We start from the raw sequence: 72,089 nt of genomic DNA, 5'->3' as shown, positions 1-72,089 counted from the left end.
TTGGTGTTATTTTCATGCCTGCCAATGCAGCATTCATTCTGAAGCCCATGAATCAAGAAGTCATTTTGACTTTCAAGTCTTATTATTTAAGAAATTTAGTTTTTAAGTCTATAGCTGATATAGATAATGATTTTTTGATGAATCTGGGCAAAATATGTACTTTGAAAACCTTCTGGAAAGGTTTAACTGTTCTAGATGCCATTAAAAACAATTATGATTTATGGGAGAAGTCAAAATTTCAACATTAACAGGAGTGGGAAAGTTGATTCCAGTTCTCATGGATGACCTTGAAGGGTTTAAGACTTCAGTAGAGGAAGTCACTGAAGATGTGGCGGATATACCAAGAGAGCTAGAATAAGAAGTAGGGCCTGCAGATGTGACCAAATTGCTGCAATCTCCTAACATTTGAATGGGTGAGGAGTTGCTTCTTATGAATGAGAAAAAAGGTTGTTTTGCTTTTTTTAGATAGAATATGCTCCTAGTGAAGATGCTGTGAACATTGTTGAAATGACAACAAAGAATATAGAGTATTACATAAACTGAGCAGATAAAATAGCAGTAGGATTGGAGAGGTTTTACTCCAATTTTGAAAGAAGTTCTATTGTGGGTAAAATGCTATCAAACAGGATTACATGCTACATATTAATCTTTCATGAAAGGAAAAGTCATCCATTTGGCAAACTTCATTGTTGTCTTGTTTTAAGAAATTGCTGCAGTCTCAGTAACCTTCAGCAACCACCATCCAGGTCAGTCAGCAGCCATCAACATTGAGGCAAGACCCTCCACCACAAAAAAGATTACAACTCACTGAAAACTCAAATGATCATTAGTATTTTCATCAATAAATCACTTTTTAATCAAGGCATGTACAATTTAAAATAAAATGCTATTATAAACAATATAATACAGCATAATATAAACATGCACTGGGAAACCAAAATATTTGTGTGACTCACTTTCTTGTGATATTTGCTTGAGTGCAGTGGTCTGTAATAAATCTGCAATATCTTTGAGGTATGTCTGTATATACTTATTGTGCTGAGTAAAATTATAATTTTTTGCTGAATACCATATCTGGTCCTCTAAGATAAAGTGTATCATGCTACAACTTCCTTTCTCAATAGATAGTTATATAGATAGATACAAAATATAAGATATTATCAACTAAAGTAGATATATCATTTTTGCTTGTAGGTTTTTGCTTTAAATAAATAGAATCATCAAAATAGAGCAAACATATTACACTGCAACTTTTTTATTCATGTGACCACATCTTGACCAATATTACAGTTTGGTAAATATAAAAGTAGCTATCAATTTCTCTCCCTTTTTTTCTATAAAACAGCTTTGTATACTTTTATATAATTTGAAATCATTCATAAGTTGTTTAACTGCTTTTTTCCCATTACAAAAAATAATCCTCATCTTCTACTCTCTACTTTCCATCTCCCTCAGTTGTGTCCTCCTCCTCAAATTAACAATTTCTATAAATAGCTTGGTGTGCCTTCTATACTTATCTTCATGTTTATATAACAATATACAAAATGTATATTAACACACTCATACATTAATAGTTAAGAAAAATTTGTTTGCTTCACTATATAAAGATATCCCAATTACATATACTTTCTTGTACCTTAGTCTTTTTGCCCTTAAACTATATAGTGTGCGAACTGGCATCAGCAAAATGGCAGAATGGGAATTCTTAGTGCTTGACCCCTCACAGAACCATCAATCTGAACAACCATCCATGAATAAAAGTACCTGCATGAGACGTAAGGAATCCAGATGAGAGATTACAGCACCTGAGTGTAGGGTGAAAATAAGAAAGGATGACACATTGAAGAGAGTGGGAAGGATTGTTTCACATTACCCATATCACCCTCTCTCCATGTTGGGAAAGGAGATTGAAGTGATCATTCAACTTTGCCACAGACCCCAGCACCAGGCCCATTCAGTGAATCCTGGTGTGAAGCTGGTCCCAGTACCAGGACAGCCCTGCAACAGCACCAGTCTACTGCCCACAGCCTCAAGCTCCAGACTAGCTCCTATGGACCCAGGTTCCATGTTGTTCTCAGAAGACCCAGACTCCAGAGGTTCAACTGCAGATTCAGGCTTAAGACCTACCCCAGTGTCAGACAGGTCCTCACAGTCCCAGGCACCAGACATTCCCACAGGATCCAGGGACCAGGCCTGCCCTAGTGGACCATGATGTCTGGCCAGACCACACAGAATGAGAACACAGCTCCCCCACCGCCACCCCCAAAAGCCTCAGGTTGAAGACCAGCTTCTGTGTACCCAGGCTTCAGCCTTGCCTCTATGAACATAGGCTCCAGGCCCCACCACATTTATCCAGGCACTAGTCCTTTCCCTGTGGACCCAGGCATCAGAGCTGCACAGTCACTGACCCAGGCACAAGGCTAGCCCACCTGAGAACTCCAGCAGCAAGCACATCAGCAGACCCCAATAGCTTGCCCATCCAGAACCTCTGGACAGGGTGACTGAGGAACAACTTGTCCTACTAAAGTCAGTCTGTAAATACTGAAAAAGATGCCTAATTTTTTGCATACCCAGGCAGCAGAGCAAGGATCACAAATCATCAGGGAAATATGACAACATCAAAGGAAAAAAAAATAAAGCACTAGTAACCAACTCTAAAGAAATGGAGATCTACAAATTGACAAATTAATCCAAGTAATCATCTTAGATAAATTCAATGGATTATAAGAGAAGATGAACAAGTAAATAATATCAATAAAGCAATATATGAACAAAATTAGAAGTTCAACAAAGAAATAAACATAAAAATGAACCAAACAAAAATTCTAGAAATGAGGAATACAATCACTGAGCTGAAAAATTCTATAGAAAGCTTCAGTAGCAGACCTGTTAAAGCAGAAATAAAGAAAAACAGTGAAGACATATCAGTTGAAATTACCCAGGCCAGGATTGGCAGCTTGTACCTGTAATTTCAGCACTTTAGGAGGCCAGACTGGGAGGATCATTCGAGGCCAGGAGTTTAAGACCAGCCTGGGCAACATGATAAGACCCCATATGTACAAAAATTAAAAAAAAATTCACCAGGCATGGTAGCGCATGCCTGTGGTCCTAGCTACCCAGGGGGCTAACACAGGAGCAACAACACCTGAGCTCAGGAGTTTGAGATTACAGTAAGCTATGATTGTGTCTTTGTAGTCCAGCCTGGGTAACCAAGCAAGATTCTGTCTCCAAAACATATTTTTTAAAGAAATTACCCAGTCAGAAAAATGTTAAGAACAAATAATGAGAAAGAGTGAAGCAAGCCTATCAAACTTAAAAGACACCATCAAGCACAGCAAAATCCACATTATGGGAATCTCAGAAAGAGGCGATAGAATGTACTGAAAGCTTATTGAAAGAAATAAAGAAATATTCCTAAGTCTGTAGAAAAAAATGAACATTCCAATCTATGAGGCACAAGAAACCCCATATGGATTAAATGTAGGGAGATGTTTATCAAGACACCTTATAATCAAACTCTCAAAAGTCAGAGAGAATTTTCAAGCCTGCAAGGGAAAAATAATTCTTTACATCCAAGAGAATCCCCTTAAGATTATCAGCAGACTTCTTAGCAGAAACTTGCAGGCAAGAAAATAGTGGGATTACATATTCAAATAGCTGAAAGAAAATGTCCTTCAGAAATGAAAGAGAAAAAAATATTTTCCCAGAAAAACAAAAGCTGAGAGAGTTCATCACCGCTAGACATATATTATAAGAAATGCTAAAAAGCATTCTTGAAGATGAAACAAAAGGATTATAACCAATAACATGAAAACATGAAGATATAAAACTCATTGTAAATGTAAAGATTTAGTACAAATCAGAAGACTCTAATACAGTAAGAGCGGTATATAAATCAATTTAAGCCTAGCATTAAAAGTAACTATAGCTTCAATAATTTGTTAATGGATATATGATATAGAAAACATGTAAGTTGTAACATCAGTAACATAAATGTGAGAAGAGGGAAAGTTAATGTGTAGCATTTTTGTATATAATTTAAGTTCATTTGTTATCAACTTAAAAAATTGACTGTTAGAACTATAAGATGTTTTAAGTAAGCCTACTTGTAATAACAAATTTAAAAAAATGGTAGAATACAAAAGGCAAAGAGAAAGGAGTCAAAGTATAAATATATATATTTAATATAAGTATATAAAATAATATCACTACAAAACAAATTATCAAATCACAAAGGAAGACAGTAAGAGGGAAGTTGGAACTACGAAATAGAAAACAATCAACAAAATGCTGATCATAAGTACTTACTGTTCTTATCAATAGTTGCTTTAAATGTAAATGAATTAAATTATCCGATCAAAAGACATAAAGTGACTGAAGATTTAAAAAAAAAATACAACTGTATGCTGTATGCAATAGACTCACTTTATCTTTAAGAACACCAGATTGAAAGTAAAGGAATAAAAAAACTTATGTCCTGCAATTGGTAATCAAAAGAGAGCATGATGGCTATACTTACATCAGACAAAATAGACTTTAAGTTAAAAACTTTCACAAGAGATAAAGAAAGTCATTATGTAATGAAAAGGACTTCAATTTGTCAAGAGGATAATTATGTAATTACATAACATACACAAACATATCCAAATCAGGGCACCTAAATAAATAAACTATAAGAAGAGCTGAATAAAGAAATAGACAGACAACAATACAACAAGAGTAGGGAACTTCAATACCCCACTTTCAACAATGTATAGAACACTTACATAGAAAACCAAATAGGAAACATTGTACTTGGACTTTATAGCAAATGAATTTAACAATCATACAGAACATTCCATCCAACAGTAGCAGAGTACATATTCTTTTCAAGTGCACATGGATCACTCTCCAGGATAGATCATATGTTGGTCCACAAAACAAGTATGAACAAGCTTAAGACTGAAATCATGGCTGGACACGGTGGCTCAGGCCTGTAATCCCAGCACTTTGGGAGGCCGAGGCAGGCGGATCAGGAGGTCAGGAGATCAAGACCACCCTGGCTAACACGGTTAAACCCTGTCTCTACTAAAAATACAAAAAAAATTAGCCAGGCGTGGTGGCAGGTGCCTGTAGTCCCAGCTACTCAGGAGGCTGAGACAGGAGAATGGTGTGAACCTGGGAGGCGGAGCTTGCAGTGAGCCGAGATCGCGCCACTGCACTCCAGCCTGGGCGACAGAGTGAGACTCTGTCTCCAAAAAAAAAAAAAAAAAGGATTGAAATCATATGGAGTATTTTTTTCTGACCACAATAGTATGAAACTGGAAGTCAAAAGCAGGAATAAAATTGGGAAATTTACAAAAATGTCAAAATTAAAAAGCATACTCCTGAACAACCAATGGGTCAAGGAAGAAGTCAAATTAAAATAAACAAAAATCTTAAGACAAATGAACATGAAAACACATCATACCAGAACTTATAGAGCAAGAGTCCTAGAGGGAGGTTATAGTGATAAATGCCTACATTAAGAAAAACTATCTCAAAGAGATGACCTATCTTTATCCCAAGGAATTAGAAAAAGAACAAAGCCCAAAATTAGCAAAAGAAGGAAAATAATAAAGATTAGAGCAGAAATAAATGATATAGAAAATAGTACAAAATAACTATGAAACTGAGTTGGTTTTTGAAAAGATATGCAAAACTACCAAACCTTTAGAGTATTTAAGAAAAAGACACAGAAGACTAAAATAAATAAAGTTACAAATTAAAAAGAGACATTGCAACTGATAGCACAGAAATGCAAGGGATCATAAAAAAGTACAATGAGCAATTATACACCAACAAATTGGATAACTCGAAAGACATGAATAAATTCCTAGGAACATATGATCTACCAAGTCTAAATCATGAGGAAATGGAAAATCTGAACAGACCAATAATGAGAGAAAAGATTGAATAGTAAACAAAAATCTTCTAACAAAGAAATGCTGAGGACAAGATGACTTCACAAGTGAATTCTACGATCTTTCTCAGATTCTTCCAAAAAGTTAAAAAGAAGAGAACACTACAAAAGTCACTTTATGAGGTCAGCATTACTCTAATACCAAAGCCAAACAAGGACATTATAAGAAAAGCAAATTAAAGGTAATATCCCTGATGAATATAGATGCAGAAATCATCAACAAAGTGCTATCAAATCAAACTCAATAGCACATCAAAATGATAACGCTCATAATCAAATTGTACCTATCTCTGGAATACAATGACTTTTCAACATGGACAAGCCAATGAATGTGACAGACTACATTAACAGGGTAAAGGAAAAAAACTATATGATCATCTCAACAGATGCAGAAAAACATTTGACAAATTCAACATCCTTTCATGACAAAAACTCTCAACAAATTACAGAAGAAATGTACCTCAACATAATAAAGGGCATGTATGATAGCCCCACAGTTCACATACTTAATCATAAATAGCTGAAACATTTTACTGTAAGATTAGGAGTAAGAAAAGGATGCCTGCTCTTGTCACATCTATTCAGCATAGTATTAGAAGTCCTAGCAAGAATAATTAAGCAATAAAAAGAAATAAGAGTTACCTGAATCAGAAAAGAAATAAAATAGTCTCTGTATGCAGATGACATGATCTTATATGTAGAGAAAACACTTAAGATGCAACTAAAATTTGTTAGAATAAATGAATTCAGTAAAGTTGCAAGATACAAAATTAGCATATGGAAACAGTTTCCCTTATAAATACTAACAGTGAACTATCTAAAAAAGAATTAAGAAAACAATCTATTGTAGCTTCAGAAAAAATAAATACTTAGAAATAAGGAGGAAGGCCAGGCACGGTGGCTCACGCCTGTAATCCCAGCACTTTGGGAGGCTGAGGCGGGCGGATCACGAGGTCAGGAGTTCAAGACCAGCCTGGCCAACATAGTGAATCCCTATCTCTACTAAAACTACAAAAAAACAGCCAGGCATGGTGGTACATGCTTTTAATCCCAGCTACTCAGGAGGCTGAGGCAGGAGAATAGCTTGAACCAGGAAGGTGAAGGTTGCAGTGAGCCGAGATCACTCCACTGCACTCCAGCTTGGGCAACAGAGTGAGACTTTGTCACAAAAAAAAAAAAAGAAGAAGAAGGAGAAGAAGGAGAAGAAGGAGGAGGAGAAGGAGGAGAAGGAGAAGAAGAAGAAGAAGAAAAGAAGAAGAAGAAGAAGAAGAAGAAGAAGGAGGAGGAGGAGGAGGAGGAGGAGGAGGAGGAGGAGGAGAAATGAGGAGGTAAAAAATTATTATATTGAAAACTATAAAACTTTGATGAAAGGAATTGAAGAAGAGAAACAAATGGTAAGATGTCCTGTGTCCATGGATTGGAAGAAAAAATACTGCAAAAATATCCATACTACTATACAAATAAATCTACACATATAATAGACTTCCTATTTTAATTCCAAGGCATTTTTCACAAGAATAGAAAAAAATCCTGAAATTAATATGAAGCCAGAAAAGACTCATAATAGCCAAAAAAATCTTGACCAAAAGAACAATGCTAGAGGCATTACACTACCTGAATTCAAAATACATTTTCAATCTGTAGAACTCAAAGAAAATGATATTGGCATAAAAATAGACATATAGGCCAATGGGACAAAATTGCCCAGAAATAAAACCACTTATCTTTGGCAAAGGTTCCAGGAACATACAATGGGGAAAGGATTATCTCTTCAATAAATGATGCTGAGGAAACTGGATATCTACATGTAAAAGAAAGGAACTGGACAATAATCTCATACCATACACAAAAAAATCAACCCAAAATGGATTGAAGAGTTAAATGTAGGACCTAAAACTACTAGAAGAAAACACAGAGAATAAATTGTTGACATTCATTTGGGCAATGATTTGTTAAAATATTACACCAAAAGCACAGGCAACAATAGCAAAAATAAGCAATGGGATTGTATCAACCTGTAAAGCTGTTGCACAGCAAGGGAAACAATCAACAGATTGAAAAGACAAGCTATGAAATGAGAGAAAATGTTTTCAAACCATGTATCTAGTAAAGAGTTAAAATCCAAAATATATAGGCAACCCACACAACTCAATAACTAGAAAATAAGCAACCCAATTAAAAATGGGTAAAGAACCTCAATAGGCATTTCTCAAAAGAAGAAATACATTTTCCAATAGGTATTTTAAAAAATGCTCAACATCACTAATTATGCTGGAAATACAAATCAAAAGCACAATGAGGTGTCATCTTATACTTGCTAGAATGACTATTATCAAAGTTATTAAAGATAAGTATTTATAAGAAAAAAAGGAAATCCTTGTACACTGCTGTTAGGAATGTAAATTAATACAGGTGTTATAGAAAACAGTTTATAGTTTCCTCAGAAAATTAAAAATAGAAGTTTCATATGCTCTAACAATCCCACTTCTGGGTATATATCTAAAGGAAATTAAATCAGTATATCAAAGAGACATCTGCATTCCCATGTTCATTGCAGCATTTTTCACAATTATCAAGATAGAAAAATAACCCACATTCCCATTGAAGGATAACTAGATCAAGAAAATTCAAACTTTAAAACATGAAAATTCTGTCATTTGTGACAACATAGATAAATGTAGAAGACATTATACTAAGTGAACTAAGCCAGGCACAGAAAGACAAACACTATATATGGAATATAAAAATGTCAAAATCATAGAGGCAGAGAGAAGAATGGTAAATGCCAGTAGCTGAGGGATGATGGAAATGGAGAGATGTTAGTCAAATGTAATAAGTTTCAGTTACGCAGGATAAAAAAGTTCTAGAAATCTAATATACAGCATGGTGGCTAAAGTTAATAATACCATATTACACACTTGGAATTTATTAAGTGATTAGATCTTAAATATTAACACACACGGTAACTATGTGAGATGATAGATGTGTTTATCAGCTAGATTTTAGTAATCAGTTCACTATATATACATATACCAAATATCATGTTATATACATTAAATATTTAATATTTGTATTTGTCAATTAGCACAATCAGTAAAGATAAAGGTGATACTAAAACTGATACCACAGATATGCAAAAATATCACCAGAGACTACTATAAGCATCTCTATGCAAACAAGCTAGAAAACATTAAAAAAGGATAAATTTCTGAAAACATACAATTTCCAAAGATTGAGCCAGGAAGAAACAGAAATCCTGAACAGACCAATAACGAGTACTAAAATTGAATCAGTAATTAAAAGTATCCCAAGAAAAAGTCCAAGGCAAGATGAATTCACAGCTGAATTTTACCACATATACAAAGATGAGCTGGTACCAATCTTATTGAAACTATTCCCAAAAAATCAAGGAAGGGGATTTCTCTCTAACTCATTACACAAAATCATGATACCAAAATCAGGCAGTGAGACAACAAAAAAGAAGGCTACAGGTCAATATTCCTAATGAAAATAGAGGCAAAAAAATTCTACAAAATATTAGTAAACTGAATCCAACAGTATGTCAAAAAGATTTTGTATCACAATCAAGGGGACTTTATTCCAGGAATACAAAGATGGTTCAATATGCCAAATCAATATGTTTAATTTATCACAGAAACAGAATTACAAGCAAAAGTCATATGATTATCCCAATAGATGAAGAAAAACATTTGATAATATCCAACCTCCCTTCATGATAAAAACCCTTTCAAACTAAGTGTCGAAGGAGCATACCTCAAAATAATAAAACCCATATACAGCAAACCCACAGCCAACGTCATACAGAATGGGGAAAAGTTGAAAGCATTCTTCCTAAGAACAGGAACGAAAGAAGGATGCCTACTCTCACTACTCCTATTCAGCATAGTATTGGAAGTCTTAGCCAGCGCAGTCAGGCAAGAGAAATAAAGGGCATCCAAACTGGGAGAAAAGAAGTCAAACCATCTCTGTTCACTGACAACATGATCTTATACCTAGAAAACCCTAAGGAATCCTCCAAAAGACTCCCAGACATGATTAACAATTTTGGTAAAATTTCAGGATACAAAATCAATGTTCATAGTACAGTGGATTTCTATACATCAACAATGTTCGAACTGAGGATCAAATCAAGAACTCAATCCCATTTATAATAGTCACCAAGAAAACACCAAAAATATAGGAATACATTTAAACAAGAAGGTGAAAGCTCTCCACAATGAAAACTACAAATCACTGCTGAAATAAATAATAGGTGACACAAATGAAAAATAACCCATGCTTATGGAATGAAAGAATCATTATTGTTCAAATGACCATACTGCCAAAAGTAACTTACAGATTCAATACAATTCATTTCAAACTACCAATGTCATTTTTCACAGAACTAAAAAAAATCTTAAATTCATACAGAACCCAAAAAAAGCACAAATAGCCAAAGCAATTATAAACAAAAAGAATAAAGCTAGAAGCCTTACTTACTTGACTTCATGCCTTCAAATTATACTACAAGGCCATAGTAACCAAAACAGCATTGTATTGGTACAAAACTAGACAGATAGATCAAGGGAATAGAACAGATAACCAAGAAATAAAGTCACATATCTACAGTCAACTAATCTTATCAAACTCAACAAAAACAAACAATAGGTAAAGGATTCCTTATTCAACAAATTGTCCTGGGTGAATTGGCTAGCCATATGTGGAAGAATGAAACTGGACCCCTATCTCTCATCATAATAAAACTTAACCCAAGATGGAATAAAGAATACATGTATGACCTGAAACCATAAAATCTTGAAATAAAACTAGGAAAAACTTCTTTTTTTTTTTTTTTTTTGAGACGGAGTCTCGCTCTGTCACCCAGGCTGGAGCGCAGTGGCTCAATCTCGGCTCACTGCAAGCTCCGCCTCCCGGGTTCACGCCATTCTCCTGCCTCAGCCTCTCCGAGTAGCTGGGACTACAGGCGCCCACCACCACGCCCGGCTAATTTTTTTGTATTTTTAGTAGAGACGGGGTTTCACCGTGGTCTCGATCTCCTGACCTCATGATCCACCCGCCTCGCCCTCCCAAAGTGCTGGGATTACAAGCGTGAGCCACCGCGCCCAGCCAAAACTAGGAAAAACTTCTGAACACTGCTCTAGGCAAAGAATTTATGACCAAAACCTCAACAGGAAATATAGCAAAACAAAATAAACAAATGGGACTTAATTAAACTAAAAAGCTTCTGCACATGAAAGAAACTAGCAACAGAGTAAACAGACAAACTACAGAATGGGAGAAAATACTGCAAACTGCTTCATCTGCGTCCCTGCAAAGGACATGAACTCATTCTTTTTTATGGCTGTGTGGTATTCCATAGTGTATATGTGGCACATTTTTTTTTTTTTTACAAAGGTTAGAAAAAGAAAGAAAATACTGCAAACTGTACATCCAACAAAGAACTAATATCCAGGATATACAAGGAATTCAACCAACTTAACAAGAAAACAACAAATAACCCAATTTAAATAGTGGACAAAAGAACAGACATTTCTCAAAAGAACACAAAGAAGCAGCCAGAAAACATATTAAAATAATGCTCAATATCACTAATCATCAACAAAGTGCAAATTAACACCACAATGAGATACCAAACCACAATGAGATACCTTCTTACAACAGTCAGAACAGCTATAATTAAAAATAAAAAAATAACAGATATTAGCAAGGATGCAGAGAAAAGGAATACTTATACACTGTTGATGGGAATGTAAATTACTACAATCTCTATGGAAAATAGTATGGATATTTCTCAAAGAACTAAAAATAAAACTACCATTTGACTCAACAACCCCACTACTGGGTATCTACCCAAAGGAGCAGAAATCATTATATCCCAAAGGCAGCCACACTCATATGTTTATGACAGCACTATTCACAATAGCAAAGTCATGTCCAGCAACTGATGATCGGATAAAGAAAATGTGATATATATATACACTATGGAATCCTATGCAGCCATAAAAATAATGAAATCATGTCTTTTGCTACAACATGGATGGAGCTAGATGCAATTATCCTAAGTGAAATAACTCAGAAACACAGACACTGGGGAGTTTGTGGGGGCAGTCTGTGAGGAGTGTGAGGGTTGGAAAAATTACCTATTGGGTACAGGGCTCTTATTTGTGAGATGGGTACACTGTAAGCCCAAACCTGACCATTATGCAATGTATTAATGTAACTAACCTGAACATGTAACCTTCTGAATCTACAATTTAAAAAAAGGAGAGGTCCTCTACTAAGTTTTTCTTAGATTTTCTATAATTTTTATTATTTTTATATGCAAGTATTGAGTACATCTGGAATTTTTAGTTATAGTATTAAGTAAAGATTTAACATTTTTTATTCAAGATATCTAACCAATTATGCCAGAAATATTTGTTAAAAAATCATTTTTCCATCATACTGATATTTTAATTTTGATATATTAAATTGTCATAAATACTGAGCTGTGTTCCTAGATTCTCTGTTCTCTTCCAGTGAGCAGTTTATCTGGCCATAGAATCTTTACGTGATTACATTAACTATGCATAATTACATGACTTTAGAATTTGGTGAGTTATGTACCTCTTTACTATTTATCCTTACCAGAGATTTGTTGACAATTTCCAGATATGTATTCTTCTATACAGATTTTAATATAATTTTATAAAATTCCTAACAGGAAAACAGCACGTTTGCCATTGTAAAAAATGCTGCAAAAAGTATTTCCAGTAAAATACATTTTATTAACTGCCCTTTTCACAACTATTGATGTAATCATAGACCTGGATTTTTCTATGAATTTGTTAATGTAAAATTTTGTGTTGACTTTTTTGTTCATATTGAACAAACCTTACATTTCTAGGACAAACACTTTGTTACAATGAAGTACATTTCTATGACGGTGTCAGATTCTATTGGTTAATATATCAAAGTAGGCATCTCCATGAAAAATATAAACATTATCATATTTTGGCATTAAATTATGATTTTATAAAACTGTTTAAGGTGATTTAAAAATTTTTAATAGGCAAATAGTTTATTTGACATTAGAATCATCTGCTCTTTATTAGACAAATATAACTTGGCTAATGGTCCTGACTAAAATGGCAGGTTTAAATACCTTTTCAACATCTTCAATAACTGGTCTCAAGTTTTTCCAGTTTTCTTTCTTGGTTTAACTTGGGTAATGTATATTCTGCTAAGAAACCATCAGTTTTTTTCCTGGCTTTTCAAATTTATTGCCATAAAGTTTCAGGAAGTTTTTTATATATATATTATATATATATATATATATTATTATTTATATTATAATATATATTATAAATATTAATATATATTATATAAATATATATTTTATATATTATATAAATATATATTTTATATATTATATTTATATATAAAATATATATAAATAAAACTATATATAATATATAATTATATATAGTTTTATATATATTTATATATAATTATATATAATTTACATATATAATTATATATATAAAAAACCATTTCTGAAGGAAAAAAGAATATTATGATTGATAGCATTTTACCAATTTCAGTGGTATAAATTCTTCCTCCATTGCTAATTTCAAGATATCAGTATGATGTTTAGCAATGTGGAAATGCGAAGAGATATGTACAGTTGGCTCTCACAAGCATGGACAAGTATTTTTCCAGAAAACGTTACTGAGTATCAATATTTTCTTGAAGTAATGTTTTATCTGTTTGCTTATTTGCTTATTTGTTTAAGAGAACCAGACTTTTGGTAAACTTATTTCTATTACAATTTTGTGTGTGTGTGTGTGTGTATTGCTAACTCCTTATTTTCAGTTTTATCTTTTTCAATTCACACTTTCTATCTATTCTAATGTATTTTCTTGATTGTTTTCTAATTTTTAAAATGAGGACTTTCCCATTTTTAAATCTTTTTTTCTTTAGTAATGAGGCATTTGAAACTATTAATTACCTTCAAAATACAAGCTTTGCCCTGTCTTATAGGTTGTGACGAGGTGTGTTCTTTTCAGAGCTTTCTAAAAGTTCAATTTAGAATTGATTTTCTTTTTTTTGATTCGATAATTACTAGCAAGTATTTAAGGGTTTTTTGAGGGAGGAGGTCATTTTAAAGAATAGTTTATTTTATTTTCATTGGTTAACAATACGGAGACTATGCCTGAGTGATCTCTTTCTCTCTGTCTGTCTGTCTGTCTCTCTCTCTCTCTCTCAATTGGTAACCTCCCTCCCTCTCAGGATAGTATGACTTTAGGTCTTCAGTCCCCGAAATTCACCCACATTTTTTTTTCAGTTTATCAAGTGCTTCCTGATCCTTTCTGCTTTAAACTTTCACACATGATAGTTCATCTCCTTTGGCACTTCTCTCTGTTTCAGCAACTCAACTTCCACTGTCATTAAATTCATTTTCTAATTCAGCTATCTGCTCTTTCAGTTCCAGTTCAAGTATCAATTCCTAAGGGAAGCTTTCCCAGAGACTCCCAAATAGGGTAGAGCACCTGTTATGTACTCTTATAACCCTCTGTCTTTCTCCTTCTTTATCATAATTATAAACAGTAACTCTCTAATTAGTTTCACGGCAATATGTGTGGATGGAGAAATTAACTATGTGTTATTTTAGAGTCTTCCAGTTTACCATGAATGCATGACAGGTATTGTTTCCTTTCTTTCCCAGTAGAGCAGGCAGGGACTCCTTGGTATTTTTGGGGTTCAGATCACAGCTTTCTTGAAAATCTGTAAATGACAGTGGGATGAGCTCCAGAGATTGACTCATAGTGTTTAATGTCTTTAATAAAAGAAATATCTTATTAGTTTCTAAACCTGGGAGCCCTGAAAAAACATAGCTGGAATTTCTCTTATGCAGCATTCAGAATTTGTGCATTACTGAAGTACATGGAATAAATGCATATGGAAGGGTATTTTGTTCTCATTCAATTTTTGCTGATGAAGTAAAGAGAAGGCAAGTGAATGAAATTAGCAAATTCATCATTCATTATTGTATTCAGCAAATCATGCTTATAACAAAGATTCTGATGTAGGTGCTTCAATAAATATATAAATAAAGTTGAACTAATGGTCCAATAGAAGAAATATGAGAAATCGTGAGGAGTTATTGGGAGGAGGCAGGTAGAGTAGAGATCAGTAGCAATTAAACAATACATATTTTGGAGTGAGATAAACTTTTCCCCCACATCTTAGCTATACCTATGTGACTAAGCCAAACCTTCTAAGCTTCATTTTCTTCTGCAGAATGAATTCAATAATATAACTTACCTGTGGATTTATGCATTTTCTAACTCAGCTACTGCATTCTCTTTCAGTTCTAGTTCAAATATCATTTCCTAAGGGATCCAATGATATGAATGCGAAGCTCTTTGTATAGCACCAGGCATACAGTAAGCACTAAGTATTGTCGCTTGTTATTATTTCTTCTGAGTCTCATTTCTATGAAAACTCAAAGATTTTCTACAAACAGCCTCACACCACCTATTAACTACTATTTCAGTTTTCACTAACAGGAAACCACAGAGCTGTGTTGAAAGGAGATGTTGGATGGTTGTTCAGGCTATTGCAGTAGCTAAGTCACTCATCTTTAAACCAGCCCAAAATATATATGATTTAAATTCATATAACAACCTGACAAATGATATGAATTATAGACTCTTCAGGGTCACTTAAGAAGAGTTGAAACTGGAAATTTTAAATTCACAAGATGCCAAGAATCTTCTTGTATATAATTACATATATCTCAAGAAAGCAAGTGATAAATGCCAGTCAAGAGGACTGATAAGGTGGCACAGGAGGCTAGAAGAGTTAAAGACTGAATTTTAAGGAGCAATTCAAGGCTGTCACTAGAGTGTCCTCACAAAGCATTTATTTACCTGTTACCATTTGATACCTGAACTCCGTTATAATGGAACTATTTTGAGCTTCAGAACTGTATGAAATGGAAATGGACATGTATAAGGGGTGGTTGTCTGGTAGTTTCTTGTGTCACAAGAGAAAATTGGAACCTTCTCTCAGTAGCTCATTTGAATAGCACACAGTCATCACTGATTATTGGCAGAACAATGATTGACAGTGGCCATATTCTGAGTATTTTCAGATTGTAGTACTCCAGAACTTTTGTATTAAACAAATCAGTACAACTAAAATAAATAAACTAAAAGGTCTCTCACAAAGAGTATTATCAACATTTTTTATTTTATCATGTAAATGTGTAATTTTTTGAAGCTGCAATTACTGTTGCTGTTATTTTTTAAATAATATTTTGAAGGCAAAACAGGAAGAACAAAATTCATGTAAATAAAATTAAGTTGTTCTTTCCTATGTCCTTAAATACATTTCATATATGTCACCATATGGACCTTCAGAATATTTACAGTGTACGTCTAGCATAATCTGATTTAAAGTATAGGCTGATTGTCACACATGAAAGTCATGTTGGAAAACCTAGATGGCACCCAAAAGCAATAGATATCCTTCTGCCAGAACAGCCAAAACTGAGCCTCAGAGTGACACCCTCGTAATGGCTGACAGGAAGATACAGGCAATACATATTGAGATTGTCACGTCTCTGTTCCAAACAAAGGAAACTGGTGACTTCAAACATGATCTCTAGATTGAAGCCAGAAGGGCAGATGTTCTCAATTACAGGCTTCATTACAATCTTGCTCCTTCTCATAATATGTAGACTGCTTCAAACTGAGTTGTAGAGGCATTTTATCTATTTAATGATGGTTAATGATTTTTTAATATAAAGGAGAATGGCTTCTCTCCGAATAAAGAACAAGCTTTATCAAAGGACGAAGTTTAGAATTTTGAAAATCCTGCTAGTTTGGCTTTAGTGTTTTCACTATGTTGAGGGCCCATGAAAAATGTCTGCAACACCCAAACAGGCCCTTGGAGGGAAGTGGACAACCAGTGAGCTCAGAAACACAGGAGTCTGGAACCCACCCCTCAGAGATTCTGATTCCAGTATTCTTGAAATAATGTCTGTTGCTTCAGATTTTTAAAAATGTTCTCCCAATGAATCTACCATGCAACCAGAATTGAGAACTATGGATCTAGAGCTGGCAGGACATTATTCCCCTTCCATCACTATTTTCCTCCAGAAACTGTTAACTGTTCAAAGCTATGTCTTAGATCAGTGCACATGGATGCTTCCTTTCACAAGCAGCTTGGATACTTAGTGCCAACCATCTTGGGCTTGAAGAATGTGCTACAAAATGAATTCAGTAAATCCTCTTTCCTGTTTGACTGTTTACTGAGGCAAGAAGGACAGGTGTGTGGGGCAATGGGAGAGCCACTTCCAACCCTGTAGGAGAAGATGCCTCGCTATTATCTCACAGATTAAAATATGTCCCAAATGACTAATGGCCATCCTCCGTTCAAAGCTGACTGCTTGAAAAGATTTAAAAGGCAGCCAAGGCACAATGTTTGCAGTAATTTAGAGCTCCCCATTTGAAAACCAGAGATCAATGGCTGCAGTGTGAATTTGCTTAAAGAATAACAAAAAAGCAAGCTAAACATCTGGTCTATTTTTCAGAAGTCATAAAATGGAAACATCATTACCAGAAAATACGATAGGGCTTGGCAGGTAAAGAGAATGTCAAAAAAATCTGAAAGGGAGAAAATAGAATAGGAAAAAAATCAGGAAACTCTGGCAATTGATAATCAAGATGATATTAAAATAGCAATAAAGCCACTACTTATTGAGTTCCTATGATGTATCGAGTATTTATATTTATTTATCAAAATTATTTATGAATGCCTACTATGTGTGAGGCACTTTTCCTGGGTGTAGAAATGCAGCTAGAAACAAAGATAAAGTACCTGACTTCATAGAGCTTATATTCCAGTGGGGAAAATTTCTAATTATTTCCAGTACTTATGACAGTGCTGCAAAGTAGGAATTGGCAACCCCAATTTTATAGAAACTGAAGACTAAAGAAAGTCAATTAACTATAATTCATAATTGGCTGCCAACTTGCCGAATAAGGGCATAATTCAGAGGAGTTATTACTTCTGACTTTAGTCAAACATTTCTCTGTGTTGTAAATGTAAAAGGGATGCAGGACAGTTGCTTCCTCAGATCTAAGAGACTGAGCATGAGAAGACCCTAGATTTGAGTTTTCTTTTGCCCATTAATTCACATTCTGATCTTGAGGGGGGTCATTTCCCTTTTCCAAGTCTTGGTTTTATATTTCTAAAGTGAGGCAGTTGGACTAGATTAGTAGATCTTAAAGTATGGTACTCAGGTAGGCAACATTAGCCCCACTGGGGAATTTATTAGAAATGCAAATTATCACGGCACATCCCACATTGATTGATTGAATCGAAATTCTGGTGCAGGACCCAGCCACTTGTGTTTTAAAAGGCCCTCCAGGTGATTGTGACATGCACTAAACTGAGAAACATTGGATTAAATAATATAATACATGATTAAAAGTTTAAGAACAAACAGACATAGATTTCATCCAAGCTTCACAACGCACTAATGAGTCCCCTGAACCACCCTGAGCCTCTACTTCCTGAGCCATTTTTTTCAATTTGTCTGTAATGAATGGGAAAACGCGTATAACATATACAAATAATGGCTTGGCATTTAGGTAAGTATCATCATTGTAATTTCTGTCATCTAAAACACGTTAACATTGACATTCTAAGTTACTTTCATAATTCAATATAACATCACAAATGCTGACTAGTCAAAAACAATTCCCAGGTAATTAAAAAATAGTTTCCTTTCAATAACCCAAATACATGTTAAAATTGGCAGATTGCAGCATCAAATGGTTCTGCTACAAGAGGTAGTAATGTTTATCACAAGCAGATGCTGCATTTAGCATCCAGGACATCAGCAAGCCACATCCCTTTGTATCAAATCACCTTATTCCAATCATGAAATCTGTGGGCTGGCCAGTTTGCTGTCTAGTTGAATGTACACTTTGATGCACATACAAACATGTATGGGCTAGTGATAATAAAGTAATTGAACAAAAGGAGGAAGAGCATCAATTTATAAGCACATAGAAGACATAGAAGCCTGAAGGAAGGATAAGGCCCTTTGAAGCACATGTAGATGTGGCAATCCCCACTACCATTTGTTTTCATCTGCATCACTCTACCGACAACAAGATCAAAATAATACTCCAGGTCCTTCATGAAACATGTTAAACCACTAGAAAACAGGAAGCAACTGAGATAAACAATGATCCGCCAGTCATGAATAATAGAAAGATAGGTTTAATGTGTTATAAATTCCCCTTGTCCCCAATAAGGGAGTCAAGTTACAGTTTAAATTCAGAAAAAAGCAAATTCTCCAAGGCATTTTATTTTCCTGAGCAAGCTTTATTACAGTAGCTTGAAACTACTAAAAATTTTAGAGATGATATACTGCAGGGGTGAATATCTCAGTGAGGCAGCAAGGGATCTATCTCAACTCGACTATTTACAGACTGCATGATCTGGGACAAGTTTCTTAATCTTTCTAAGCCTCATTTTTCTCATAAATAAAATAGGGATAATAATAGTCTCTACCACAAAAGGTTCATTTGAGGATTAAAGGTTATAGTCCTTAGCATAAGTTCTGATGCAGTATACTCAGTGAACAATACTCACATGTATTTTTTAAAATTCCTGAATCACTATGAGCCTAAGACCCTGATGGCTGTCCTTAAAACAGTTTTAGAAGGCTCTCTCTTTAAAACCTGCCACCCAGTGCATTTCTATCTATTATGGCCCTAAATTTAGATGAAAACCATCTGTATCAGAGCTCTACGGGTTGCAAGTGAAACTGGCTCAAATTGAAATGTGAATTTACTAGCTCACAAGACTCAGAAGTCCAGAGGTACATTGTGACATCAGGCATGGGTGGCTTCAGACTTCAAACAATATCTTAGGACTTGAATTCTTCTATGTTATCTTTTTAAAAAATTATGTTTATATATTGAATATTAATAATTGTACAGTATGTATTTATGTGGTACAAAGTGATATTATGATTTTTGCTTTATGTCAGCTTCTAAGAAGTGGCAAGATGTCTGTAATCACTTTCCGTCTCCTCAGTATTCCCACTTGCATCAGGAAGACAGACCAGACCCCCTTCACTAGTGGTTCCATTAGTTCTTTGATTTACTCTGATTGGATCTGCTTTGGCCAGCTTGAACCAATCATGGCATGCAGTAGTAATCTGATGTGCTGATTGGCTTAGACCTAAATCACGTGACCTACTCTGGCGGTGGGTTTAGGTGCTACACGGAGCCATGGACAGAAAGAGGAGGAAGGATGAATGTCCACTGGAAAAATTTGGGTTGTTGCCACAGAGGCAAACAATAAGTAGCCACTCTACCCCTTTATTTTGCCTTTGGCTTTTTTCTTTTCAGTAAGTCCTTTAGTCATCCAGGTGTAGTCCCTGATTTCAATTAGTTACTGATTTCCAGATCAGTTTTTCATAAAACGTGGCTTGTGGACAACTTTTATCAATATTTCCTGCAGTGTCTATTAAAATGAAAATTTATAGACCTCCTTTCCATATCTAATCCCTAAGGGTTAGGCTTAGTAGTCTGTATTTTTAACAAGTTCTCCCAGATTATTCTCAGAAATACTAAAGCTTGGAAACCAATGAACCAGGTAATCATTAGATAAAGATAATTTATCCCATAATAAACCATTGAGTTAATTTATTAAATTTCACTATCACTTCCTTATGAACACCTGTAGAATAGAGATTATAATAATCTGTGACCTCAGCTACCTCAAAGAGTTCTTTAAGAATCAATTTCATTATATGTAAATTTTTACTTGGTTGTTTAGAAATAGCAATAAGTTTTATTAATTTGGCATGTGAATGGTGTCACTTTAGTAATCTCCTAAATGGAGAAGCAATATGTATGATTTTTAAAAAAATGACATTAGGTAAATTAGTAAACCTCTATGGGTTTGAGTTTACTCATTTATAAAAAGGGAAAAACCTCTTTAGAGTTTTAATGAGAATTAACATAACTTATTTAAGTTGCTTAGGACATTGGCCCACAGTAATTGCTCAAATGACAGTTACTCCTGCTAGGCACTTACTGTATATGTTCTCATTTAATTCTCATAAAATTCTGGTAGGAAGTTATTATAGCACCTATTTTGCAAAGTAGAGACCTGAGTTTCAGGGAAGTTAAATCACTTGTTCAAGGTCTTAGAGCTAGTATGATAATTATAGGAAAATATGATTGAAATCCACAAGTGTTTAGTGGCTATGTGTTACACACTATCCATTGATAATTCATGATTTCTGAGTAACTTATGGGCATTATAATGTAAGTATGTGAAAGGACCAGTTAATAGAGCATTCCAGTAAGAATGATGACAGTGGGAATTTGTTACCTCTGAACATATGATTCTATTATTATTTTCCACTCTGTATCCTACGAGATTACAAAAACAATGTTGAAACTTCTGACGTATAATTCTGACAGGGTGCAAATAAGACTTATTTTATTAAATATTTAAATCTCTGGGTTAAGGAGTAAAAATTACCTCAATTACTCCTAAGGGCTAATTTACACAGCAGGAGAGTTAAGCTCCATATGTTATTACTTGCAGGGGAGTGTGTTTATTCTCAGTTTTATTTTTCATCAAGATTTATTGTAGACTGTTTCTATTTTAATCAAACCAATATTACAGGCATGAATATATTTTCAGATTCTAAGCAATTTTAATCTTAGTTGATAACCTTTAGATAACATCTACTCTTAAGATTAGAGTTGTGTGTGTATGTGTTGGCAGTTTTGTGGGATTTTTTTTCACACCACTCTGCAGTTGAGCTTGTGTTCTAAAATAGCTGTTCATGTCTCCAAACTTCGTTTATGCTAATCTCACCATCCTCTGTGCAACTTCACCCCAGATATGAACTTGCTCATGTTGTTTCCCCATCTTGAAATGTTCCTTGTCCTCCTCCATACACACCCTATCCCATCTCTCATGGCTTAGCTCAAGACTGACCTTCTGTAGGGAACTTTTCGTAAGTCCTCCACCAGAAAGTGATTATTTTCCCTTCTATTAACTTCTCTTTTTAGATATTTACAACTTGTGATTCTCCTAAGCAATCTGTCAACATTTAGCTGAAAAACATCGAACTGGATAAATAAATAAGCTATTCCTTTGTGTTGCATGCCAGAAAGTTTATAACAAACATCTAGTCTACTCATGGCAAGAGGAAAAACTTCAGTGAGCACTTTTATCTGACCCTAATTTCTGGCTTCATTTTATATCCAAATGTCTCCCCCTGTACACACACACACACACACGCGCGCGCACGTGCGCACGCATTTTCTTTATCACACGGTTCTAATCTGTGTTCTATTCTTTACATTTTTTTCTGAAGTGGGTGCAAGTTGAAATACAAATGAATAGACACAGGTTTATCTGTCAATTTTAAGTCTCTTTGTATTGCAAGTGACAAAATATAATCCATCTCAAATGGACCTAACCTGCAAAGATGATTTATTGGCTCATGAGGAAAAACATCTAGAGACTTTGGCTGAATCTTGATCCAGAAGTTCAAATGGTGTCACTCAGAGCATGGCTATTTCATGAGTCACATTTTTCTGCCTTCTGTGGCATCAGCTTTATACTCAGACATCACAAACATGGCCCTTGGAGGTTCTAGCCTCTCCCTCCTCATGATAGTAAAATAGAGCATGCATCCAGAGCATCTGAACCACGAGACCCACAAGAGAAAACGTTTCTTATGATTGCTTTCATAGAATAAAGGAGATGCTTTTCTCTCCAGAAATAAATGCCTCTTTCCATCTCATTGGTTCGGATTGTATCATGTCTTTCTTTGAGCAAATGGTTTAGCTGGAATGATGTCACGAATTTTATAGTCATTGACTTAAACAAATCTGGTTTAAAATGAAGGGTGGTTTTACAAAGGAAATCTGGTGTACTTTTAGGAAGTTGGAATTAGAAGCCTAGGGGCCAAAAACGTGGCAAACATTCTCCATGTAAGAAGTTTTGTATGCAATTGTTTTAATTTCTCTGGAAGAAGATGGCAGGATTTTTGAGTGAGGAATTCAGCTTTCTTTGTAGGCTTCACATTGGCAGCATATGTTAGGCTCCTGGCTGGTACCCTTCATACTTGCTTGTGGCTATGGCTGTAGTTTACGTGCAGTTCATTTATACAACTGAACTCTACTGCATCTCATTCCCCATAAAAAGAAATCTAGAAGGATTATACTCAGATATTAACTTGAGCAGTGGGGAAACACTTGATATATTGATTGCTCAAGGGACATTTGGGTACTCAGTTTCTGGTTGACAAAATAATCTACGCCACGAGAGCTGAGTAAAAGATAAACAATGCTTTCGTTGTCTTTTGTTGGAACTGCACTTGGAACATCTTCTTTGTACAAATATAGCCATGACCATGACATCAGTGATGTGATGTAGAACAACTGAGATGGGAATGGTGCTAGGGCTTCTTTATGTTTTCCTAGTTTAATATCCTATACAGGATGAGTAACAGATAGTGTTGCCAGATTTAGTGAATAAAAATGCAGCACACCTAGTTAAATTTGAATTTTAGATAAACAAAAAATCACTTTTAGGATAAATGCAATCCATGCAATATTTGTAGAAGTGATACTAGTAGCATTAAATCAAGCAGTTTAGTCAGTGCTATCATTAAGTTTCTATAAATTGTACTATACCTAACATAATATTTTCATTCTTCATAGGAATCAAATGGGAGATGAAATCCTGTCTTCACCATTCACTAGCTATGTTACCTCATATAAATTTTCTAAACACTTTGAGCTTCAACTTTGTTATTCATAAAATAGAGGAAAATACTAGCTCCTACCTCATAGGGCAATTGTGAGGATTAAGTGCTATATAGTATATAAGAGTTTAATCTGGAGCCTGGGATATAGTAAACTCTCAATAAAGTATAGAGTACGAAGATAAGTATTTGTAGCTACTCATACAAGCCTTTCAAATTCTGTAAAATAATTCACTTCCCTTTCTCAGTGCAATATAGGAATAACAGAAATCAATGCTTAATGAGGAAACTTTTGACTAAGACTGAAATTTATTCCAGAGTATTTACTTAGGGCTCAATTAGTACAGAACAAGCATGAACAGGTACTGGTGACAGGGGTAAAAGGGTTTACCCTGCATTTGTCCTTGTGTGGCTTTGGCTCATGTGGAATACATAATGATGAAGAAAATATATGAAGCAGCCCGATGACTGTGGAATTTAAAGATTTCACATGGAGAATTAGTTTATGTAAACCTTCACAACCTTTCTTCAAAACTAAAATGAGAACTTCTGAGAGCACATTTTATTCTCAGTGTCTTTCACAGTACATGATACATATTAGATACTCAATAATTTTTTGCTAAAATAGAGGGAATCTTAAGACGGGAAGTATTCCTTTAGATGTGCCTTCTCTGTCCTTTGTGTAGAAATTTTGCAGCTTCCAAAGAGAAGTAGAAGCCTATAGAATTGAGTTTCATCTTCTATTAGTAGAGTAGTCACCTTTTTCATGCAAATTGCAGTTTTTTAGAAGAGAGAAAGATGCTATTAGTTAGTAGTTAGGCATAAACTGGAGCTTTCACAGGCAAACAAAGACATATGGTCACTCTACCTACAAACAGCACCTAGAAGCCAGTGAATGTAAAGTGTAAAGGCTTCCAGGTAATAATATCTACCATTGAACAAATATAACATTCTACTTTTAGTAGAAAATGGGGGTCAAAGAATAGTTTTTACCGTGGTCGGAGCCATGTCCACCATGCTTATAATTCATTTTAATTATTTTAATCTTTTGTCTGGTTAACAGTCACTCAACCATTTTCAGATGCATTGAGATACCACAGATTCTTAGCCCATCAGTTCTGAAAACAGCATAAGGGGTTATATAGTCTCATTCCCTCATTGTTCCCAGTAATAAAATAGGCCAGAGGGTGACAGCTGGGAGAAGCTGCAAAGAATACTGAACTTCAACATAAGACTGTTTTCAAGTTCTCATTCTCTGATCCAGATGCCAAACTATGGCATATGGCAAGAGACAAATCTAGTCCAATTCATGTTATTGTAAATAAAATCTTATTGGGGGTGCAGCTACACCCATTCATGTATGTGTATCTATTATTGCTTTCTGGCTATAATGACAGATTTGAATAGCTGCAACAGAATATATATCCTACAAAACCGAACATATTTACTCTCTGGACCTTTACAGCAAAAATTTGTAAAAACAATCCTCTAATCTAGTACTAGTAGCTGGTATCTTCCATTTTCTTTTCCTCTAACTTCTCTCTCTTCCTCTTAGCTACTGGACATTAAATGCTGCACACCAGACAGTGGGCTAAGTGCCCCACTTGCATAGTTTTGCTAAATCCTCACAAACCGCTGGGATAGGAGAGGCAGTATGCATGCTTGATAGAGTGAATTCTAGATGCTGACTATGTGTTTCGTTTCCTGATTGCATCAGCAACCAGAGCCAATATCTTTTTATAGTTATTTAAACTCTCTGCATGTCCTTCATTGATTTTCATCGTCAACATCCTTAAGAAGTAAATCTTCTTATTAGCTCAAACTTCATAGCTGAGAAAATTGAAGCTTATAGAGGTTCATATTCAGAGTCAGCATTTGAACTCAAGGCAGTCTAGCTTCACGGCAAAAGCTCTTAAACAACATTATACTGTCATTGTGAAGCTAAAATGATACACTAGACATTAAATGCCATTTGAAAAAAGTAACACAATGTGAATATTACGGACACACTGTGGTCATTTCTACATAATTATTATTTTCTACACTATACAGTCAAGGAAGTCTCACATCTTGGGATTTATTTCAAATAAAATTAACTAGTGATCATTGTTGCTCAATATAAAGTATTGATGATAGTAATAATTACACTGATTTGCCTACAGATTATATTCTTATTTTTGACCTAATTTGGTGATGGAATTTTCAAATTGGTTTGCTACCTGCATCTCTTTTGCTCTGCCATGCGCCCCCTTCCCTGCCTGACTTGGATTTATCTCACTGAGCATAAAAAATCATCTTGCTTACATTGCTTTAAATTGCATCTTTACTGGAGCCTTTGCACAGTATTTGGATAACACTAATTGGAAAAATTATTTATAAGGATGCATGTGGAGAAGCCACTCAATGTGTTTACCTGTCTGAAAATAAATTATGCTATTCACATTCCCATAAACCACAATTTGTGAATATGTGTCTGGGTTTTGTTGATACCCTCTTTTTACTGAATAAATCGTAATATTTTGAGCAGGCAATTATAGTTTACACTGGAAGTAAATAATGTGACACTTTGATCAGCCTCTTTCCTCCTGGGTGGCTAGGAGTAACTCTCCTTAATTGCAGTGTGCTTGCACACCTGAGGTGGAACCTACATAACTCTTGCCTTCTGCCAGCAATCATCACTAGGATTTAAAATGGAAAAGAGCCATACCATGCCTAATCATTTCATCTATCCACTTGCTAAAACAAGATATTTCTGGAGGTCAATCTTCTGTTCTTCCAGAACAAAGGAAAGCACCAATTCAGTGGGAAAACAAACTTGCTGAATATGAAGACAACCACAAAGTGAATAAATTTTATACTTTTCAAGTTACTACCTTGGGTCAAGGAGACATAACTGGAGATTGAATCACTGTTATGCCAAACATTTTATTAAACAAAAAAGAATGCAGAATTTATCTAACAAAAAGTGTCCACCTAACCTTATACTTGCATATCTTAGTATTCAGCAAAAGATATAAGAGTATTTCTACACAGATTTATGGAGCTCTTTCCTTACATATCTATTTCCTCTTTGGAGCTTCAGCCCCACTTAAATTTTATCTCTTTGTCCTTAATTAAGCAAAATATCTATTTTGTTGTTTAGATTTCCCCTCCCTATAAAAGTGTCGGGAAAGTGTTTCTACGCAGATATCTGGGGTGATTGAAGACCTCCCTTTATTTGTTAACCTTCTTTCAGAGAATTCTCATTATATATTTTTGATACAAGATAATTTCACATATTTATGTGGCACATGTGATATTCTGATACAAGCAGACAATGTACATTGATCAAATCAGGAAAATTAGAAAATCTATCATCTCAAACAATGGTCATTTCTTTGTGTTGAGAACATTTGAGAACTTCTCTTCTAGCTATTTTTAAATACGTAATCAATTATAGTTAACTATAGTCATCCTACTGTGCTATTGAACACTAGAACTTAATCTTCTAAGTGTATTTTTTTAACCTTAACCAATTTTGTTTTAACCCACTTTTGTCTCTGCCCTTCTCAGCCTCTAGTAACAATAATTCTACTTCCTACCTCCATGAGATCTTTTTTTTTTTTTGCTCCTGCATATGACTGAGAACATGTGATATTTCTCTTTCTGTACCTGGCTTATTTCACGTGACATAATGACTTCCAGTTCCATGCATGCTGCTGCAAATGATAGGATTGCATTCTTTTTATGGTCAAATAGTATATACAAATCATTTATCTCTGTAGTTCACTGAGAATTTTTATCATGAAAGGGTGTTTTGTCCAATTATTTTTCTGCATCTATTAACAAAATCATGTGATTTTAACCCTTCATTCTGTTAACATGGTGGTTTGTGCATTAATTGATTTGCATATATTGAATTATCCTTGGTGATGCAGTTTTCCCAGCACCATTTATTGAAGAGATTGTCTTTTCTCCAATGTATGTTCTTGGCACCTGTGATAAAAATGAGTCCGTCTCAATTTTGTTGGTTTCTGCTCTGATCTTTAGTATTTATTTCCTTCTGTGAATTGTGGGTTTGGTTTGTTCTTGCTGTTCTTTTTCCTGGAGTGCATCATTAAGTTGTTTATTTAAAATCTTTCTATTTTTTTGATATAGGCATTTTTTTTTTTACTGTAAACCTGCTTCTTTCTTAATAACTGTTTTTGCTCTGTACCATAGGTTTTGATATGTTGTGATTCTATCTTCATTTATTTCAATTAATCTTTTAAATTTTATTTTTAACTTTTTTCTTCACCATTCAGGAACATGTTGTTTAATTTCTAGGTACTTATATAGTTTTTAATGTTTTTAATGTTTCTTTTGTTGGTCTAGTTTTATTTCATTATGTTCCAGCCACACACTTAATATGATTTTAATTTGCTAATTTTCTTGAAGATTGTTTTGTGTCCTAACATATGGTCAGCCATAGATAATGTTCTATGTACTGAAGAAAAAAATGTGTATTCTGCAGCTGTTGGGTGAAACATTCTGTAAATGTTTTTCAGGTCCATTTGGTCTGTGGTGCCATTTAAATCTGATATTTCATTGGTGATTTTCTGTTTAAATAATCTGTCCAATGCTGAGAGTGGGGCGTTGAAATCTCCTAATAGTAATGTATTGGAATCTATCTCTCCCTTTGCATCTAATATTTGCTTTATATATGTGGGTGCTTGAGTGTTTGGTGCATGTATATCTATAATTGCTACATTCTCTTGCTAAATTGATCTCTTTATATAATGCCCTTCTTTGTCTCTGTCAGCTTTTAACTTGAAGAACAATAAAAAAAGATCAACAAACAAAGCTGCTTTATTGAACAGATAATTAAAATCAATAAACCATTAGCTAGACAAACTAAGAATAAAATATACAGAAGAGCCAAATAAATAAAATCAGAAAGAAAAAAAGGAGATGTTAAATGGATACCACAGAAATACAAAGAATCGTTGGAGACTACTATGAGCAACTATACATGATTAGATTCGAAAACCTGGAGGAAATAGATAAATTCCTTCACACAACTTAAAGTCTCTTCCTGTGGAACAACACCGACCCCTAATATCCCAAGTATGGGTTAGGTTTCCCTACTTTTCATTGCCATAACTCTGTAGACTCCCTTATGAAAGTACTTTTCACACCATTCATTGTTGTTTTCTCCACTCACTGACAGTAAAGGTTGGTATTATCTTTCCTATTCAGCATAGTGGTTGGCACGGAAAATAAACCTAGATAAGTAAATGTTATATATTGAGCAAATCAGTGAAGAACTATCTGGGAAAAAAGAACCTAAACCAGCAAAGTATAAACAGTGGCATTTTACAGAACTCACATTTGTGATATTCTTTTAAAAATATATAAATTATTTCTCTATACTTCATTTTTTATGTTCACAGCATTTTCATCCTATGAAGTGCTAGCATATACTATCCCCACTGTAAAATCTGAAAATGGATTCATAGCATCTACATTATGGTCAGATGTGGCAAACCTTGGATTGGAAACATCTAAATCCAGGTATATTAGTAAACTATATATAGTATAAGTAAAACTATCCATACTAAACGATTCAAAGTTGTTATGGCTTTACACAATAAAGATTTATTTCTTAGTAATGTTATATAGTACAACGTATACTGGAGGAGGCAGGGAAGACCTCTGCTACACACAGTCTTCAGGGACCTAGAATCTTTTCATGGTGTGGCTCTGTCAACTTCAACAAATGCCTTCAGGAATTTAACATCATATAGTGTCATCCATGTGTCAGAATAAGAGAAGAGGGGGAGATCAAACAGAAATCAAATTGATTATAGCTGCATAGACCAAATAGTAAGGTATCTCTTTTATTTACATTACATTGATAAGAGCTAGTCATATGACCCCCTAGATGCAAGGCTGACAGGAAATGAGAATTAGCTATGTCCTCAGGAAGAAGAAATGGGTGTTATGAGCATCTACTCAGTCTCTGCCAACACATTTACATTAGTGACCAAGTTCATTTATTTATTCATACATATAAACTATAGATAAATAGTAATAAATAAAAAATAGTTTCAAATTTTTTAAAGCTTATATTCTAATAAGAGTACTCAGATTTTTAAAAACTAAATACATCTTTCTGTAGATGGAAGTAAAATGGAATATGAGGAAGGAGGTATTATTTGTACAGGATAGTCCTGGAAAATATCTCTGATAAGATGATATTTGCAAATACAGCTGAAGGGTGTGAAGGAACAGGCCATGTTGATATTCAGGAGGGGAGCAGCCCAGCAAAGAATAGCAACTGCAAAGTCCTCATGGAGCTTGGTGTCTTGCAAGATCGGCAAGGGGGCTGTTCTGGCTGGTGCAGAGTGCAAGGGGAAAGAGTGATTGAGATGGCATCAGCACAACAGTTGGGCAGCAGATCAGGGAGGGCTTTCTCGGCCATTTTAAAAATTGAGTTGGAAAGATGTTGGAGGAGTAAAATGTTTCCTTAGTGTCACACTACCTGTTGTTTGAGAAGAGATTGGACAGACAAGGCAAAGCTAGAAGAGCAGAATAGTTAGGCAGCTAAATCACAGCCTAGTCATTTTGAACTATAGTGAATTATAATGTTTTATCAATTTACTTTTTAAATACTGAGATATAATTTATGTAAAGTAGTATTCACTCATTTTTGAGTAGAGTTCTATTAGTTTGGACAAGCGCATGCAGGCACGTAACCACCACTACCATCATGATACAGAACAGAGCCCTCACTCCCCCAAATTTTCTCACTCTGCCCTTTGTTGTAAACTCCACCCTATCCCCATGGCCTAGCATCTGCTGATCTATTTTCTGTTTCTATAGTATTACCTTTTCCAGAACTACAGAGTAGGCAGCCTTTTGAGTCTGGCTTCTTTCACATAGAATTATGCACTTAGAATCGGTCCATTTCGTTTTGTGTTTTGGTAGTTTCTTTCTTTTCACTGCTGAGAAGTATGCTATTGAATGCATACCAGAGTTTCTTAATCCATTCACTAGAATTTATGTTTTATCCTATCATTCAGCACTTTACAAATAAAGCCTCTAAAAACATTAATTTGTGTGTGTGTGTGTGTGTGTGTGTGTGTGTGAATGTAAGTTTTCAATTGTCTTGGGTAAATCTCAAGAATGGGGCATTTTACTTAATTTATTTATTTATTGAGACAGGGTCTCACTCTTCACCCAGGCTGGAGTCCAGTGGTGGATCTATAGCTTTGAAATCCTGAGCTCAGGCAATCCTCCCACCTCAGCCTCCTGCGTAGCTGGGACTACCAGCATGTGCCACTATACCCAGCTGAGTTTTTTTTTGTATTATTTATTTATTTTTTTTTTTAGTGGAGATGGGGTTTTGCCATAATGCCCAGGCTGGCCTTGGGCTCAAGCGATCTGCCTGCTTTGGCCTCCCAAGTATTTTACGTTTAAAACTGTAATAAAATTAGGCATTAAACTGTAAAAGGAAAGTCATTATCAATTAATTTAGCATATACAAAGGACATATCATGTACAAGGCGTTAAAGCTACCACAATGAACAAATCGGGCAAGGTCCCCTTCTCTATGAAATATGAAGACATGCGCAACCTGTATATTCCAGGAACTGCCCTAGGCACTGGGAATAAAACAAATGACAAAATAGAATTTTATCTTCTTATGAAATAAGTGAACTAATAATCAAGAAAATATCAAGCCCTGGTGAATACAGAAAATAAAATAAAATGGGTGTTTTGAAAGAGGTTGACTCTGGAGACAGTGATCAATGGAGATTTCTCTGAGAAAGGCATACTTAAACTGGTACTAGAAAGAGAAGAAAGAGCCTTTTATTCTAATATCTGGAATAAGGGCATTTAGGACAGTGGAACAGCTAAGATAGAGGTTTTAATGCAGGAACTGGCAATACGTGTTCAATGAAATGGAGTAATTTATAGTTATTGAGCAACTATATGCCAGTCAATATGCCAGGTTATTAACTTATGTTCCAAGTTATTACTTATTTTTTATTTGAGTAGAATACCTGAATTCCCAGTAAAACTGTTGACCTGTTAAATATTAAGTAATAATTAGACACTGTTAGGAAGATTTTTCCATGTATTGAATCTATCTAAGTATCAAGTTTATGACATCATAGTGATCACCACTGCTCTCCTAAACTAGAAATAAATTAAAGCCAAACAAGTAAGTAGGAGTGATCTCACTACATGGCTGTCTGCACATACAGTGGGTGTAATTTAACAGTGATGCCTCAGTGCCTTTTAAAATGGCATCTCACTTACTTAAAAAAAAATGGAATAGATAGCAAGCCAGAGGTCTCAGGCAGTGTGTCAAGATACTTTATAGAGCCAAAGAAAGCTATAAAAACAAAGCAAAGCAACAACCAAAATTCACTGACAGCTAAAAGAAATGGGCTGCTTCAAGTTGCTTTTTCTTTCCTGGTGCTATGATTCAGTATCCTTCCCAAAAGTATATTTTTTCTTAGTTATTAAAGTCTCATGGAGAGATGCATGGCATTTTCGTTTGAGCACTATTTTATAACAACCTTTCTGATCTTCCATTGTGTCTTATATGCGCTTTACATAGATGTGGCAATTACAGGTTTACAATAGCAGTTAGAAAACACCAGATAGAATGGGAATAAACTTTGGATGAGTCACATTATTCACGTGCTTGGAAATACAGGTGACCACAGCTAAAAACATTGAATCTAAATTTCACCATACATTTTTTACCATCTTAACTACAGTGTTATAAGAATGCAAATTCTGTTTGACACGTTGATACTTCAGAGTTGGGACCAACCTATAAACAGAGTAATCAAATAAATATAGGGGTAGGACTTACTCCAAGGAATATGCTGGAATGTATGGATGTTGTAAGGCTTTAGAGACTGAAATATATACATCTTAGGGGTGGGAAGATTTACTGAGATTGAGAGATGGGGCTTTGGACTACTAATTAAGATTATAATAGCATGCTTAATATTACTAATTATAATAACATGCTTAGTATTACTAATTATTAAGCATGTAAAGGAAGGATGTAGAAATGGATGCAAGAGCCTCTGGTCAAATGAGGTAGATTGAATATAGATGTTAATGCCTGTTATCTCTCAAAAACACTAGAAGAACAAAATGACAGTGGAAGAAATAAAGATGTGAGTCTACAAAGAAAAGGAAAGAGTGACAGACAAGAGGACTTGGGATGAAAGGTGTCAACAGCATTCAAAGGAAGGAAATGGATGGAAGGATAGCAACAAACTAGCAGAGCAAAAGAAGATGAACTCTACCTGCTTAAAGTGCAGCAGCCCATAGGAAACAAGCCAGGATCTGCCATATAAACAGAAAGGTTTCGGATTTGGAGGTGTTGTGTAATTCCAAAGGAAGTGAGGAGAGGAGAGGCTAAATTGAGAAAACTAAAAAACAATATATAATGCTGTTGCCCCTGCCCGGCTGAACCTAGAGCTCCTCCATTACCCCTTAGCACACCTTGATCACTTATTGTTCACCTTCAGAAGCTAAGAGGTTCAGTTGCTGGGGAAATTGAGCTGGAGAGCCTCTAGACTCACATCAAATCATATGACTACATCTTTCTGTTATATTTATTTGCTTAGGGCTGTTTTCATGACTGTTGATTATAATGCTACAGAGATGAACCATACATATTTTTCTCAGTGTATAATTATGAATATAAACATCCTAAAGCTTGAAACATTAGATTATAATTTAGTCCTGTGGGCACATTTTATCTGAAGTAAATATTAGAGATCATTTCCCTTTTCTCAGTTTTATCCGACATAAGCATTTATCTCTTGGGGTTGTCATTAAATGAGAAATTGTCAACAAATGTAGGTAAAGCATTTAGTAAATTCTACAAAACCACTTTTCTCCATTCTCTTTTTCCAAATCTTCCTTATTTCATATAATGAACATCTTTTAAAAAATATACCCAACATCTATTTCCCCATTTGAATAGTATTAGAACCTTACTTTTCCTAAGGATAATTCTCTACTCGTTACTCCTTATGGTTTGGAAATAGCTGGCCTAATTACACCACTTCCAATAAGTAGAGATAAAAATCTAAATCTAGCTAATCCATTTCCATGGACACAGCAAATAGTTATTAACTTCTATATAACACAAGCTAATCAGAATCAATATGTGAAATTTACAGGAACTATTGAAAAAGAAAAGCTCCTTCCAGAGGGACTGCTAGACAGTGAGAGGTAAGCCTTGGGCCATTGGTTACCAACATGACTAGGGAGATTGCATGAAATGAAAACTCAAACAGAGGACCGCAGAGCTGGAAAATGGAGCCTCACTGAATTCAGACAACAGTATGTAACACTTCAACTCAGCTATGCCTGAATTTTTTAACTATGTTAGCCAATAAATCCCCACCTCCCCCTCCCCTGCCCCCGCTTTCTGCATTTCTTTTCCCTAAGTTAGGTTTAACTGATGCTCTGGGACTTCCAGATATGAGCATATAACCCAATCATATTTGTTTATCCAACCCATCCTTTCAAGATGTGCTTCTCTTTTAAATCTCTCTCCTGATCATGACTTTGCACATCCATCCCTGTCCTTCAACTTTTTTTTTTTTACTGAGTTCTATATTTTACTTAGAAATTTTATCATTTTAAAACATTTCCACAGAACTGTTAGATGTGATCAATAAGGATAAGGAAAATTACTCGTTCTTTAACAAATCTTAGATGTATGATTTGGGAAAAATTGTTAATCATTCCTAAATTCTTGCTTTAATCATTATAATAAAAATTATCTTGTCAAGGTCACTGATATTGTCCATATTGCTATAATCAATGCTCAATTCTAAGTCTTTCCCTTATGTGACTTATCAGCAACATTTGAGAAACCTGCTCAGCTTCTCCTTATTGAAAGGCCTTCTTCCCTTGGAAAGCAGGACTCCACAATCATGTTTTCCTTGTGCCTCACTGGGTGCTCCATCTCAGTTTCTTTGCTACTAACTCCTTATCTTCTGGCTATAAATGTTGAGCAGTCAGTTCCTGGACTGAGGATGGACAGTCCATCCTCATTTACTTTACTTAATGCCAAGCCCACATTCTTCCTGCCCTCTAAACCCAGACTGTATTGGACTGCCTACTTGACATTTCTTGAATATCTAATAGATTTCTCAAACTTAACCTCTTTAAAAATGAACTTCTGGCTGTCCCATCACACCTGTAGCACCCAAATCTTCCCCATTTCCAATAATAGCAACTACACTCTTCCAGGTAGTCAGCAAAAATGCTGGGACTCGTCCCTTACTCCATTTTCTCTCACGTAGGGATGCTCCTGCCTCAGGGTACTTGTACTTGCTATTCCGCTGCCTGGAATGCAGTATCCTCAGATACATACATGCCTCACTCAAGTAGTTTAAGTCTTTGTTCAAATGTCAGCTTCTCAATATGGACTTCCTTGACCATGATATTTAAAATATGTAGTCTCTGGAGCCAGAGAGCCAATATTTGAATCATGGTCTGACCACTCCTTAGCTGACTCTCACTAACAGGTTATTTAATGCATCATTGACTAATTTTCTTCATCTTTAAAATAAGGTTAATAATTCTCCTTGTCTCATGGTGTTTTTATGAAAACTAAATAAATTAACAGCTGTATAATGTTTAGAATCTCACTTATTTTTATTGTCATTATTAACTACTGAAAGTTAACAGAAAAGTGAAGGTAGTAGAAAAGAAAACAAAGTTTCCAGTAATGTACAACCAATGTGCATTGTGAGGCAAAAATTATTTACGAACCATAAAGCCACCACACTCATTGGCTCTGGCAGTAAGAAAAAGTTCTGATTGATCAATAAAGCATTTGTTCTTTCTCTTCAATTCAGTGAGCTAGAAGTGCTCCCACAGGAATGGGATAAAATCAAAATTATCTTATGATATGCAGCAAAGTTGCTAACGGGTTCCTTCTCATCTTCCAGAAATAGATGCTATAATTATGGAAATCTCTCAGATAAAAGTGGGCTACTCAAGATTCTCAAGTTATTTATTTAAAATACAATTTCTTATCTGTTACCTGTTTCATAAGGCCATATACCATTCTACTTCTCACTTACATAAAAACTGCGTCTTTACAACTCCAAAGTAATAAAAGAGAAAAGAAACAAAACCACAAGTTTATAATCCAGATTGATTAAATAAACTATTTTACCTTTATTTTCATTTTTGCCATTATAGAAACAATAAAAAGGATAAAGGAAGAAAAATAGCTCAAAATGACTCTTAATTTCTCTTTTGTTATTTTAAAAAATAATTTATACTGTCAATACACACACATACACACAAAGCCCCTACCTTTGTGTGAAAATATGCCACCTCACAGTATGATGTCTAACTAGTCTAAATGGATTAAAACTGAATTATGTCTTACTTGGGAAGTTGAGGCAGAACGATCACTCGAGGTCGGAAGTTCAAGACCAGACTAGGCAACATGGCGAGACCCTGCCTCTAAAAATTAAGTTTAAAAAATTAGCTATGTATACTAACACATGCCTGTAGTCTTTCTACTAAGGAGGCTGAGGTGTGAGGATTGCTTGAGCCAAGGAGTTGGAGGAGGCAGTGAGCTGTGATTGGTCTACCACACTCCAGCATGAGTGACAGAGTGAGAGGCCATCTCTAAAAACAGACAAACAAAAAACTGAATTGTGTCAACTGAATTGTGTGGTCATGTTAGTATTTATTAACAAATAAAAATTGTGAATATTAAAATACGATAATTTTTAATAATAATATTTTATCATTTATTGACCTGAAAGAAAGTAGACACAATTATGATGAAAAATAAAATTTACGTGAGAGCAAAAACCAATTTTGTGATTTTTATGTTGAACACAATGGGAGAATGGAGCCATCTGAAAAGAGCAGGGACCATTCCAATTGCAAGCCTGGATCATTTATAATGTCAATCTATTTTATTTAGAATAAATATATATTGTCACAATGAGGAGAAATCAGTGGTTTCTCTGGCATCTTTTTGAACCAGATAGGCCATGTCTTGCTATTAAATTTGTTGTTTACCTGGGAACTTTCTCACAAATTTCAAAACCATTTACCTCCTTACAACTATCAGAGAATTGGAGACGTCAGCAAGATGACAGAAGAGGAGGCTCAGGACTCTCTCTCCACCCACAGATGAACCAAATAAACACCTATGCACAGATCAATTCCCTCTGAGAAAAATTCAGAAACTAGTTAAGAGACTCCTGTATACCAAATGACTGAGAAAATTCCCATTTAAAAATGGATAAGAAAAGCTGAGACATACTTTAGCCATAAATTCTGTTTCCAACACAGCACCAGGCAAATGGGAGAGAACCCTCCTCTCTCAGTTTTTCCCTGAGGAGCAAAGGGTTTGGACAACACATCTAATGTCCCAACTTTGATGGCTGCTACCCAACAGACTGACTTTTAACTTTCTTAACTCTAGAAGCTGACAAAGACCACTAGGCAATAGTATTCTGGGACCGCAGAAGAGAAAATAAGATGGTTTTAAACAGGCACAGGTGCACTTAACACACCTATTCTTTCTTGCTCAGTGCAGTCAGAAAGCAATAAACCTCAGCTTCCAGCTTCTCCCTGGAAGGAGTTATACTGCATGTCTAACCTCTCAACCTTTTCAGATGCTGCCTGAGAGTCTGATGTCTAACCAGTTCACATCTCGAAGCTAAAGGGGCAGGCAGTCACTAGTTCTCTGAGAACTTGAATGGATATGTGGACACTTTCCAATACTCCTCTGTTAGGTTTGCTCCATTGAAAAAAAGTAAGCCTTTCATCTTCATGTTGGAAACTGAACTATACAATTAGTTCCCTGACTTTTCCAGCTGTTGTCTGAGGGTATGGCTACTAAATTTCCAGAGCTAATAGGGCCTTGGTGAGAGGTGACAGCGTGCTGGCAGTCCTCACAGCCCTTGCTTGCTCTTGGCGCCTCCTCTACCTGGGCTCCCACTTTGGCGGCACTTGAGGAGCCCTTCAGCCCACCGCTGCACTGTGGGAGCCCCTTTCTCGGCTGGCCAAGGCGGAAGCCGGCTCCCTCAGCTTGCGGGGATGTGTGGGGGAGAGGCGCCAGCGGGAACCGGGGCTGCGTGTGGCACTTGCGGGCCAGCTGGAGTTCTGGGTGGGTGTGGGCTTGGCGGCCCCGCACTTGGAGCAGCCGGCCAGCCCTGCCAGCCCCGGGCAATGAGGGGCTTGGCACCCAGGCCAGTGGCTGCAGAGGGTGTACTGGGTCCCCCAGCAGTGCCGACCCACCAGCACTGCGCTCGATTTCTCACCGGACCTTAGCTGCCTTCCCGCGGGGCAGGGCTTGGGACCTGCAGCCCGCCATGCCTAAGCCTCCCACCCCCTCCATGGGCTCCTGTGCAGCCTGAGCCTCCCCTACGAGCTCCACCCCCTGCTCCACGGCGCCCAGTTCCATCAACCACCCAAGGGCTGAGGAGTGCAAGCACATGGCGCGGGACTGGCAGGCAGCTCCACCTGCAGCCCCAGGGCAGGATCCACTGGGTGAAGCCAGCTGGGCTCTTGAGTCTGGTGGAGATGTGGAGAACCTTTATGTCTAGCTCAGGGATTGTAAATACACCAAACAGCACACTGTGTCTAGCTCAGGGTCTGTGAATGCACCAATCGACACTCTGCATCTAGCTACTCTGGTGGGGCCTTGGAGAACCTTTATTTCTAGCTCAAGGATTGTAAATACGCCAATCGGCACTCTGTATCTAGTTCAGGGTTTGTAAACACACCAATCAGCACCCCGTGTCTAGCTCAAGGTTTGTGAGTGCACCAATCGACACTCTGTAGCTGGCTGCTCTGGTGGGGCCCTGGAGAACCTTTACGTCTAGCTCAGGGATTGTAAATACACCAATCGGCACTCTGTATCTAGCTCAGGGTTTGTAAACACACCAGTCAGCACCCTGTGTCTAGCTCAAGGTTTGTGAATGCACCAGTTGACGCTCTGTACCTAGCTGCTCTGGTGGGGCCTTGGAGAACCTTTATGTCTAGCTCAAGGATTGTAAATACACCAGTCGGCACTCTGTAACTAGCTTAAGGTTTATAAACACACCAATCAGCATCCTGTATCTAGCTCAGGGTTTCTGAGTGTACCAATCGACACTCTGTATCTAGCTGCTCTGGTGGGGCTTTGGAGAACCTTTGTGTCGATACCCTGTATCTAACTGATCTGATGGGGTCGTGGAGAACCTTTATGTCTAGCTCAGGGATTGTAAACACACCAGTCAGTGCCCTGTCAAAACAGACCACTCGGCTCTACCAATCAGCAGGATGTGGGTGGGGCCAGATAAGAGAATAAAAGCAGGCTGCCCGAGCCAGCAGTGGCAACCCACTCGGGTCCCCTTCCACACTGTGGAAGCTTTGTTCTTTTGCTCTTTGCAATAAATCTTGCTACTGCTCACTGTTTGGGTTCACACTGCATTTATGAGCTGTGACACTCACCGCGAAGGTCTGCAGCTTCACTGCAGAAGCCAGCGAGACCACGAGCCTACCGGGAGGAACGAACAACTCCAGATGTGCCGCCTTAAGAGCTGTAACACTCACCACGAAGGTCTGCAGCTTCACTCCTGAAGCCAGCGAGACCACGAGCCCACCGGGAGGAACGAACAACTCCAGATGCGCCGCCTTAAGAGCTGTAACACTCACCGTGAAGGTCTGCAGCTTCACTCCTGAGCCAGCGAGACCACGAACCCACCAGAAGGAAGAAACTCCAAACACATCCGAACATCAGAAGGAACAAACTCCAGACACGCCACCTTTAGAACTATAACACTCACCGCGAGGGTCCACGGCTTCATTCTTGAAGTCAGTGAGACCAAGAACCCACCAATTCTGGACACATTGGGATTCACTAATCCCCCAGGGTCTATAAAGAACAAAGTGGCATTTTAAATGGCTCTATAGGTGCTTTCTGCAACTCCTCTCTGGCTTACACCACTTATAAAACTCAGCTCCCAGTTGGGAGAGGTTAGACTACATATTTGGAGCCTTGACTTTTCCAGCTGCTACCTGAAGATCCAACTTCTAACTTGCCTATTTCTTGGAGCTGATGGAGAAAGCAATCACTAGTTCCCTGGGAGTTTATGGCCATGTGGGTACTTCCCATTGCTCCTCCTCCTGGCTCCTTTCAGTGAAAAAATCATTTCTACAGCATTTCCACAGAAGGAATTTGACTATCCGTTTAGCTCCACAACTTTTCTGCTTGCTACCTGAGGAACCGGCCTCTAACCCATTTGTATCTGGAAGTTAATGAGGCCTAGTGTTCTCCAGACCCCTTGAGGGTGACAGAGAACAAAGCAACAGTTTGAAAGAGCAAAAAGTCTGAATGACTGTACAAGCATTTGCCATAGCTTACCTCCTGGCTCAGTTAAGAGATAGTGGGTGATAAGCTCCAGCTTCCAGCTTCTCCCTAAAGAGAGAAAAATTGAATCACATATCTAGTACCTGAACTTTTCCAGTGGCTAATAAAAGGAGTGGATCCTATCTCATCTGTTTCAGGGCACTGACAGGACTTGGCATACTCTAGTTTCTTAGAGGCCACTAGGAAGAAAAATGGCAGCTGGACAAGCACAGAGGTTTGAAAGGCACCAGAATCTCTCATGAGACTGATTGGCAAGCATCATTTCCTATATCAAAAAAGCATGTGAATGTTGGGAGAAGTGGATGTTTCATCTAATACACAGAAACCAACACAGAGAGTCAAAGAAAAGAAAGAAACTATGTTCCAAATAAAATAATAGAAGAAATCTTCCAAAACAAATTCTAATGAAATGGGGATATTTGATGTACCAAACAGATAATTCAAAATAATGGTCATGAAAATGTTTATTAAGTTCAGGAGAGCAGTGAATAAGGTGAAATTTTTAACAAAGTGATAGAAAATATTAAAAGTGCCAAACAAAAATTATAGAACTAAATAGTATCAACTAAACTGAAAAATTAAATAGAGCATTTCATCAGTAGATTAGAACAAGCAAAAGAAAGAATCACTGAACTTGAAGATGGGTCATTAGAAACCATCCAATCAGAGGAGCTAAAAATAAAAGGAATGAAAAGGATAACTTTAGGGAAATATGGAACATTAGTAAGAGGACAAAAATATTCATTATAAAAGTCACATAAAGAGATGACAGAGAAAAGAGGACAGACAAGTTGATAAAAAAAAATTGGCCCAAAACTTCCCTAACCTGGGGAAATAAATAGACATCCAAATTTAAGAACCCCAAAGGACACTAAATACGATGAATACAAAGAGATCTACATGAAGACATATTATAATCAAATTGTCGAAAGTGCACTGGAGGTGATGGGAACCTCTTGTGAATAAACACACTCTTAAACAATCCATGAGTCAAAGATCAAATCAAAAGGGAATTTTAAAAATATCCCAAGATAAATAAAAATGAAAACAAAACATGCTAAAATGTATAGAACATAGCAAAAGCAGTACTAGGAGGGAGGTTTATATTTAAAAAAGAAAAGATGTCAAAAAAACACTCTAACATTATACCTAAACTAAATAGAAAAATAAACACAATCTAAGCCCAAAGTTAGCAGAAGAAATGATAAAAACTGGAGCAGAAATAAATTTAGAAATAGAAAAAAATCAACGAAACTAAGAGTGACCTTAAACAGGGTGTGGCGGCGGGCGCCTGTAGTCCCAGCTACTCGGAGAGGCTGATGCAGGAGAATGGCGTGAACCCAGGAGGCGGAGCTTGCAGTGAGCCGAGACTGCGCCACTGCACTCCAGCCTGGGCGACAGAGCGAGACTCCGTCTCAAAAAAAAAAAAAAAAAAAAAATTGGCCAACCCTTTGCTAGACTAACATAAAATAGAGAAGAGGCAAATAAAGAAAATTAGAAATAAAATGAGAAGCATTACAGCTGGTGCTTCAGAATAAAATGGATCGAAAGGGACGATTATGCACAATTATATGTCAACAAATTGAATTACACTGAATAAGAGGGTTAAAAAAAACCTCAGTATCATATGATTTCACAATTAAATTTAACCAAACATTTAAGATTAATAGCAATTCTTGTCAAACTCTTCCAAAAAAAAAAAAAAAACAAAAAAAGAAGAAACACTCCTAAACTCATTTTATGAGGCCAGCATCACATAGACATCAAGATCAGAAAGAAAAAATAAAAACATGCACACAAGAAAAGAAAACTACAGGCAAATATCTCTGATGAATATAAATGTAAAAATCCTCAATAAAATAACAGCAAAATTAATTCAACAGCACATTAAAACAACTGTATACCATGATCAAGTGAGATTTATCCCTAGAATGTAAGATAGTTCAACATTTTCAAATTTATTAATGTGATACAATGTATTAACAGAATAAAAGGTAAAAACCATATGATCATCTCAATAAATGTGGAAGGAACATTAGAGTTCCCCATCTATTCGTGACAAAATCTCTAAATAAAATAGGTATAGAAGAAACTTATCTCAATACAGTAAAAACCATTTTTGACAACCTCACAACTAATGTCATAATCACTAATAAAAATTTGAAAGCTTCTACTTTAACATCAGCAACAAGGGAAGGATATGCACTCTTGCTACTTCTATTCAACATAGTACTGAAAGTACAAGCTGAAGCAATTAGGCAAGAAAAAGAAACACAGGGCATCTATATTGGAAAGGAAGAAATAAAATTTTCTCTCCTTGCAAATGACATGATTCTATATGTAGAAAACCGTAAAGACTACACAATAAGCCTGTGAATTTTTTTTAAATCAGTAAAGTTGCAGGATGCCAAATTAACATATAAAAATTAGTAGTGTTTCTTTACAACAAAAATGAATTTCTGAAAGGGAAATTAAAAAAAACATTTATAATAGCACCAAAAGAATAAAATACTTAGAAATAAACATAGCCAAGAACGTGAAATATCTGTATACTAAAACTAGAAAACTTTATGAAATAAATTGAAGACAAAAATACAGTCACTCATCACTTAACAATGGGTATACATTCTAAGAAATGCATAGTTAGGTGACTATATTATTGTGCAAATTTTATAGAGTATACTAACACAAACCTAGATGGTGTAGCCTACTATAAACCTAAACTATTTGGTATAGCCTATTGCTTCTAGAGATAAGCCCATACAGCATGTTACTGTACCGAATTGTATAAAGAAAAAGTAGCATAATGTTAGTATTTGTGTGATAGGAGATTTTCAGTTTCATTATAACCTTAGGGAACCACTAATATATATGCAAAGCATCATTAACTAAAACATCATTATGAGGTACATGACTTTAAATAGAAGACATCCCACATTCATGGACTGGAAGATTTAATATTTCACAACATCCCTGCAAGTTTGGAATTACTATCCCTACTTAAAGATAAGACAGCTGAGGCTCAGAGGTTTGAAGTCATTTTTCTGAAGTGAGCGCTAATAAGTGGTAGAGAAAAAAATTTAATACAGCACATTTATGTCTAAAGTGTATACTATTTTTAGTAAGCCACTCAAACAGAGGTGTCATTTATAAAAGTGCTTTGTAAATTGCCAAAAGCTATACAAATACAGATTGTGATAATAGTAAATGAGTTACTTTAATCAAGGCCTATAAAGTTGATGTTATATTTGCCTTCTTATTATAATGGAAGTATAATATAATGTTTGTGAAGTAAAATCAACCACAGAAAACTAGCTCAGCAAACAAATGCTTTTTCCTCTGGATTCTAGGGACATTTTTACTATAACCTACTGAGACACTTCCCTTTCTGTCAACTAATAGGCTTTTGATGAGACCATTTTAGATCTATCTAAAGATATATTATAATTTTTAATTTGCTCTATTTATTTAATGAAAGTTATTAAGACTAATCCTCATTTTCTTGTTAGTGTAAAAAAAAGATTTCCATTTAATTAAACTTAATGACCTTCATACTGAAAAAAGATTTTTGAGTTCTGAGAATGAGATTTAAGACTTAATATAAAAGGGGAGACTGGCATAAATTTAATAAATTGGAAGCACTCTTTGGCAAATATGCTGACAATTTCCTTTGCAAGTTTTAATTCTCTCATCCCAAAAGCAGTGAAGAGAAATTGTAGTTTGCTAACAGACTATGAGAGTCTTTGCAGGTGACACTACTTTGATTTTGGCCTCCTGTCCCATTTATACCTAAATGTATACTTAATTTCAAAAATTTCCCTTACTATGGATAGGTAAAATAAGAGGGGAAATGGAATTTAAATGCCACAAAGCCACCCTTAATATTGGATCATTTTGTTCACAGTCAAGCTTTAGATGTTAATGGGAAAATTAAATTAAAGGTTTTAACATAAAACCAGAAGATTAGGCAAACAGCAAAATATATTTTGCTGTGCATGCCTATTGAGTATACTCATATAAATCTTTCCTAGCATCCTTTAAGCTGTATGAATAATTTATTAGAAAAGCAAAAGTAAAATTCCCTCCATGCTGAACTATTGCAATTAATTTTTCCTAAAGTCAATGGATATAGTGAGGTTTTTAAAAAAAAAAAAAAAAAAAAAAAAAAAAAAAACAGAAGATTCAAGAACAAATCCATTTAATCCTGTCTTTTAATCTAAAATCAAATTTCACCTAACAGATACTGTGAAAATTAAAAGACAAATGAGAGCAGCCACTGTTTCTTTCTAAAACAACAGGTTGTCTGGTTTGGTTGACTGCAACTCAGTTAACAGTCCTTGTCCAGGTCCAATATAGCTATTTATTTATAAAAAACATTCTTCTTGGAAATAAGAGATTGGAGAAAATACCCACAAAGTGAAGTCGGAGACTATGTTTCCTAAGAACTTTGTTCAATTGTTCTTTAGAGCATTTGAAAATTTAAAAAGAAAAAAAAGTTGAGTTGCCGTTGGAATGCAGACAGAATGGTTAGAAATGGTCCCTTGAAAAAACATTATACCTCTTAAATCATGAAATACCAGCTATAAATAGACTGCCTATGGAAATCACCTGGGATTAGTAGATGACTGCTCCAGAGGGAAGAAAAGAGGAAAAAGATGGTTCCTGTTCTTACTTGTCAGCCAGTAACAGTATTTGAGTCATTCTCATGGAACAGGTTGTATTATTTGACCAGAACAGTGAAGAGTGGGTTGGCCAAAATCTGACTGGGCTTATTCTCAAATGCAAGCAAAGGAGGGGAGGGGATGAAGCCATCAAGTTGTATTTAAATTTGTTTTTAAAGGTACATTTGAGATAATGCCTCTTCAGAGACTGTACTGAGATTAATCAAATGCCAAAGCTGCAAGCATTTTAAAAGTTCTGTAATGCACCCTGACAAGTCAACAGTATCCGGACTTGTTTGCTTCTTCAGGGACTCATCAGGCTTTGCAACTGTTCTTTCCCAAATGTTCTTGGACAGTAATAGAATAATTAATTTACCCTGAGCACCCAAGTCAGGTTCAGAAAGCAACAACAGGAAGGCCGAGGTCAGGGTTCATGGGCTGGTAGATCCTCTCATTCTGCCCCAACAACCCCTTTCAAAGCTCTGCAGATCTGATGGCCAGACTGCAACTGGGAAAAATGCAAGTGATGCTGCTATGCGAGCTCAGAGAATCTGTGAAAAAAGGTGCATTCAATTGCTATTAAACCACTAGTTCATATTCATATGGTTCTTAATACAGCCTTCCCCCAGAGGACAGAATAAGAAATCTGTCATCATTTCATTGAATAACAAACTATTTACTCAATGTCTACTAAATGCCAAGTACTATGTGAGGCATTGGGAATATAGCAATAAACAAATACACAAAGTTCTTGCCTTTGATAACCTTAAAGTTTAGTACAATATGCAAAGAATTAAACAACTATGTCTATGCATATATACATAAATGCAAAACATGACACGGCCTCCAAATAAAAATTATAAGGTATAATGATTGATTATAGCAGAGATGCTTGATTTAGCTGGGAAAGAGTCATTTTCACTGAGACCCAAAGAATGAGGAAGATTTTAAAAAGTATAGAATGTAGGGAATAGTTCAGAAAATCCAGAAAATACAAGCAACATAAAGGTAGGAGCCCATTGAGCTCTAGACCCAAGAGGATGCAGAGTCTACATAATAGCAAGACGTTAAAAGGAAAGATGATTAGATGTTAGGGGGGTTCACAGAAGCTAATGATGGAGCATAGTACAAAAAGAAAATTGACTTAGAAAGAATCAAAATGAAAAAGCATCCCCAAATTTCCCTTTTCTGTGACTTGTGAACAGAGGACAGCAGGGTTAGCAGGGTAGAGAATACACAGACTGTATCTGTCTGATGTCAAATGACTCACAGTTAAAACAGAAGAGTTGAGCTGATTCTCCATGGGGACTTACCCTGGACAGCAGTTCCACTAACTTTGTGCCCTGAGTTGACCTTACAGTGTCACAATCAGTAGAAGTATTTATATCTATATGTCCATTTAAGACTCATAGAGGAGCCAGTGTTCAAAAATATAACCATCTTTTTTTTAATTATACTTTAAGTTCTAGGGTACATGTGCCACAACGTGCAGGTTTGTTACATATGTATACATGTGCCATGTTGGTGTGCTGCACCCATTAGCTCATCATTTACATTAGGTATATCTCCTAATGCTATCCCTCCCCCCTCGCCCCACTGCATGACAGGTCCAGGTGTGTGATGTTCCCCTTCCTGTGTCCAAGTGTTCTCATTATTTAATTCCCACCTATGAGTGAGAACGTGCAGTGCTTGGTTTTCTGTCCTTGTGATAGTTTGCTGAGAATGATGGTTTCCAACTTCATCCATGTCCCTACAAAGGACATGAACTCATCCTTTTTTATGGCTGCATAGTATTCCATGGTGTATATGTGCCACATTTTCTTAATCCAGTCTATCATTGATGGACATTTGGGTTGGTTCCAAATCTTTGCTGTTGTGAATAGTGCCGCAATAAACATACGTCTGCATGAGTCTTTATAGCAGTATGATTTATAATCCTTTTGGTATACACCCAGTAATGGGATGGCTGGGTCAAATGGTATTTCTAGTTCTAGATCCTTGAGGAATTGCCACACCCTCTCTTAATGTCCTCCCAGCTTTGAAAAGATCAGGACCCAGCTTTCCTGTTGGATCTATCCTGAATCACTTGAGTAAGTGATTATAGGTATAATGATTGATTATAGCTGAGATGCTTGATCTTTGTGCCCTGAGTTGACCTTACAGTGTCACAGTCAGTAGAAGTATTTATATCTATATGTCCGTTTAAGACTCATAGAGGAGCCAGTGTTCAAAAATATAACCATCTTCTTTTTTTTTAAATTATACTTTAAGTTCTAGGGTACATGTGCCACAATGTGCAGGTTTGTTGATTGCACGTTGATTGTCTAAATGCTGAGATAAAACAACTAGGAACAACAGAAAATTTTCTTAGAATCACACTGGTGCCACTCAGGATCTGCACTGGCTACATGCCCCAGGCTCACTATTGTTAGAGGATGAAGAGCTTAATCAGCCTTTGTCATCTTTTCCTAAAACTTAGCAGTCTTTAAGGCCTATCCTGTTCAGTCAATCACCAATCTTCAAAATGATATGAAAGTCTAGAGCCAAAAAAGAGGAGAGGGAGAAAGAGCAAGATCCAACCAACTTTTATGTCCACATTTATTATGCTCTTGAAGCTTATTTTGTTTGGACTTCAGCTGCACCAATTTTTAATTTTAATTGTTTTGTCAAAGACATCAATCTTTTTTCACGATCTAGCTGATAAATCTTCACAGTGTGCTGGATTTTGCGAAATTGTAAATGGCTAATTTATTTTTCTGCCAGGACTGAAGGGAAATATTTGACTACACATTCGGCATAAACTTTTAGCACCTATTGAACTACAGCATTTATTCTCTTCAGTGATGTTGACTTCATCAGAAATTTCATCAATTGTATAAGCTAGATAGCATTTGGCAGATGATTTTATCTTCCTATAATATAGTATGAGCAGAGGTGCACCTCCATAGCCCTCCCTTAGAAACATTTCAAAACCCAGTATTGATGAGGGTAGGGCATGTCCAGACTCTAGAGAGGAAACTTGACCTTGGGCTTTGAAGAAGCTCTTTGCCTGAGTGCATTACCCAGAGTGGGATCTGCTAATTACTGAGTCACCAGTATTCTCAGCAGCTAGTGGGACGGATGCCTTAGTTCTGAAGGAGGGCAAGAAACCACTTCAGTTGTCAAACTATGACATTATGGAAAATAAAAGACATGGTTAATACAATTTTCTACATAGAAATCTTTATCTTAGAATCTGTCTGCCTGGGAACCAGGTAAAAATGACTTAAGTCTCAATACCTGTAATGCATAGTGTTTTAGCCTCTTAGTCCTCCAAATGTTGCACTGGTAAGTGTCAAATGACTGGTTTTTCAAAAAAGAAAAAAACATCCTATTGTGTAATGTCCCAATTTTCATGGCATAAATGATGTCATCATGGCTGATTTCAAGCTGTCAACATGATGTCACTGAAAGGTGATCTGGGAAAGATGCACATGTGGATTCTAGGGAGTCGCTGTAAACTGGATCCAGCACACCACTGGCTCCTCCTTGGGGAGAATAAAGGCATTTTTATAAAACATATTCAACAACTAAAGTATAATAAAATGTTGTCTAACTGGAACCTAATTATTGAGATTGATCTACTATTCCCTTTGCCCACATTTCCACATAGTTTAGGTTTGCAACCTGATATTTCTCAGGCTTCCCCAGGATGAAAAATGAAATCATGTTGGCAAAAATAATACAGGAAAAGATGGTTTCATAGGTAAATTCTACCAAATTTTTAAAGAATAATTAACACCTATCCTCTAAAAAAAAAAATCCAAAAGTTGAAGAGGAGCGACCACTTCCAAAGCCAAAGAATGAAATAAAACTACATGCTAATATCTCTGATAAATACAGATGCAAACATTCTCAACAAAATACTAGAAAAATGAATAAGCAACACATCAAATGGATTATACACCATGATCAAGTGAGATTTATCCCTAGGCTACAAGTATAATTTCAACATATACAAATCAATTAATGTACATACCACATTAACAGAATGAAGTATAAAAATCACACCATTATCTCAACAGATACAGTAACAGGGTTGGACAGAATTCAATACCCTTTTATGATAAAAATTCTCAATACACTACAAATAGAAATAAATTATTTTTATAAAATTCAGACAAAAAGAAGCATGAAAATATGTCATTTTCAGCAACATGGATGAAACCACAGGTCATTATGTTAAGTGAAATAAACCAGGCACAGAAAGACAAATATCACATGTTCCCACTCATACGTGGGAGTTAAAAAAATGCTGATCTCATGGAAGTAGAGAGTAGAATAATATTTATCAAAGGCTGGGAAGGGTATGTGTGGTGAAGGTGGGGTGGGGGAGAGATGAGGAGAGGTACGTTTATGTGTACAAATATGCAATTAGATAGAAGGAATAAGTTCTAATGTTTGATAGCGCAGTAAGGTGACTACAGTTAACAATATATTTTATATTTCAAAAATAGCTGGAAGAGAATATTTGAAATGTTCCCAACACAATAAAATGATAAATGCTCAAGGTGATAGATATTCTAAATACCCTGACTTGATTATTACAGTCTATGTGTGTATCAAAATTTCACAATTATACCAAAAATATGTACAAATATTATGTATCAATTACAAACTTGATAATAAAAATCTTATGCAATTAAAAGCAATTAGGAACAGAAATGTAAAACCACATATGGCAAGCCTATAGCATACATCATACTCAGTTGTGAATAATTACAAACTTTTCTTGTACAAGGCAAGAATGCTTACTCTAGTCCTGGCCAGAACAATTAGCCAAGAAAAAAAAGTCATCCAAATTGGAAAGGAAAAAGTAAAATTGTCCCTGCTTGCAGATAACATTAACATATATTGAAAACCCTAAACAGTCTACGAAAAAGTCGTTAGAACTAATAAACACATTCAGTAAAGTTGTAGGATACAAAATCAACATACAAAAATTAGTTGTATTTCTATACCATAACTATGTATCTTTAAGGCTGAAAAATATTCCATTGTATGTAAAACAAAGTAGCCAAAAAAATTTCTAAAAGCATCAAAGAAATAAAATACCTAGGGATAAACTTTACTAAAGAGGTAAAAATATTAGTTAATCTTACAAATCTTTGTATACTGAACAGTACAGATATTGATGAAAAAATTGAAAACACAAATGGGAAGACATCCCATGTTCATAGATTTAAAGACTTACTATTGTGAAAATGTCCATACTAAACAAAGTGATCCACAGATTCAATGCAATCCCTATGAATATTCCAATGGATTTTTTTATAAAAATAAAGAAATAATTTTTTAGCCACCTCAATCTTTAGAGAAAGGAACAAAGCTAGAGGCATAACCCTTGCTGATTTCAAAATAAATTACAAAGCTACAGCAACTTAGAAATTATGAAGCAGGTATAAACATAAACATATAAATCAATAGAACAGAATGGAAAGCTCAGAAATAAATCCATCCATATATGGTCAATTGATCTTAGGCAAGGGTGCCAAGAGTACACAGTAGAGAAAAGATAGTCTCTAAAGCAAACAGTATTGAGAAAACTGGACATGCAAATGAAAAAAATAAAATTGGACCCTTATTTTACACTACATACACACACAAATCCACTACAATAAATTAATGGACTTAAATGCAAGATCTAAAACTGTAAAACTCCTAGAAGAAAATATATGGAAAAAAATTTCATAATAATGTTTTGGGCAATAATTTCATGTATATGATACCAAAAGCACAGGCAACAAAAGCCAAAATAAGTAAATGAGACTACATCAAGCTAAAAAGCTTCTGCAGACAAAGGAAGTAACCAATACAATGAAAAGGCAACCTAAAATTAAGAGAAAATATTTATAAACCACATGTACAATAACGAGTTAATTTCCAAAATAGGTAAGAAATTCTTACAACTCAATAAAAAATACTAATAATCTCATTTTAAAATAGGCTAAAGCCTTGAATAGAGATTTCTACAGAGAAGACATATAAATGGCCAAAAGGTAAATGAAAAGATGTTCAATGTCACTAATCATCAGAAAAATGCAAATTAAAACCACAATGAGATATCATCTCACACTTGTTAAGATGGCTATTATCAAAAAACAAAAGATGAGAACTATTGGTGAATGTGAAGCAACTGGAACTATTGTAACCTGTTGGTGAGAATGCACAATAGTGTGACACTATGAAGAACAGTATGAAACCTTCTCAAAAAGATAGAAATAGAACCACATATGATCTAGCAGTCCCACTTCTCTATATTTATTCAAAATAATTAAAATCAAAATATGGAAGAAATATTAGCACTTTCATACTCATTACAGGGCTATTTACAATAGCCAAGATGTGGAAACAACCTAAACGTCCATCATTGGATGGATGGATAAATAAATGTGGTATATTGATATGATGAGTTATTATTTAGCTTCAAAAAAAGGAAATTCTACAATAACATGGATGAATCCTGAGTGCACTATCCTAAGTGAAATAAGGCAGTCACAAAATAACAAAAACTGCATGTTTCTACTTATATGACATATCTAATGTAGTCAAACTCATAGAATGTAGAATGGTGGTTGCCAAGGACAGAAGGTAGGGGAAAATGAGGAGCTGCTAACGAATGAGCATAATGTTTTAGTTATGGAAGATAAATTCTAGAGATTTGCTGAACAGCATTTTAGATAGAAGCACAACATTGTGCTTACACTTAAAGAATTGTATTATACACTTAAAATTGTGTTGAGTGCAGATCTCATCTTGTGTGATTATCACAATAAAATAAAGTCTAAAAAAGAAAAAGGAAAAAAGAACTAACTGGATCCTGCAAGATGTTGCCACAATTCTATTGACACTACAGTTCTCCTGTCAAGTGCAGCCTCTCTTTCACTGGCCCTGAAACTTACACCAGAAGATGAAAACTGCAGCTTTGCTAAATTTGACTAAAGTATAATAGCATGGGAATCCTGGAAATAGGAGTTACTAAATAAGCTATAATTTTTCTTCTTCAGTTTTAATATTTGTGGGAAGACTACAGAAACAGCAGTTGTCTTGCCTTTAGTATGCTCCAGAAATTTTTTACTTACTTCTTTTTCATTTATTCAAATACACATCTTTTTTTTTTTTTTTTTACCTTTTGGAGATCAGACTCAAGTTCAATGGAGCTTAGACTAATATAAAAACACAAAATAATAACCAAATTTTTAGTATTATACATTTCTCTAATGTTTTAACACATATTATTATCAATCCTTGCAAGAGTCCTGTCAGATAAGCAAAATGGGTGTTAATGTTAATTCCATTTTGTAGAAAAGTCAGCCAAGACATCAACTTAAATAAAGTTAGAACTCTGGAGAGATTTAGGACTCTAATCCGCAACCTTAGGCTCGGAGTATGTGTAGAACTGCCACTATACTGCTCTGAATTTATTAAGACAATAGAAAAAACACAGAATTTTTAGAGAGATTTGGCAGTAGTAATGGCTTTCTAGTTAAATATTAATGAAAAAGGTAATTAAGTTTATTGGAACAAGCATTCCTTAGCAAGGATTTTGAAAAATATAAATCAGCATACAAACACAAATGTAATTAATACAGATCAATGATTTTTCAGAAAAATACAATTGTTGATGGGGACTGAAATTGATATAATACATTATTATCAAAATAGTGATGTTTGGAAGTATTTAATGCCTATTCCCAAACACCTACCTTCTTCATAAGGCAGAGTTAGTTATTTCGAAAAACCACAGACAAAAAATCCTCTCTACAGTTTAAAGTATTGAAAATAATGTGTATCTGTAAGGGGTTTTAGTTGCAAACAAGAGACAACACTCCAGATAATTAAAGCAGAAAATAAATTTACAAATGGATCATTGACACACTAGAAGAGCCAAAGAATCTGCTTAAAATATATAAGGATAAGGACATAAATAACATTGAGAATTTAACTAGAGAAGTCATACGTCTGGTGAAATGTGAGAGAATGAAGCGGTCCATAGGCACTGCATTGGTTTCCTAGGGCTGTTATAACAAAGAACCACAAAGTGGGTGGCTTAGAACAACAGATATTTATTGTCTCATAGTACTAGAGGCTAGAAGTCCCAAATTAAGTTGTCAGCAGGGCCACGCTCCCTCTAAAATACACAGAGGAAGCCTTCCTTATATCTTCCTATTTTCTATGTGATCTACTAGTAATCTTTGGCTTTCCTTGGCCTATAAATGCACCACTCCCATCCTGTTTTCATATGGCATTCACCCTGTGTGTCTTTACATAGCCTTCCTTCTGTATGTATCCATCCTTGTGTCCAAATTTCTCCTTTTATAAGGACACCAGGCATGCTGGATTAGGGCCCACCCTAAAGACCTCATTTTAATTTGATTACCTCTGTAAAGATTCTGTTTCCAATTGTCACATTCTGAGTTAAGGAAGTTAGGACTTCAACATATTTGTTTTGAGGGGACACAGACCAACACATAATAATCATTAAAACAAAAACAAAAGCAAATTGTGGGCCAGGCACAGTGGTTCACACCTGTAATCACAGCACTTTGGGAGGCCAAGCTGGGAGGACTACTTTGGCCCAGGAGTTTGAGAACAGACCAGGCAACATAGTGCAACCCCAACTCTACAAAAAATAAAAAAATCAACTGGGCATGGTAGCTCACGCCTGTAGGCCCAGCTAAGATAAGTGTGACACTCAGAAGCCTGAGGTGGCAGGATCGCTTGAGCCCCAGAGTTTGAGACTACAGTGAGCCATGATTGTACCAGCTACCACTCCAGCTTGGACAACAGAGTGAGACCCTGTCTCAAAATGAAAACAAACAAATTATGCTAAGATCTTGTAACAAAGAATTACAAAACAAAATTTAAAAATCAATACAATTTGAAAAGTTTCTAAAAACTACAAAGTACTTTGAAATAAAGTGAACAAGTCCTTTTCTGCATCTATTGAGATAATCATGTGGTTTTTGTCATTGGTTCTGTTTATGTGATGGATTACATTTATTGATTTGTGTATGTTGAACCAGCCTTGCATCCTAGGTATAAAGCCAACTTGATCGTGGTGGATAAGCTTTTTGATGTGCTGCTGGATTCAATTTGCAAGTATTTTATTGAGGATTTTCTCATCGATGTTCATCAGGGATATTGACCTGAAGTTTTCTTTTCTTGTTGTGTCTCTGCCAGGTTTTGGTATCAGGGTGATGCTGGCCTCATAAAATGAGTTAGGGAGGATTTCCTTTTTCTATTGTTTGGAATAGTTTCAGAAGGAATGGCACCAGCTCCTCTTTGTACCTCTGGTAGAAGTTGGCTGTGAATCCGTCTAGTCTTGGACTTTTTTTAATTGGTAGGCTATTAATTACTGACTCAATTTCAGAACTTGTTATTGGTTTATTCAGGGATTCGACTTCTTCCTGGCTTAGACTTGGGGGGTGTATGTGTCCAGGAATTTATCCATTTCTTCAGATTTTCTAGTTTATTTGCGTAGAGGTGTTTATGGTATTCACTGATGGTAGTTTGTATTTCTGTGGGATCAGTGGTGATCTCCCCTTTATCATTTCTTATTGCATCTATTTGATTCTTCCCTCTTTCCTTCTGTATTAGTCTGGCTAGCGGTCTATTTTGTTGATTTTTTTTTTTTTAAGAAATCGGCTCCTGGATTCATTGATTTTTTGAAGGGCTTTTGTGTCTCTGTCTCCTTCAGTTCTGCTCTGATCTTAGTTATTTCATGTCTCCTGCTAGCTTTTGAATTTGTTTGCTGTTGCTTCTGTAGTTCTTTTAATTTTGATGTTAGGGTGTCAATTTTAGATCTTTCCTGCTTTCTCTTGTGAGCATTTAGTGCTGTAAATTTCCCTCTAAACACTGCTTTAAATGTGTCCCAGAGACTCTGGTATGTTGTGTCTTCATTCTCACTGGTTTCAAAGAACATCTTTATTTCTGCCTTCATTTCGTTATTTACCCAGTAGTCATTCAGGAGCAGGTTGTTCAGTTTCCATGTAGTTATGTGGTTTTCAGTGAGATTTTTTAATCCTGAGTTCTAATTTGATTGCACTGTGGTCTGAGAGACTGCTTGTTATGATTTCTGTTCTTTTGCATGTGCTGAGGAGTGTTTTACTTCCAAATATGTGGTCAATTTTAGAATACGTGTGATAAGAATGTATATGCTGTTGATTTGGGGTGGAGAGGTCTGTAGATGTCTATTAGGTCCACTTGGTCTAGAGCTGAGTTCAAGTCCTGAATATCCTTGTTAATTTTCTGTCTCATTGATCTGTCTAATATTGACAGTGAGGTGTTAAAGTCTGCCACTATTATTATGTGGGAGTCTAACACCCCTTCATGCTAAAAACTCTCAATAAACTAGGTATTGATGGAACATATCTCAAAATATTAAGAGCTATTTATGACAAACCCACAGCTGATACCATACAGAAGGGACAAAAACTGGAAGCTTTCCCTTTGAAATCTGGCACAAGACAAGGATGGCCTATCTCACCACACCTATTCAACATAGAATTGAAAGTTCTGGGCAGGGCAGTCAGGCAAGATAAAGCAATAAAGGGCATTCAAATAGGAAGAGAGGAAGTCAAATTGTCTCTGTTGGCAGATGACATGATTGTATATTTAGAAAAACCCATTGTCTCAGCCCAAAATCTCCTTAAGCTGATAGGCAACTTCAGCAAAGTCTAAGGATACAAATTCAATGTGCAGAAATCACAAGCATGCCTATACACAAATAACAGACAGAGAGCCAAATCATGAGTGAACTCCCATTCACAATTGCTACTAAGAGAATAAAATACCTAGGAATACAACTTACAAGGCATGTGAAGGACCTCTTCAAGGAGAGCTACAAATCAGTGCTGAAGGAAATAAGAGAGGACACAAACAAATGGAAAATCATTCCACGCTCATGGATAGGAAGAATCAATATCATGAAAATGGCCATACTGCCCAAAGTAATTTATAGATTCAATGCTATCCCCATCAAACTACCACTGATTTTCTTCACAGAATTGGAAAAAACTACTCTAAACTTCATATGGAACCAAAAAAGAGCCCGCATAGCCAAGACAATCCTGGGCAAGAAGAACAAAGCTGGAGGCATCACGCTACCTGACTTCAAACTATACTACAAGGCTACAGTAAAGAAAACACCATGATACTGGTACCAAAACAGATATATAGACCAATGGAATGGAACGGAGGCCTCAGAAATAACACCACACATCTACAACCATCTGATCTTTGACAAACGTGACACACATGAGCAATGGGGAAAAGATCCCCTTTTTAATAAATAGTGTTGGGAAAATAGGCTAGCCATATGCAGAAAACTGAAACAGGACCCCTTCCTTACACCTTATACAAAAATCAACTCAAGATAGATCAAAGACTTAAATGTCAGACCTAGGATCACAAAAAACCTAGAAGAAAACCTGGGCAATACCATTCAGGGCATAGGCATTGGTTAAAGACTTCATGTCTAAAACACCAAAAGCAATGGCAACAAATGTCAAAATTGACAAATGGGATCTAATTAAACGAAAGAGCTTCTGCACAGTAAAAGAAACTATCACAGAGTGAAGAGGGAAGTTTAGAATGGGAGAAAATTTTTGCAATCTGTCCATCTGACAAAGGGTTAATATCCAGAATCTACAAAGAACTTAAACAAATTTACAAGAAAAATCAAACAATCCCATCAAAAAATGGGCAAAGGATATGAACAGACACTTTTCGAAAGAAGATATTTATGCAGCCAACAGACATATGGAAAAATGTTAATCATCACTGGTCATTAGAGAAATGCAAATCAAAACCACAATGAGATACCATCTCATGCCAGTTACAATGGCGATCATTAAAAAGTCAGCAAACAACAGATGCTGGAGAGGTTGTGGAAAAATAGGAACACTTTTACACTGTCGGTGGGAGTATTAATTAGTTCAACCATTGTGGAAGATGGTGTGGCAATTCTTCAAGGATCTAGAACTAGAAATACCATTTGACCCAGCCATCCCATTACTGGGCATATACCCAAAGGATTATAAATCATTCTATGATAAAGACACATGCACACATATATTGATTTTGGCACTATTCACAATAGCAAAGGCTTGGAACAAACCCAAATGTCGATCAATGATAGACTGGATTAAGAAAATGTGGCACGTGTACACCATGGAATACTATGCAGCCACGAAAAAGGATGAGTTCCTGTCCTTTGCAGGGACATGGATGAAGCTGGAAATCATCATTCTCAGCAAACTATCCCAAGATCAGAAAACCAAACACTGCATGTTCTCACTCATAAGTGGGAGTTGAACAATGAGAACATTTGGACACAGGGAGGGGAACATCACACACCTGGGCCTGTCAGGGGTTGGGGGGCTAGGGGAGCCATAACATTAGGAGAAATACCTAATGTAGGTGACGGGTTGATGGGTGCATCAAACCAACATGGCACGTGTATACCTATGTAACAATACTGCACGTTCTGCACATGTAACCCAGAACTTAAAATATAATTACATAAATAAGAAATAAAGTGAACAAAAGATATTCAAAAAAATGTTTCAACACTGAAAACTCCAAAACATTGCTAAACAAGACCTAAAGAAGATTTTTAAAGTCCTAAATAGATATGCCATTTTTGTGGATTTGAAGACCCCAGTACTACAAAGATAATTCTTCTAAAATTGGGGTATTAATTCAACAAAATTTCTAGCACATATTTCTATGACTTCACTAATTGATGTTAAGATTTACATGAAAATGCAAAGAAACTTAAAAGTTATCTTTAAAACCTAAAAGAATCTTTTTAGACAAAGTATAACAAATTTGGAAGAATATCCTATGCTACAATTTAATATAAAGCTGCATTAATTCATATAATGTGGTATTGTAGAGTCTGGTTATTAGTCCTTTGTTGGATGCATAGTTTGCAAATATATTCTCCAATTCTGTAGGTTGTCTGTTTACTCTGCTATTTCTTTTGCTGTGCAGAAGCTTTAGTATAATTTAGTCCCATTTGTGTATTTTTGTTTTATCTCATTTGCTTTTGAAGTCTCAGTCATAAATCTTTGCCTAGCCCAATGTCCTGAAGAGCTTTTCTTCAGTTTTATTCTATGATTTTTATTGTTTCAGTTACTACATTTAAGTCTTTAATCCATCTTGAGTTAAGTTTTGTATATGGTGAGAGATAGGGGTCTAGTTTTGTTCTTGTGCACATTGCTATCCAACATTTTCAGCACCACTTATTGAATATGGTGTTTTTTCCCCAGTGTATACTTTAGTCAGCTTTATCAAAGACCACTTGCTTGTAGGTGTGTGACTTTATTTCAAGGTTCTCTATTCTGTTTCATTTATCTATGTCACTATTTTTATATTGGTATGACATTCTTTTGATTACTATACCCTTGTAGTATCATTTGAATTCACATAATGTGATGCCTCCAGCTTTATTATATTTTTGCTTAATATTGCTTTGGCTATTCAGGCTCCTTTTTGGTTCCATATAAATTTTAGGACTAAATCCAGAATCTACAAGGAGGTCAAACAACTCAACAAGAAAAAGACAACCTCATTAAAAAGTGAGTAAAGGGCAAGAACTGACATTCCTCAAAAAAGACATACAAGTGGCCAAAAGTCATGAAAAAATGCTCAGCATCACAAATCATCAGAGAAATGCAAATTAAAATAACAGTGAGATACCATCTCACACCAGTTAGAATGGCTATTACCAAAACCTCAAAAAACAGATGTTGGTAGAAATGCTGAAAAAGGGAAACACACACTGTTGGTAGGAATGGAAATTAGTACAACCTCTATGGAAAACAGTATGGAAAGCACTCAAGCAACTAAAAATAAAACTACCATTTGACCCAGAAACCCCATTACTGGATATTTACCCAAAGGAAAGGAATTGTTATATGCAAAAGACACCTACACACATATGTTTATTGTAGCATTATTCACAATAGTAAAGTCATGTGATCAATCAACATGTCCATCAATGAACAATTGGATAAAGAAAATGTGTTGTATATATACACAATGGAATACTATACAGCCATAAAAAGAATAAAATTATATCCTTTGCAGCAACATGAATGGAGCTGGAGGCCATTATCCTAAGTGAAGTAACTCAGAAACAGAAAACTACATATCTTATATTCACACTGGGTACACATGGACATACATACAAGGGGTAATAACAGACATTGAAGACTCCAAAAGTGGGGAGGACAACAGAGGGGTAAGGTCCAAGAATCATCTATTGGGTACAACGTTCATTGTTTGGATGATGGATACACTGGAAGCCCAAGGTCCACCAGTATGCAATATATCATGTAACAATTCTGCACATGTACCCCCTGAATTTATAAAAATATAAATAAAAAAGAGAGTGAGGACAGATGAATAAATCATTAAAACAGAAAAACTGTTCAGAAATAGTCCCACACACATATATATTTTTATTTGCCAAGAGCTTTACTGAATTATGGCTGACATACGATAAATTCCACATATTTCATATATAAGATTTGATAATTTTTGATGTGTATATATATATATCTGAAATCATCACTACAATTAAAATAACAACTATTCATCACCTCCAAGAATTTTTTTCTTATGTCCCTTTGTATTTTCTCCCTCTTGCCCTTTCATGTCTTCCCTTGCCCTGATCCCCATGAAACAACTGATCTGATTTTCTGTAACTCTAGATTGGTTTGTACTTTGTAGAATTTTAAATAAATGGAACATAAACTTAGAGGAAGTATTCTATAATTTTTACTCAGAATATTAAGATTCACCAATATTACTTCATGTATTAATAATTCATTCCTTTTCATTTCTAAGTAATGTTCTACGTTATGAATATGCCAAAGCTTGCCCATTGTCTGTTGATGAACATTTGAATTGTGTCTAGTTTGAGGCTTCCACAAATAAAGGTATTATGAACATTCATATGCAACCTTTTGTCTGTACATACATTTTAATTACCTTTGGGTAAGTGCTGATAGAAGAATGGCTAGATCACTTGGCAGCTGTAGGTTAAATTATTTAAAAAATTGCCAAACTGTTTTGCTGGTGGATTTACGATTTTACATTCCTATCAAAATATGAAGTTCCAGTTGCTACCTATCTTTACAAATAATTGGAATTACCAGACTTTTGATTTTTAGATGGTCTAATAGGTATGTTGTGGTATCTCTTTCTCTCTTTCTCTTTCTCTCTCTCTCTCTCTTTTTCTTTTGGAGTCTCACTCTGTTGCAGTGGTGCCACCTCAGCTCACTGCAACCTCTGCCTCCCGGGTTCAAGAGATTCTCCTGCCTCAGCCTCCTGAGTAGCTGGGACTACAGGCAAGCGCCATCACGCCCAGTTAATTTTCGTATTTTTAGTAGAGAAAGGGGTTCACCATGTTGGCCAGGCTGGTCTCGAACTCCTGACCTCAGGTAATTTGCCTACCTTGTCCTCCCAAAGTGCTGGGATTACAGGCGTGAGCCACCGCGCCCAGCCTAATTTGTATTTTTCTAGTATCTAATAATCCTGAGCATCTTTTCATTTTGTTTTTTGCCATTCATCTATATCTGTGGTGAAATGCCTGTTCAAATATTTTTCTCATTTCTTTGTTGAGTTGTTTTATTTGTTATTTAAAGCTTTGGAATGTGTTAACATATTCTGGGCACAAATCTTTTATCAGATACATTTGAAAACATTTTATCCCAATCTGTGGTTTGATTTTTTATTCTCTTCAGCAATGATTTTCAAAGAGCAGAAACTCCTAATTGTCTTGAAGTTCATTTTTTCAAGTTTGTCATTTAGCATTCATGGCTTTCATGTCATAGCTAACAAATCTCCCCTAAACCAAAGTCACAAAAATTTGCTCCTATGTTTTCTTCTATAAGTTTTAGAGTTTTAGGTTTTAAATTTAGGCCTATAATCTATTTAAAGGTTTGTTTTTGTTTTTAGGAGTTTGTATATATGTTTGAGTTTGAAATTAAGTTGATAATATTTTATATATGGATATCCAATTTTTCTAGAACACTTTTAGTGGAAAACTCAGTAAATTGTCTATGCACCTTTATCAAAACTCAGTTGACCACATATGTATAAATCTGTATCTAGACTCACTACATTTTCAAAAATAATTTAGTTAATTTAGATCTTTTGCATCTTCATATAAATTTAAAACCAGCTTGTCGATTTCTACAGTGACTAGCATTTTTATTTATATTGCATCAAACATATGGATCATTCTTGCATAAAATAGCTATCTTAATAATATTTAGTATTCTAATCCATCATACTGCTTATTTAGGTCTTATTTAATATCTCTCAGTAGTATTTTATGGTTTTCAGTGAGCCAAATCTTGAATATTTTTGTCAGATTTATCCTTATCATATTTTAGTGCTATTGTAATGATATTATCCCACAATTTTAGTTTGATTATTTTTAGTATATAGAAATACACCTTATTTTTGCATATTGAATTTGAATTCTTTAATCTTGCTAAACTCACTTATTCTGGAAACTTTTTTGTAGATGATAGTAAATTTTCTACATAGAGAATTATGTTGTTTGCGAATCAATATAGATTTACTTATTACTTTCCAAACTAGATGCTATTTTTCTTTTTGGTTTCTTTTCCTATTGCATGACCTAGAACCTCATGTACACTGTTGAATAGAAATGGTAAGAACAAATATTCTTCGACTGTATCTGATCTAAAGAGAAAATCATTCAGTCTATCATGATAAGTGTGACATATTTTATTTTTTCATATGTATTTTTATTACTTTCATATAAAAATTAACATTGATTAATGTTCAAATGTAAAGTGACCTTTCATTGCTGAGATGAGCCCCACTTGGTCATGATGCATTTATCCTTATATGCTCTTGAATTCATTTAGCTAAAATTTAATTTGAAGAGAGAGAGAAAGTGTGTGTGTGTGTGTGTGTGTGTCTGTGTGTGTCCACAAGGGCTACTGATGATGTGTAGTTTACATCCCTTACACCTATCCGGTTTTGACATCAGGTTAATGTTGGTATTAGAGCATGAGTTGGACAGTAGTCCCTTCTCTTTAATTTTCCAGAAGAATTTTAATTATTCTGTTTTAGATATTTGGTAAAATTCACCAGTGAAATCACCTCAATCTGATGCCTAATTTGTGGAAAAGATTTTAAGTACACATTCATTTGGTTAGAAGATGTAGAGCTAGGAAGGCTATCTATATTTTTTTTGAGTGAGCTTTGGCAGTTTGTGGTTTTCAAGATTTTTTAAATTTTGTCTAATAGTCAAATTTATTGGCATAAAGTTACTCACAAAACTCCTCTACCATTCCCGTAATATCCATAGAATAAGTAGTTATGGTACCTCTCCCTTTCCTAATACTGTTATTTTGTGTCACTTTTATTTATTCATTCTACATATAAGTTTATCAATATTATTATCTAAAGAATACTTGTTTTGATTAATTTGTTTTTTCTTCACTATTTTTCTATTTTCTCTCCCATCTCTTTCTACTCTAGTCTTTATTATTTTCTTTGGTCTGCTAAGTTTGAGCTTAATTTGCTCTTTTGTTTCTAGTTTTTTTTTCCAAAGGATGAAACTGAAGTTATTGATTCAATAACTTTTTTATTTTTAATATGGGCATTTAGTGCTGTAATTTTCTTTGAAATACTGCTTTAGCTGTATCTCACAAATTTTGACGTATTATATTTTTATTTTGTATACAGTATTTTCTAATTTTTCTTTAGATTTCTTCTTCGAACCATGTCATTTACAGGCATGATATTTAATTTCCAAATATTATGGAGGAACTTTTTAGTTATCTTTCACCATTAATTTGTAATTTCATTTGATTATTAATAATAAAATACTCATTTTTAATTTTATTTTATTTATAGCCATAAGGCATATTTTATATTAAATTATTTTGAATTTATTGAGATTCTTTTTATGTTCTAGAAGCTGGCTAACATTTTCTATAGTGATCCAAATGGTAAATATTTTAGGCTTTGGGGCCATATGGTGTCTTTGTGTCACTCAACTCTGTTATTGTAGAACAAAGGCAGCCATAGAAATATGTGTATTAATGAGCATGGATATATTCATTGAGACTGCCATTTACAAAAACAGGCACTAGGCCAAATTTTGCCTAGAGATTGCAGTTAGCTGACCCTGGTTGAGAATATGGACTACTTTGGTAGATGCTCTGTCTCCACAGGAAATGAAAATGTATTCTTCTGTTAGGGTAGACTAGTCTTAAAGTGACAATTAGGTAAAGTTCGTTGATGATGTCATTCAAGTTCTTATTACTTTTCTAGTTTTTAAATCAACTATTGAGAGAAGAATGCTTAAAGTATCATTTACCATCGTGAATTGTGTAATTTAAATTTCAGATTTTATCAATTTTTACTTTATGTGCTTTAAATCTCCGTTATTGGGTACATTTAGGATTATTCTCTCATGATAAAATAATCACTTCATTGCTGTGAAGTAACCCTCTTTTTTTGTTTTTTGCTCTAAAATTTACTATGCCAGATTTTTATGTACTCATCTGCCATTCTTCCGACCAATATTAGCATAATTTATATTCTTCAAATCCTTTTCAAAACCATTTCTGTTTAATATTTAAAGTGTATATCTTAATGGAATAATACGATTGAGTCTTGTTTTTTCATTCAACTTGACAGTTTCTGTCTTTTAATTGAGTGTTCCAATGATGTACCTTTCTTGTATTTACTGATATAGTTGCATTAATTCTTCTATCTTGCAATTTGTTTCTATTTACTATCAATTTTTGTTCTTTTCTTCTGCTTCTGCCCTGCTTGTGATTAAGTAATTTTTAAAATGATTTTTCTTTATCTTTCTTATTGATTTTTTAGACATAAATCTTTGTTGTGATTTTTTTACTGGACTCTAGGGTTTACAGTATATATCTGTAATTTATCACATTCAACCTTGAAATAATATTCTATCTTATGTATGGCATAAGAATCTTACAATACTATAATTCTTTCTCTTCCCTCTTATTCAGTGAGCTATTATGTTTTATTATTTTATGTATAACAGCCATGGTATATTATTATCTTGCTTTCAATAGCCAATTATTTTAAAAGAAATTTAAATAAGAAAAAAGTTATTTCAATATTTATTCACATAATTACAATTTCTAGGGTTCTTTCTTCCTGTATGTAGATCCAGATTGTTTTTGCCATCATTTTCCTTCTGCATCAAGAACTGCCTTTAGCATTTGTTGTACTGAAGGTCTGCAAATAGTAAATTACTTTGTATGCTTTTGTGTGTTGGAATAGTCTTCATCTGACTTTTTTTGTATTCTCAATTAGTTAATTTTTATTCAGTTGTAACATATACAAAATTCTAAACTGAGTACATAGCTTGATTACTTTTTACTTACGTATACACCCATATAACTAACTGTCTTCCACATCAGGATATAGAACATTGGTACAGCATGACATACATCCCCCTTGGACATTTTTCCAGTCAATAACATCATATATCATCAGTAATTAATTTTCTCATTCTTGAACTTTCTATAAATAAAATCATGCATTATGACCTCTTTTGTACCTGGCTTATTGCATGTATGACAGTTCTTTTATTATTATTATTTGTATGTAGTATCCCATGACTTGATACATCACAATTTATGTTTTCAGCTTGCTTACTGTTGATAGTTTTTATGTTTATGCATTTGGTTATAATAAATAAAGAAGTTATGAACATTATTGTATATTTCTTTTGGTGTATTAATACACTGATGTTTCTCGAATACATACTTAGGAGTGGATTGCTGCATCATAGGATAACATATGTTTAGCTTTAAGCATTGCTGACAATTTTCCGAAGTATTTTTACCAAACCACACTCCAACTCTCAAATGAAAATTTCAGTTGCTCCATATTTTTACAAACATTTATTATGTTAAATAATGTTTTATTTTATCCATTGCAGTTGATGCATAGGAAAGGATCTTGTTGTCTTTACTTCACTTTATTTGATGACTAAGTATACACTTTTGACTACATTGATATTTATATCATACACACATAATACCACTTTAAGAACTGTGCCCATTAAAAAAATTGGGGCAATTTTCTCTTAATAGTTTGTAAGAGTTATGTTTTCTCTTTTGTTTAAATTCTAAAGATTTACTAGTATTGTAATTATACCTAATTTTTTTTATAATTTCCACTTTATTATAGACCAAAGCGTACACATGTAGGTATGTTACATGGGTATATTGCGTGACACTGAGGCTTGGGATCCCAGTGATCCTGTCACCCAAGCAGTAAGCATAGCATACAACACCTGGTTCTTCAGCCCATACCCACTTCTTTCCTCAGTCATCTAATGGTTCCCAGTGTCTGTTGTTCTCATCTTCACATTTATGTGTATTCAGCACTTAGCTGCCATTAATAAGTGAGAACATGTGGTATTTGGTTTCCTGTTCTTGCATAACTCTGTTTTGTTCTTGCATCAAACCAGGTGCTTTAGTTCTTCTATCCTAAGCATCTGTTTGCTTAAGATAATGGTCTCTAGCTCCATTCATTTTGCTACAAAGGACATGGTCTCATTCATTTTTATGGCTGCAGAGTATTCCATGGTGTATATATATACCACATTATTTTCTTTATCCAAACCACTGTTGATGTGCACCTAGGTTGATTTCATGTCTTTATTATTGTGAATAGCACTGCAATGCACATATGGGTGCATATATCTTTTTGATAGAATGAATTATTTTCCTTTAGGTATATATCCAACAGTAGAGGGATTGCTGGGTCAAATTGTAATTCTATTTCAAGTTATTTGCACAATCTCCAACTTGCTTTCCACAATGACTGAACTAGTTTGCATTCCCACCAAGAGTGAATGTGTTGTATGAGTGTTCCCCTTTCTCTGCATCCTTGCTAACTAACATCTGTTGTTTTTTGACTTTTTAATGATAGCCATTCTCACTTCTGTGAGATGGAGTCTCACTGTGGTTTTTATTTGCATTTCTCTAACGATTAGTGATGTTGAGCATTTTTTCATGTTTGTTAGCCAATTGTACATCATCTTTTGGGAAGTGTCTGTTTGTGTCCTTTGCCCATTTTTTAATTGGATGTTTTTGTTTTTGCTTGTTGATTTGTTTACATTTCTTACAGATTCTGGATAATAGATCTTTGTCATATACATAGTTTGCAAATATATTCTCCCATTCTGTAGGTTGTTTATTTATTCTCTTGATAGTTTCTCTTGCTGTGCTGAAGCTCTTCAGTGTAATTATGTCCCATTTGTCAACTTCAGCTTTGTTGCAATTGCTTGTGGGGACTTAGCCATAAATTCTGTGCCAAAGCCTATGTCAAGTAAGACATTTCTTAGGTTTTTCTTCTAGGATTTTGTATTAGTCAGGGTTCTCTAGAGGGACAGAACCAATGGAATATATATAGGGGAGTTTATTAAATATTAACTCACATGATCACAAGGTCCCATATAGGCTGTCTGCAGGCTGAGGAACAAGGAGAGCCAGTCTGAGTTCCAAAACTGAAAAACCTGGAGTCCGATGTTTGAGGGCAGGAAGCATCCAGCATGGGAGAAAGATGTAGGCTGGGAGGCTAGGCCAGTCTCTCTTTTCACATTTTTCTGCCCGCTTATATTCTAGCTGTGCTGGCAGGTGATTAAACTGTGCCCACCAAGATCATGGGTGGGTCTGCCTTTCCCAGCCCACTGACTCAAATGTTAATCTCCTTGGGAAACATCCTCACAGACACACCCAGGATCAATAATTTGTATTCTTCAATCCAATCAAGTTGACACTCAGTATTAACCATCACAGACTTTTATAGTTTGAGGTTTTACATTTAAATCCTTAATACATCTTGAGTTAATTTTTGTATATGGTGAGAGGTAGGGGTTAAGTTTCTTTCTTCTGCATATGGCTAGCAAGTTATCCCAGCACCATTTATTGAATAGGGGTTCCTTTCCCCATTGCTTATTTTTGTTTAAGATCAGATGGGTGAAGGTGTGGGTTTATTTCTGGGTTCTCTATTCTGTTCCATTGGTTTATGTGTCTGTTTTTGTATCAATACCATGCTGTTTTGATTACTGTAGCCTTATAGTATAGCTTGAAGCTGGGCAATGTGATGCCTCTAGCCTTGTTATTTTTGCTCAGAATTGTTTTGGCTATTCAGCAGTTTTTTTTGTTGTTGTTCCAAACAAATTTTGGAATACATTTTTCTAATTCTGTGAAAAATGACACTGGTGTTTTGATAGGGATAGTGTTGAATCTATAGATTGCTTTGGGCAGCATGACCATCTCACCTATATTGATTCTTCCAATCCATAAGCATGAAATATTTTTCTTTTTGTGTCATCTCTAATTTATTTCAGTAGTGTTTTGTAGTTCTCCTTGTAGAAATCTTTCACCTCCTTGGTTAGATGAATTCCTAAATATTTCATTTTCTTTGGGGCTACTATGAATATTGCTGTGATCTTGATTTGGTTATAAGCTAGAACATTATTGGTGTATAGAAATACTAATAATTTTTGCATATTTGTTTTGTATCCTGAAACTTTACTGAATTCATTTATTCATTCCAGGAGCCTTTAGCTGAGGCTTTATGGCTTTCTTTTATTTTTGAAATACATTTTCACTGGTATAGAATTCTACGTTGACATCTCTTGCTTGTGTTGTTCTTTTAGTATTCTTAGGATGTTTCTTCAGTGTCTTCCTGCTTTTCTTCCAACCAGAAGTTGGCTGTCATTCTTATCCTTGTTCCTCTGTTTATAATGTATACATTTACATTAGCTGAGTTTCTTTCTTTACTGATTTCAAGCAATTTGACTACAATATGCTTTAGTGTATATTCATTCATATTTCTTGTCCTTGAGATTTGTTGAGCTTCTTAGATATGAGGTCTTGTGGTTTTACCAAACTTGAAAATTTTTCAGCCATTATTTTTTAAATACATTTTTCTTTTCCCCTTATTATCTTCTTTTATTTGGGAACTTTGGGAACTCCACACAAAGTTGCTCCTCAGCTCACTGATGCTCTTTTTATTCCAGTATTATTTCTCTATTTTATTTTTCATGATTTCTATTACCATGTCTTCTTCAAGTTCACTTTTTTTCAATTTAATGTCTAATTTAAATTTTTAAAATGTTAATGAAAAATATAACATAAATGAGACATTTAAAATAACTTACTCTTCATTTCAGTAATTCAAGTCATATCAAATACAGAATATGAAAAAATAAATTCAGAAGTATAATTAATTCAAATACGCTACTTCCAATTTTGTAAAATTATATATATGATATATTAGAAACAGTAATTCTCTCTAAAAGCATTATCTCCTTAAAAATTCTTACGGTGCATACTAGAGCAACAGGCAATATCTGGCATATAAAATTGCAGTACAAGTCTTTCAAATTTGAAATTTTACTGGTACAATATAAAGACAAAAGTATATAGTCACTATAGAGTGCCCAAACTTTCCTGTAAGAACCATTGTTTTTCTTAATGCGGAATGATTACTGCATATTCTACCAGGGGCAGTTAGGTTAGAAATTCTATACGGTATGCCTGGACATAATTTTCAAAGTATACAATAACACAAACAACTTTGTTAAGACCATGTTTCGTTTGCTGGTCAATGGATAAAAGGCTATGTAATTTATTTTCAAGGGTTTTGTTTAAAGTCTATGCTCATGAAAAGTTGGAAAGACAAATCACAGAAAGTTTTAATATATCTTACATAATTTTGTTTGTACAAAAATACAAATTAAATATAAACAAAAATCAATGACGATAATTTAATGCCAATCTATTTTATATAATCTTCAGTTATATACAAAAATCTCACAGTTCTGCTATTGTGAAAAAATACCAAATTGAATTACTATCTATTGATACAGGGCCTTCAAAAATTACATTAGCATTACTGTTCTTCATGGTTAATTGTGTTTTCCAATTTGAGATTACATAAACATTAAGAAAAAAGAAAAAACAATATAAGGACAGTGTGTTCATAGACCATCAAATAATTTGGCTGGAACGTATTACAAAACACAAAGAAACTTCACATATATGTACAATGAACATTACGCATTACACACACACAGAGGTGAATAAGTGTGGGCATGCATACACACACACACCCGCACGCACACATAGCCAGTCATATAATAAAGCCTAATGAGGCATTGCTTCCAGTTCCATCATGAGCTGTGCACTTTTTCTCGCTTCATCAAATGAATAGTTTTTTGTCACCTTCCCATTCTTGAAGATAGTAGGGAGATAATGAACATATTCCTCAACATCTCCTTTCCCTTCCTCAAGTGTAACAAAATTGTCTGCTAGTATCCTGTGTAAAGATAGTTGACCCTTGGGGACTTTTTATTGGGATCAGCAAATGGGTCCTTGAAGGCATTCATTCCAAAGCTCTTGGTTGCAACATAACTAAACTTGAAGGAACAATTTCAGATATCTCTTGTTAACCTGTACCACAGCTCCAATAGAACAGAAGGTAATATTTTTAATGCTGCATTTTTTTTTCGTGCCTTCTGCTATTTTTGTAAGATATTAAATATCTACTCAATTCGACTGAATAACTCTAAAATAACATAGCACCATCTCGTAGCCTTTCAGTTTTCAATAACAGATTCCCCACCTAAAATATCTAAAACTTCTAACAGAATTTCCAGGGGATTTTCAGAATCAGACCTGATTATTAGTGCCATCTCTGTACTTTTGATACTATTAAATGTGTTAGATCTTCACCCTATATTCTCTCATATGATTAAAAATTTCATAATTATCACTGACTACAGATAGAGGCACTGATGAAAACTGTCACTATATGTTCAAAAGCATCTTTTACATTCTCTTTCTTCCAAACTGTTATGGTACTGTTTCTGCTACTGGAACACAATAGCTGCTTAAAAAGACAAGTCTGGAATAGGATCTTTTGTTTAATCATAATTTGTTATAAACTAAATGTTTGCATGTTTCCAAAATCCATATGTTGAAATTCTAGCCTCCAATGTGGTTTTATTAGGAGGCAGGACTTTTGGAAGATAATTTTGGTCATGAGGGTAGAGCCCTTATGAATTTATTTAATGCCTTTATAAAAGATACCCCAAATTGCTATCCAGTCCTCTTTCTGCCATGTAAAGAACACAAGAAGATGGCCATCTATGAACCTGGAAAGACGCCCTTAACAGACACTAAATTTTCTAGCACCTTGATTTCAGACTTCCAGTCTCCAGAACTGTGAGAAATAAATGTCTGTTGTTTATAAGGCATCCAGTCTATGGTTCCATATTATAGCACCCAAAACAAAATTAGTATCAAGAATCAGCGATGCCGTTGTAACAAACACCTGAAAATGCGAAAGCAGCCTGGAGCTGGGTAATAGGTGAAGGCTGAACAAGTTTTGAGGTTCATGTTTTAAAAAAGCCTACATTGCTATGAATGGACCTTTAAAGGCAATTCTGGTGAGATCTCAGAAAAAAAAGAAGAGAGCTGTAGAGAAAGCTTTCACCATACTCTTCTAGAGAATACCCGAGTAATTATGAACAGAACACTGCTACAAATATGGATAGTAAAGGCCATTCTGATGATGCTTCAGATAAAAATGAGAAGCAAATTATTGAACAATGAAGAAAATATGATTCTTGTTATAAAGTGACAAATAATATGGCTGAATTTTTTGTGTTCTAGTGTTTTGCGGAAGGTAGGACTCATAAGAAATGACATTGGATATTAAGCTGAGGAGCTTTCTAAGTGAAGTGTTGAAGAAGCATCTTGTTCCTCTCACCTGCTTACAGTAAAATGTAAACAGAGGGAAATAATTTGAAAATGAAATTGTTCAGCAAAAAGGAACCAGAACTTAAGCATTTGGAAAATTCTCAGCCTATCAGTATTGTAAAAAGTAAGAAAGCATGTTCAGAAGAGAACACTGAAGATGTGACCAAGTAGTTGTTTGATAAGCAGACTAGTATGAATGTGAACCAACTTAAATAACAATCTCAACAAAAGCCAGGAATAGAGATGGGATTATACCAGCAGAAAGAGTGCCAGCTGGGACTGAAGGAAACAAAGAAAATGGGACAAAATAAAGAAAGACTTAGATTTCTTAGATCCTATAGAACCAGACCTTAGAGCTATTAAACTGTGAACATGTATTATTATTTAAGATGAGAGCAGAAGAACTTCAAAGGAAATTCAGAGATCATCAAAGCTGCCACTCCTACCACAGACCAAAAGTGAATGGATCTTCAGGGCAGAGCTCTCCCACCTCCATTTCAAAGAGTGGGACCCATGCCCAGTGGAGCTATGGGGGCAGGGCTGCCTGTTGAAGTACTAGGTACATGACCACCCACCCCCGCCCTTGTGAAAGAGAAGAGAGGCATAGTGGAATCACCACAGAAAGCCAAAGTTGAACAGCACCCTGCCAAGCTGTGGAGGTGATATTCCTACCTCTGTGGGTCTGGAAGGTGGAACCTCCTCCACCCAAGTTGGTCTGTAAAGCAAAACTTCGAGCTGAAGAAGATTATTCTTGACCCTTAAAGTTTCGGAGAGCTTGTCTTGCTAAGTTTTGAACTTGCTTGGTATTGTTCATTCCTTCCTTTTTTCTTATTTATCTCTTTTGGAATGGAAATGTCTATCCTATGCTTGCCTCACCATTGTTTTTGAAGCACATAACTTGTTTGATTTCATAGGAATTTTGTCTCAATAATTTGCACCGTGTCATTAATATTTGATTTAGATGATATTTTGATGAGACACTTTTGTTTAGACTTGAGAGTTGATGCTACAATGAGTTAAGAATTTGGGAATCGTTGGGGTAAAATTAGTGTATTTTGTATGTAAGAAAGGTGTGAATTTTGAGGAGCCGAGGATAGAGTATTATGGACTGAATGTTCTAGCAAATTCATACGTTGGCATCCTAACCCTCCATGTGATGGTATTAGGAAGGTATAGCTTTGAGGAGGTAATTTAGGTGATGAAGGTGGACCCTTCATGAATGAAATTAGTGCCCTAATAATAGAAACTCCAGAGAGCTATCTAGTCTTCTTCTATCATGTGAAGATGCAATAAGAACAGGGCAGTCTGCAACCCAGAAGAGGATTGTATTAGAGTTTTCCAGAGAAACAACAACAAGATATCCAGAGATAAATGGATATATTAG

The sequence above is a fragment of the Symphalangus syndactylus genome, chromosome 7, assembly GCF_028878055.3.
Source record: "Symphalangus syndactylus isolate Jambi chromosome 7, NHGRI_mSymSyn1-v2.1_pri, whole genome shotgun sequence".
NCBI classification, from domain to species: Eukaryota; Metazoa; Chordata; class Mammalia; order Primates; family Hylobatidae; genus Symphalangus; species Symphalangus syndactylus.
The sequence above is the reverse complement of the archived record's forward strand: the minus strand, read 5'-3'. Positions refer to the sequence as shown.